Raw genomic sequence first — 72089 nt, 5'->3', positions numbered from 1 at the left:
AATGGGTGCATGCCGTATAACCATTATTGGATTGTCCAGAGAGGTTACTTAGTGTTGGCCAATCGTTGGAGGTTACGAAAAGCATTGCACGAAGGTTAAAATGATCCTCTGCGTGTGCATCCCACATACGAACACCCTCCTCTTTCCACAACAATAGAAGATCCTCAATCAGTGGCTTCAGATACACATCTATATCGTTACCGGGTTGCTTCGGGCCGGGGATAAGCACCGGCATCATAATGAATTTCCGCTTCATACACAACCAGGGAGGAAGGTTGTATATACAGAGTATCACAGGCCAGGTACTATGGCCACTGCTCTGCTCACCGAAAGGATTCATGCCATCCGTACTTAAGCCGAATCTTATATTCCTCGCATCATTTGCAAATGTTGGGAATGTTATGTCCACTTTTCTCCACTACAACCCATCAGCGGGGTGTCTCAACATATTGTCTTTCTTACGTTCTTCTTTGTGCCATCGCATCAATTTAGCATTCGTTTTGTTCATGAACAAATGTTTCAGACGTGGTATTAGAGGAAAATACCACATCACCTTGGCAGGCACCCACTTCTTGACACGCATCCCCTCAATGTCGCCTGGATCATCTCGAGGGATCTTATACCGGCATGCGTTGCATATAGGGCATGAATCCAAATTTTCATACTCACCTCGATATAGGATGCAGTCATTAGGACAAACATGTATCTTCTGTGCCTCTAATCCTAAAGGACAAACAACTTTTTTTGCCTCGTATGTTGTCTCCGGCAAGGTGTTACCCTCAGCAACTCCTCGAATCCCTTGTCAGACAAACCATTTGATGCCTTCCAATGCAATAATTCCAATGTGGTACCCAACTTATTTTGGTCTTGTTTGCAATCAGGGTACAACAATGTTCTATAGTCCTCCAACATACGCTTGAGATCTCTCGATTCCTTTTCTATTTCGCAACCTTCCTCAGCTTCGCGCATCATCTTACCAAGATCATCTTCTACAACGTATCCTTTAGTATCTTCTTCAGGCTCACCCATTGCAGTGTCATTGAAAAATGAATTATAATTGGCTGCAAAGTCAGGAATCCTATCCTCTTCTTCTACATTATTATCCAGCACAATTCCTCTTTCGCCATGCTTGGTCTAAACATAGTAGTTCGGCATGAAACCACTATTGAGCAAGTGACTATGGATTGTTCTTGATGATGAGTAATCCTTCTCATTCTTATAGAATTTGCATGGACAACGAATGAAACCGCCATACTTGTGTTTCTCGGCCGCTTCTATGAATTCATGCACGCCATCCATGAACTCCTTTGAACGCCGGTCGGCCATGTACATCCATTGCCGACTCATCTGGGTCCACAATACATTTATATACATCATTGTACTGTACAAATAGTTCATTCATACTACCAATTTATAATAATATATTTATATAATTGATAATGCATATAACTATAATAAATAGATACTATTCACTTATCAAATAAATTGATAAAACATATAAATACAATAATTTGATAGTATTCAAATATCAAATAAATTGATAACGCATATAACTACAATAAGATGCTAAAAATAAAAATAATTATCACATGTATAAACTAAATCAAGTAATAACTGTTTCTAAAAATTAATTGCTAAGTTATAAAGAAAAATAACTAACCTTTTTTTTCAAAAAAAAAGCAAAAATTCGCCTCCCCTCACCTCACTCAGCTGCCATGAACAGTGAGTTCACGGCAGCTTGAGGGGGGAGGGGCTAGGGTATTTATAGGCTCGGGCCAAAGGCACTGGTTGGTTTCAATGACCCGGTGCTAAATTTTGTTCAATAGCACCGGGTCAAGGCACCAACCGGTGCCTTAGGCCCGAGCTCCTAGTAGCTGCCACGTTTCATCACCATAGGAACCGGTTATTACCATCAACCGGTGCCTATAGCACCGCCTTCATTTGGTACCGGGTGGTGGTTCAAACCGGTGCCTATGCTAACTCATTGGAACTGGTTGGAACCACCACCCGGTGTCAATTGTCCTCCACTAGGTTGGTCCAAGGCCAAAGGTACCGGCTGCAACAGCAGCTGGTACCTTTGGCCTGGACCGATGGCCCGTTTTCTAGTAGTGGCATATTGGGCTCATTTTCAGGGGCGGCTGATGCCACCACCCGCCCTGGAAATTAATTCTTGAGGGGCGCCTGGCGGCACCACCCGCCCCTGTGTCGCCACCCGCCCTTGAAGATGTATTTCTAGGTGCGGGTGAAATGCAATAGTACCCAGCTCCTGTTGTAGGAGCGGGGTACATTTGCACCCGCCCCTGGAGAAAAAGCAGGGCGTCTCTAGAAATCATTTCTGTAGTAGTGCATATAGCGTATTAAAGCTCGGTTTGGTTAGGTTTTTGAAGTGCTTTGGCTTTAGAAAAAGCTGAAAGCCAACAAAAGCAGGTCTGGCCATGATTTTAGCAGCTGTGAGCACAAGATTCCCTCAAAATTACTTGTCAGCCATCCATCTATTTTTTCCTTCCCCCGGCGTCTCCTCAACTCGGCTCAGAAGAGTAGCGAACCTCCCCTGTGCAGCGGCACAATACCGGAAAACTGTAGTTTGCCGTGTGCAAAACCACGGGCACCCGGCGAAAGGAGGCTTCGCCATGCACCATAACCAAAACACACGGTGAAGAACAAGCACACAGCAACAGGCCACTTTGCCATGTGTCGCGACCAAGGCACACGGCAAAAAGGTCCGTTTGTCGTGTGCCACTAGCCGACACATGGCGAACAGCCGACGTGCGCCACCCTGACTCGGACACTAATGGTGTCTCGACGCCGTCCAAGTTTGCCGTGTGCTGGGGTTAGGCACACGACAAACGGACCTCTTTGTCGTGTGCCAAAAGGAGGCACACGGCAAATAGAGGGTTTTGCCATGTGCCCTCCTTTAGTACACGGCAAAATAATAAGAAAAATTTCCTTTTGTCCTTCAAGCTTTCCCATCTATGTAAATACTAATTTTCAACTCCATGTTCAAGTTTGATGCATTTCTCAGTCAGTTTGCTATATTTAACTATTTTATTTCTTTAAAAGTAATTTTTTGTATAACTAAAATTTGAACAGCAAGTGCATGAAATAATAGAACATTGTGTGTTAAAACCTGATATTCATATTTTTTAATCCTTTCTGGGGCCTTACGTACGAAATGAAAGAAAATCTTCAACATCATGTACACGAAATATGACCACAAGCGCATGTGGCGCAATCGTTTATGAATTATATAAAATCCAGACGGAGTCTGAAAATCATGAGATTTTTTGTTATCTTATGATATCATGCATGGTGGTTATGGTAAAAATTTGGTTGGATTTTTCACTTTTTTCACAAACGCTTCTTACAAACTGGAGCTTCTCCGAAGAAGATGCAGATGCACAGAGTTTTGAAGATTGCAGTTAGGTTTGTATGCGTGGTGATGTTCAAATTATAATTTGTGTTCAAAACTTTTTTTATAGGCAATCAACCACATAAACTAGTTCATGTTCAATTATGGTTTATTTTTTGATTTGTTTGCCATTTCTGGAATTTTTTTAGCAATAATAGAATTTCAAGTGGGAATATTGAAATTGAGCTATATATGCATAAAATAATGAAAATTTTTCAAAGAAGCATTACATATGTAATATTTAGTCAATTTGTAATATTTTACATTCCATTAAATTAAGTGAAACATGTTTTAAAACCAATTAGTTGAATTAATGACTATGAGATATAACTACATGAAATAATGGATATGCACTACCTGCCCAGTCATAGTTACAAGGTACTTGCCTTGTGCATTATATTTAATTATGCACTACAAAATATCTAGGGCACATAAAATAACTACATGAAATAATGGTATTGTATTTTGAATCTTTGCCGTGTGCCATAGATGGGGCACACGGCAAAGTTATTTTGCCCCATCTGCACACGGCAAAGAGGACATAGGAAATGTTGTCTAGAAAAAATCTTTGCCGTGTGCCACAGGTGGGGCACATAGCAAAGTACTAACGCCCTATCTGTGGCACACGGCAAAGAGGAGGCCGTGTACACTTAGCCGTTTAGAAATATGGCATTTAGAAAAAAATTAAATCTTTGCCGTGTGATGTAGATCGGGCACACAACAAAGTATCTACGGCACACGGCAAAGAGGGCCACTAAACTTAGCTGTTCAGGGGCCTGTCATCTCTCACTCTCTCTCTCTCACACAGCCCCGTCGTGCCGCACCAGCCCCACCGCGTCCGCCCCGCCGTGGCTGCCCCATCGTCGGCCCTCCGCCCCGGCGCGGCCTTGCCCCAGCGCGATCCTGCGCCGCCCCCCCCCCCCCCCCACCCCCCGCAGGGCCCCCGACGGTGCCCCCGCCGGCCCTGCCCCCGCAGCGCCCCCTCTCTGGCAAGTACCCCTTTCCCGGACGACGTCCTCCCGCCGGCGTGGTCCTGTGCCCCCCCCCCCGGCGCCGCCCCACCCCAGTCCCCGACGGTGCCCCAGCCGGCCCTGCTCCCGCAGCGCCCCCTCTCTGGCCAGTACCCCTTTCTCGGCCGATGCCCGCCACCCCTGCTCCGGCTGACAACCCCCCAGCTAACCGTCCACCCTGATGCTGTCAACAGTAAGGTGCTTCTTTTTTTTGAGTCATTGCATTGGAAATTCATATGTGAGAGGAGAATATATCATTTTATCTATAGACTTGTGTTGTAATTGATGGAATTAGGTTGGACATGGAGAGAGGAGGACGAGGAGGAGGCCACGCCAAGGAAATAATATGCAACGAACGTGTATGATGACATAATACAGAAATAATATGTTCTAGGATGACATGGCATAAAAACGGCAAACGCTACCGTCCTGAGAAGATGGTACATCCATCCGATGCTGAAGCATGGAAACATTTTGACGGGCGTCACACAATGAAAGTTGTGGAGGCTCGAAATGTATGTGTTGCGTTGGCAACAGATCGGTTCAATACTTACAGAATGATGGATGCCCCGTACAGTTGTTGGCCCGTGTTCGTTATCCCCCTCAATCTCCCCCTGGCATCATGTTTCAATGACAAAAAATATTCTTATCGTTGATTATTCTTGGATACCCGGGGGATAATATGACTGTGTACATGGAGCCTCTGATTGATGATTTGCTCCCTGCATGACTTGCCAGTGTATGCGATATTCTGTGGCAGGTGTGTCTACGGGAAGTTTCCCTGCCCAGTATGCAAGGCAGCTATGAGGTTCATCTGGTTGACGAAGGGTGGCAAGTATTCTTCGTTCGACGAACACCGACAATTCATTCCTATAGACCATCCATTTGGATGTGACATCAAAAACTTTACAAAAGGTGTCGTGGTTAATGATCGTCCACTGCAAATGATGACAGGTGCCGCGGTCCTTGAGTGGTTACAATCGTTGATGGTCAAAGAAGGTGGTGGTTTTGTGGATTATGGTGATGAACATGCCTAGATTCAGATGTCTGACCTGTGGAGGCTCCACTATGGATGACCTTCTTCTTCCACATAATATTGATATGATTCACTCCAAAAAGAATATCACTGAGGAACTTTTCAGAACACTCATGGATATTGCAGAAAAGACAAAGGATAATGTTAAGGCTAGAGTGGATCAAGCAACGTTATGCGACAGACCAAAGCTAGACATGAGGCCCCCCAGAGCAGGCAAGTCATGGAAAAAGCCTAGGGCCGATTTCATCCTGATGAGGCCCCAGAGGAGGGAAGTACTGGAATGGTTCCAAATATTAATGTTCCCTGATGGGTATGCAACGAATCTAACTTAACTACTTTGCAAATCAATGGGCTGAAGAGTCATGACTATCATATATGGATTGAGCAGCTTCTTCCGGTGATGGTTCGAGGCTATCTCCCTGACAATATCTGGCAAGTGCTGGTAGAGTTAAGCAACTTCTTCTGCCAGCTATGTGCTAAGGAGTTGTCTCGGACTGTGGTTGAGCAAATGGAAAAATTGGCCCATGTGTTGCTTTGTAAGTTGGAGAAGATCTTTCCACCCGACTTCTTCAATCTGATGCAGCATATGATTTTGCGCCTCGTGTATGAGGCACAAATGGGTGGTCCTGTGCAGGGCCGTTGGTGCTACTCAATTGAGAGACAAGAAAAGATCCCTCAAACCAAATGTAAATAAATGCAAAATTGAAGCCACCATTGCAGAGGCATATATTCTGGAGGAGGTTTCCAACTACACAACAAAATACTATGTTGACACCCTTCCTAGCTTGCATAATCCACCCACTCATTACAATGAAGGAGAAAATGAAACGAACCTCAGCCTCTTCAAAGGGCAACTCGGAAGTGCAAGTGGTGCAACTCCCAAGGCCTTGCTCAATGAAGAGTTGCGCAATATCATGATGTATATGTTGACCAACCTAACCGAAGTCAAGCCGTACATACAGTAAGTTCTCAACAAACTAGTTCCTCGAGTATTAACTATTCTACATCCAGCCCCCTTTACTTCTCATTCGTACAGGGAATTTACTCAACAATTCTGGCGTCCTTGAAGAGCCCCAACCCCGCAGGAAGATGACACCCTTCTGAAGTACGGTGCGGGATAGAGAGCCCTCGATTTCATTTCTTGGTTCAAACACAAGGTACATTTTTGTTATACATTTGAAGTTCCTCGTTCTTGCGAATAATATAACAAACCATCCTGCTTCTACTGGCAGGCCCAAAATGAGGCGTCTATGAGTCCCGAGTTGGGACAAGTTTTGCTAATGGTTGTGCCTATAGGGTCTTGTCATACTCCAGTTATGATGTGAATGGATATCACTTTCACACAAAAAGGCGCAAGCAGAGTCGGCCCAATCGAAGAACCACAAATTTCGGAGTTTGTACGACAGTCCTTGATGGGGTCGAGTATTATGGCATAATTGAAGAAATCAACGAACTCACATTTCATGGTTGCAAACCTCTTAAGCCTGTCATATTGAAATGCCATTGGTTTGATCCCAACAAAGTGCGATAGACCCCTCATCTTGGCCTAGTCAAAATTCGACATCCATCAGTGTATCCAGGAAACGATGTCTATATCGTGGCTCAACAAGCCACGCAAGTTTATTATCTCTCATACACACGCAAAACCGATGAACACCATACGGGTTGGGACGTTGTGTACAAGGTATCGCCACACGGTAAAGTACCTATCCCAAATAATGAGGATTACAACATAGACCCAAACACATATGACAGAGAGTTTTTTCAAGAAGATGGGCTAGAAGGGCATTTCAAGATATACTTTACCGAAGAGATCGAAATGGAAGTACACGATGATGAAATAGTTGATGACGAGGACGCTGGAGATGATGTTTGTAATGCGAAGGACCTAGAATTATTTGAGCGATTACAATTAGGCAATGACAATGAGGACGAAATTCTTCCTTTGGAGCACTGGCTTGAAGTTCTCGACCTGCGTGATAGTGATGATGAGACATATGATCCAGCTAATCCCGATGAAAATAATTATTTCTAATACATGTATGATTCATACTAATTGACTTATTATTTGTAATAACATGTTAGTTTCTAATTATGTCTAGTTTATTTTCCTTCTCTTTCTAAGAATGTTTTGTTTATATGTACTGATCGGTTTACTGTTTTTAACTGCAGGTGACTGAAGAAAGATGGTGGGCGGCGGACTTCAACGATCGGTCGCGGAACTTTATGCCAGAGGCAAGGGTCGAGGGAAGGGTGGACCAAAGAATCGAGGGAAGGGTGGAGGCAAGAGGCGTCGAGCTCCTTTGCCTGTAGCGCCGTCTAAGGAGGAGGAGGAGGAGGAGCACAAGGGGCAGCAGGAGGATGAGTGGCAGGCGGAGGCGTAGGAGGAGGAGGAGTCGTCTAGTGTTGAGGAGGAGGATGAGGACACGACTACGCCGGCTGTCTGGTTGCGAGGTCCCTCGCGACTCCCGGACTAGCCGATACCTGTTGCCTTACGCCCGCTGATTCGACCATGTGGGATATGGAAGTAACTTTACATGTTATCACTACCTTTTCATTTGATAACTTGAAAATCATAATAGAAACTAATATTTTGTCTTAATCACTACCGCAGGCTTAGGCACACGGCGAAGCCGCTCTGCCGCGCGGGGCCCCCTGCCGGGTTTGCCGTGTGCCTTGGCCTTGGCACATGGCGAAACAACATCTTCTCTGTGTGCCGGAGCCCATGGCACACAACGAAATTGTGTCGATGCGACAATCGAGGGTCACGCTGTCTGCTTGTTTTTTTCGCCGTGTGCCTAGGAAAACACATGGCAAAGTTGTTTGTTGTGTGCCCGAAATATGGCTCACAGCGAACTCGACCTTTGTTGTGTCCGTCGTTGCCGTCGGGGGTTCGCTGTCGGCCACCCTCGGCGAAGCAGTCGCCGTGTGCTTGAGGCACACAGCGAAGTCTTCAAATCCAGTAGTGAGTGCCAGGGCTGGGGGCCTGTACGCCAGCGGGTGGGTGCGAGCTACCCGCGACGTTGATTTGGGCGGATGATTTAAGCAGAGGAGAGGGGGCAGTGGGACGTGCCTGCTCCCCCGGAGGAGAGGGTGCAGGAGCGCGAGCTGTGCCACCACCAACGTTTGAGCGAGCTCCCGCGGGTGGCCTTGATTTGAGCGAAGGAGGAGCGAGGAGGCGGAGAGGGGCGCGCCGGCACCCTCGGCTGGAGCCGGAGAGAGGGGGGCCGCGGGAGGGTGAGGGAGCGTGTCCTCGTCATTAGCACGGTATGAGCTGTTTGAGGTTGCAGATAGCTCAAGTACAGGATCGAAGTGGTCGTCGGCAAAGGACAGCATGCTCCGGCAAGAAATTTTCGAAATTTGAATCCAATTTTTTAGCATTCCTAACAGGCTTGAAATGGTGCAAGTTAAACTACTTTCTCCAAATTCGTGTGCATCTGTTGCATTCCAAAAAATACTTCAAATGATGCTTCAAAAGAGGTTAAACTGCCAGCCATGTGCTATTTTGATATCTGCTTTTAATATGTTAGTAGTGTCCTCCATCAGATGGTCTTTTTGCTACATGTCAACTATTAGCAAGCTTTTGCGCAATCTATGATAATCATGTATAGATTGCTGCATCAACAGCTACGGCAATCCATATATTTTAGTTCATGTATTTTAGCTTCTTTGACTGGAAATTGTCATAGGCTACCACACTGCACATGAAACATTCCCTCAGCACTTCAGGGGCATTATAGATATTTCTCAGTCAACCTACAGTTTCACATAGTTGTTCCAGCCAAACAGTTTCAGCTTTCTCACAGCTCACAGTAGCTTTTTCCACATCTCATAGACCACAACTAGTTTTTTCACCGCCATAGTCCAACAAAACAGACCCTAAGTCATCATATGGATTTGATAACTACTTGATCTAGAGGATTGTAGTACGATCCCGCTACAAGCCCCTTGGGTTATACCAAAACATGAAGAAAGTGGAAACAATAGCTAGGCTTTATGGCCTCTCTCCATTTTGATGATACTCTTGCATAGGCATATTTGAACAAAGCACGGGCTTAGTCATACCATCCGACATCATTGGGGTAGAACTCCGAGTTGGATCCTACGTCTAGCCAAACTAAGAAACAGGATAGGTTCACATCACTATCCATATGCAAGCTTTAAGGCAGACTATATGCTACTATGTAATTCAATAATTCAAGGATAAGGCTCGGGTTTCCGATGCACAAGCAGTAACAATGATCATCCAATCTCCAGACTCTGGCTGTCCTAGCATTCCGAGTTCCCGGTCTACACACCTTGGTCTACACACCTTCCAAATTACCAAGCTGGTTGTGAGGAACCAGGATATCAAGAGAAGGAGATTTGGGGGAAATCGGCTAGAAATTTAGGAAGAATAGAGTGAGAAGAGGGGAGCTCGGGAGGAAATGTTCCTCTATCAGTTAATTGATGATCTATTCAAGGTAAACGTCCCAGTATTTAACGTGCCCAGTCACAAGTCAACCGCCTAACCGCTTCATGGCGATTAGACATTGGCCTAAAAAGAAAGACTACCCCAAGGCCCGCAAGTTCTAGGCGACACATCACACTAGAGCTGCTTGGCTATCACCAGGTATGCTGGCATTTCCCCCTCCTTTAAATCCGGCCTGATCCCGGTCGGTGTCGAAGGAAAGTGCCGAAGATCAGCTTCATCTTCCCACGTTGCTAGGGCCAGTGGCATGCCGGACCACTGTATCTTGACGTGAGGGTGTACTGCACCCGCTGCCTGAGCGACCAGTTTGATCTCCAAGACCATCACTGGTAGAACATCAACCGATGGATCAGTAATGACAGTGCTCAAATCAGTACCGACCTGTGTCATCGGCAGAATGTGCTTCTTCAACTGTGAGACGTGGATCACTGGGTGGGTCTTGCTGTGACCAGTAAGGTCCAACTTATATGCCGCAAAGCCAACACGGGCTAAGATTCTATAAGGGCCAAAGAAGGCACGGATGAAGGGCTTAGTGAAGCTGCTGGAAACTTGGAGCAAGAGCTTGCTGTCGAACAAGGTAATCATCAAGAGGAAGATGAGGATGGGATGTCCAGAGAAACTCCTAGACGACGGTCTACTGACTAAGCTTCATCAAGCTTCAAGAAGCAGAAGACAGACGAGAAGGGGAAGGATTGTGTATCTGCATCAAGTGACCCTATGTTGGACATGTTAAATGAAGTTCAAGGCAATCTAAAAGGTGTGGCTATGAATGTGGGAAAAATGGCAGCAGCAATGGAGCGCGAAACTGCCATTCAAGAGCAATTTTATCTAGTCGTCCGATTGGGGCTTATCGGTCCATTGACCTTGATAAGGGACATCTAGTAGGTTTGAGCGACTAATTTTCTAGTCGTCCGACTAGTCATCGCCCAGTCGCAATTAGTCGTACCGATCAGGTAAGAAAACGATCAGACTCAGAATTGTTTTCTGGGCTGTTTGAGTTATGGGCTTCAACCGGTGGTGAGCTGGTGAGGTGGTCCATCAGGTTTTTGGTATATAAAGCCATAGAGGAGATAAAGAGCAGCTACCGTCCACCCTCCAGAACACACACCGCCGGCTACACCCACCAAAATTGCACCGTCCCATTGTTCGTCGCTGCTTGCTGCACATCTGCCGGCGCAGCTGCTGGCCTGCTGCCTAGGAGTTCGCAATAGGACCCGGTGACCCTCTTCCTTCCGCTGCCGGACTCCGCCTCCACCAGGCCTTGTGTGTTGGTGTTCCCCAAGGCTGCCACCGTCAGCAGCACCTGAAGATGAGCTCCTCTATGTAGCATGTATATCATATCGGTCCTGGTATACATAGGACGGCTATATAGACAACTAGAACCAACTAGGCTCAACTAATCGGCCTGATCGATGACCAACTAGGTTCGACTAATGAGCCTGATCGACGACTAGTCGTCTGATCGGTCCCTTGGCGACTAGGTCCGACTAGATGATTTGAAAACATTGCTCAAGAGAAAATGTCAAATGAAGATCCTCAACAGAAGTTAAGAGAGAAGGCAACAGCAGAATTGTGCAGGCTTGGGTTTACAGGAAGAGAACAAGTCAAAGCTGCTAGTGTGTTTGTGAAAATGGCAGAGCAAATGAGCATGGTGTTAACACTGGATGAAACACTGAGGGAATTTATCCTAAACATGCTTAGTGGTACGTGAAAGTTTTGCATCCTTTCTTTGGTATTTGTTCTTTTATCTCAGTAGCCTGCTTCAACTTCGAATATTTGAACCAGAAGACATTGCTAGTGTTTTCTGGTTGATTTCTTAATTTCCCGTCACTTTTTAGGATTACTATTTTTGTTCAAAGATTTTTGGCCGCTCCAGCCTAGAGATACTACAAGGTAATGAAATTTAAGTTTTGTGCCATCATTCTTGCACTTATTCATTCACAGGCTGCAAACTGCTAGCTAAACTTGAATTGTTTCATTCCCTAAATTTGTGTTATTCCCTAAACTTGTGTTATTTTTTGGTAGATGAGAGAAGGAAGCGATTAGAAGGTGGGACGAGATAGATGCTTGTTTCTGAAGCTTCATGGCAGTCCTTTGGCTTTGACTCATGAAAATTTCATCTGAAGTTGTCCAAATATGACTTTACATATTGTTTGCAGTCATGGCAATATGGCATTTATCTCTTCTAATTGGCCTGTAATAGTCCTGAAATCATGGAAGTTTCTATTTCACTTTTATTACTTAGCAGATCAACCAGCTAACGGTTGGCATGGTACTCTTATTTAGCATCTTTTTTGCATTGTGATACTGCAAATTTCGTATTAGATAAACTCCTAGTATGAGATATGTTGGTTGATTGCCAAAGTCCCACAGGTAGTTGTAATTTGAAATGTATCTTCGGATACCTTTGGTTGGTTGCTAAGTATCACAAACAGTTGAAAATTTGAAAGGGGACTCCCGATACAGTTCAAAAAAAATCAAGGGGACTCCCGATACTTAAGATGCAAACCAAACAGCTGTAACGGTATTTAATACCTTTACCTTGTTTAACCAAACAAAATCTGTAAACAGGGATCCCACCTCGAATGATTCTTGTGTACGCAAACAAACACTACCTATGCCTCCATCATCACGATGCGCACAAGCTGTAACGAACTCTGCTACCTATGGAGATCCTAGGGCCGGGCAATAATTACGTATGTACTAGAAAATACAGAAAAAACTGCCCAAATGCTTGTGCTCAATGCCACAGATGGATAAATAAGGGAAACTAGGACATCAGCGCGCTCCGCTGCGCCCAGTCTCTCCCTCCACTCACCTCCCCGCGCGCAGATGGCGGCGCGGCTGCCCTCTCCTCCCACCCCTCCCGTCTCTCCCACCACTCCCCTCCCCGCGCACGGATGGCGGCGCAGCTGCCCTCCCCTCCCTCCCCTTCCCGTCTCTCCCTCCACTCCCCTGTGCGCGGATGGTGGCGCGGGACCGGTCGAGGCGGGGACGGCAGCGCGGGCGTGGCCGAGGCAGCAGCGCGCGGACGGCGGAGCCACGCGCGCACCGTGGTCGCTCAGCTCGCACCCCAACGCCGCGCACGTCACGTCCTCGGCCATCCAAGGCGTCGACGCCCGCACGACCTCCTCCACAGGAGCACCAGCACCCACACCGCCCCGCTCGCCCTCTCCCGGCGACCCTCCACCGTGCCCCGCCTCCTCGCCCGGGCGCTGCCGTCCCGCTCGCCCTGTCCTCGCGACCCTCCGCCGTGCCCCGCCTCGTCGCCCGGGCGCCGCCACCCTGCTCGCCCTCTCCCCCTCTCCTCGCGAACCTCCGCCATGCCCCGCCTCCTCGCCCGGGTGAGGCCGCCGCCGTCCCTCCGCCCCGCCCAGGACACCTACACAACCCGCACCGCCGCCTCCATCTCCCTGGTGTAATCCCTCGCCCCGCCACCGCGGCAGTCCCACAGCCATTCGTGCTCCGCCCCCGCCCGGAGGTGCCCTGCGGCGCCGACACCGAGAGAGGACGCCACCGCCGGAGTCGGCGTCGAGGCGCAGCGGGGGCGCGGCAGCGGCAACCCATGGCAGCAGCGGTGGGGGCAGCGGCGCAAGCCCCACTCGGCGAAGCGGTGCGGCCGGTGGACGCCCGGAGACGGCGGGGTCCACCGCGCAGGCGAGGCGGTGGCATGTCAGCGCGAGAAATCCACGCCTCGCGTTGGCCGTCTCTCTACGGGGCCGGTGCTGGGTCCCACAAAAACAGACACGCGTCGCCCAACGAACAACCGGTACTTCCAAGGCCTCCCACTCCACGCTGTATAGAAGTTATAGTATAGTATATAGAGGCAGGAAGTGGAGATGGCACAGGCTTGACATCAATAGCATAATACAAGTATTTTAAAGAAAGTAAAAGTCCAGTTTATATACAACTGTCAGAAAAGTCTGATTTTTCAACATTCAACTACAAAACCAGATAACAAAAGTCATCCAACTGTCGAAACCAAATAAGTTGGGCTCTTTTAGTGTTTTTCTATTTTTAAATAATATAAAATCATAGGTGTATAGAAAGAAAATGCCCGGTTGGTTTCCTGCCAAATTCATCCAACCTTCAACCAAGCCGTTACCTGATATGCCAGCTTGGAACTAGCATATCCAATAAAGTACCGCATAAGCAGTGATATGTCATTACATTAATCCCAAAACTACTAATATCTTGTTTTTCAAAAAAAGTAATTATCTCAAACTAATGGCTTGCCATCTAATAAAAAGTCACAAAATAATGACTTGTCCGTTGTCCCCTAAACAAACCAGCTAATAACACAAACTACAGTACTTCTTGTACTGATCATGCATGCACACGATCTCTTGTGCTCCCTCTTTTCCTCACTATTCATTTGTGTTGCCTCCATTCGTCTTCTTGTGTAGTTCTTTCACCCGTGCCCTCAGTGAGCTATGCAATGCTTGACATCTTCTGCTGGATCCTTTCAAGCTCTTCCAAGAATATTTGACTTTGACTTGGATCCTTGCTTACAGAAGCACAAGTTTCGGCCATCCTATTCATAAGCATAGCATAGCATATCTCAGGGAATTTTGTGAAGCCGTTGATCCTGTCTTTTCTATGCAAAGTTTTTGTAACTCCTGCTCCCTGAACTTCTTTGTCCACCTCTGCTTGATGTAGTGTTCAGGTATCTCGTTAATTCCAAACTGGGTGAAGAGCCTAAGAACATGGCAACAAAGTATTCCATCTCGCTCAAACTTTGAACATATGCAGTTAAATGTCTTATTTTTCATGTCTACTTCAATAGTGAAGGAATCATTGGGAAATTCAGCATCCTCATAGTCCACGACTCTCTGCACTGTATAGATTCTGTCCTTCTCCTTTTCGAAAACATTGAAAGCTGATGCATCAAGTAGCTCTTTCGGAAATTTGGAGAACAGCCCCATTGTGTAAATTTCTGCCGCACGCCTTTCTATTAGTTGCCTAGTACAGTATATTGGCTTTTGCAGAGTTGACTCAAATCTATCAATGCTAACAGCCTCCTCTTGGAAAATGTTATACTGACTGATGAAGGTTTCTATGGTATCCTCTTGCAGAACATAGTCCTTGAAAATTGAATGTGTGCTCTCACAATGTCCAAAGGAACGTATAAATGGGAAAAATACATGTTTGAAGTAAACTGGCACCCACATAGACCTTGTCAAATACATGTGCTTCAAGTGTTCATTCAATTCTGCAGTATATTTCTCAAGCATTCCTTTCCAACCATTCTCAAATTCTTCAGTAGTTAAAGAATTTGTAATAAGACGTGTCAGCTCAGCTTCCATTCCAGGTCTGTTAACCATAAAACCTCCAACTTCAGCTGCAGTTTCCTTCACCACATGCCACATGCTGAAACGATGAAAAACTGTAGGGAATACCTCTGCAATTGATTTCTGTATAGCTGAATCCTGATGTGTAATTATAATACTTGGTTTCTTGCCATCCATCACATCCAAAAACGTCCTGAATAACCAAGAGAATGTCTCTACCTCACCATTTTCAAGCAAAGCCCAACCAAATACAGTTGGCTTACCATGCCCATTAATTCCAATTAGTGACGCAAATGGCATGTGGTATGCAATGGTTCTATAAGTTGTATTAAAATGAATGAAATCTCCATATAAAGCATAACCAAGTCTAGCTCGCGCATCTGTCCAAAAGATACTTCTTATAGTGCAATCTTCATCAGTCTTCATAGTGTAGTAGAACCCAGGTTGCTCCTTTTGCAATCTTCTCACATGCTCTAGTGTGCATCCAATATCTGTATTCCTAGTCTTCATCAGTCTGTCAGACTGTTTCAAGTTGTTGACATCCACTTTCCTGACACGTACATTCTTGAATCTCCCCTGTAATTTCCTGAAAATTTCCATTATCTTTGCCGGCTTAATTCTGCTTTCCTGCAATATTCTTGAGAAGTGTCTCTCTTCATCTGACATGTCCTTGTGGCTCATGAAAAATCTGGTCAACAAGGGCGAACACCAAAGTGGGTGGTTATGCTCATTCATAGCTGCTGTAACCTCCCATCTGTCAGCAACAAGTTTCACAGTCATCTTCATGCGACATTGAGTGTGTTCAACGGCATCTCTTCTCCGCTTCCTCTGTCTTGTATCATTCTCTCTTGCTTTCCTACTTTTGTTGCACACAAATGTTATCTTCTTGTGCTTGTAGTTCGTTCCTTTAATCACAGCGAATCCAGTAACTTGCCCATAGACACTGATAAAACGATGAGCATCTTGTAGTGTGGAAAATATCATGCCAACCTCTGGAGGCCTAGCCTTCTCCATTTCTTCGGGACTTGGAAACATATAGTCTTCATCACCATCAGCTTCTGCTTCAGCTTGATCTTTTTGGCATTCATTGAGGTCTTCATCTCCTTCATTTAGGACGACATTCCCATTCTCTTGGCCCAGCTTCTGGAGTTTAAAAAATGTTTATACCTTCCTAAGAAAAGTAATGTTCAACAGTTTTAACCACGCAACAGAATTTTAGCATATACATATCTGAACAAGTGTCTCTCCAGCTCCCGGGACCTGTATTTCTGATTGCCTGTTTATTTCGGTATCATTCAATAGGAAAATAGGTGACTGTTGAAATGCAACACCACTGAAATTTAGTCTTTAATATTTATTTCATACAATTATTTTGGTCTTGTAAACTATGTGGCAATAAATATTTAGATCATACCTGCAAGCTTTCTTGAGTTGTAAGATTTCCATGTTCTCTAACCTCATGTTCAGGAGCAAGCATGATTCCATATCTTTCTTCCAAATCTGTGTCACCTCTGCTTGTATTCTGTATATATCAAAATATCAAGTTTTTGGTAATTTAAAACTTCTGTAGTGTTTTATTCAAACGAAATGATTTAACATCTGAATAGGTTCCTATGCTGCAATGTCTTTGTTATTAAATGGAAGGGAACAATTTGGTGAAATAAATTGAACGATTCAATGCATTATCTGGAAAAATACAAAAATATACATGGAAGATGTGCACATTCCTTCACATACCTCCATTTCTACTATTGACATGTCTGCTTCTTTCCATGCTTCACGGACCTGCAATGTCAGGTTAAATAAGATAGTTGCAAATCCATTTTTATTTTCCTTATGTTCAGCAGTACAAAGTATCATCAGAACATGTCTGTTTCTTTCCATGCTTCACGGACCTGCAATGTCAGGTTAAATAAGATAGTTGCAAATCCATTTTTATTTTCCTTATGTTCATTACAAAGTATCATCAGAATATGGATTCCCTCATTATTATCTTGATAAATCACAAAACGTCAATTTTCTAGGTTCACAATAACAACATCTAAAGACTGGTGAGTTTTGTTATTTTCAATTTGGAGATCAGCTGACCTTATTCATAGGAGATGCCACAAGGCCATAAGATTCTCCATTTGCTGATTCATTCCCGTGACCCATTCCCGATTCTCTATTAGCACCACTCATTTCCTGAAAATATTAGCAAGAATGTTTAATTTTATTACTTCTGATGAGACAAATATAAATTTTAAGATTGCTTCAAGGATCACAGAGTGGGCAGTAGAAATTTCAGTTTACTTACCTGGTAAGATTTCAAATTCCTCTCGATCATAGTTTGAGCAGGCAGCATGGGGCTTGATTCTGCACCTCTTTCCATCTTTTTCTTGCCAACCTCAACAGCATGCAGATCAATCTTTTCTTCTGTCTTACCCACTATACATAGGTTTAGGCCATTGTTTTTAGCTTTCTATCAGGAAGATAGGCATTGTGAATTGACATGCATCAAGCAAAAGGGTCTACACATAAAGCTATTGATACCAATAGAAAATGCCAGACATGTATACAACAGCGAGAGTAGTCATGTTGGTAAATGCAGCACGAGGGAATTCACCACAAGTTATTTAGCATGCTAGAGGCCTAGAGCCGCACTTCAGAGACCAGGCAACAAAACAAAAGCAGACCCTTCACACTCAGAAGCTTGGAAAGCAAGACGTATAGGAGCACTGAATTGTCTGAAAACCACGTTTAGTCTGAAATGGCAACTAACCAGTGATATATTTCACCCTCTATGACCACGATAATTGGCTTCTATACCAAACCAGCGAAATGTAATTCAAAGGCAACCAACCAACACTCGATCTAGAACTGCATCTGCTGAACAATCCTCACCACACTACCACAGGAAGTCAGGAACCCATAAAAGTCATGCACCTTTGCTGCACCATTATGTCCAACTACAGCAGAAAAAAGAGACTCCCACACCGCGAACAATTTAACTCTTTGCTAATTATTTTCTACCTCACATTTCCTTCCTGGCCAATTAATCAACCGTTTTATGTGAGGGCATAGAGTTGAGTTAGAGAAGAGGCATGGGCAATTGGCCCTCTGTCACACTCGTGACCACCGGCGATCGCCACCGATGTGAGAGATACAAGATGGATCGATCGAACTCCAGGAGGGCGAGGACCCTGACCCTGAGAGCGAGTGTTTTACGTTTTCAGAAACGGAATAATGTTCGCGGTTCCGCCCGCTCGTTCTTATCCCCAGTGCAGGTTACAATCAGCTGGACCCACCGGTCAGCGACTTGATTACAAAAATACGTAAACTCAACTAGAACGCGTAATCGTAGCCGGCATTGCCTTCTCTTGTCTTGACAGTGAAGCAGTCATGACACCCTCACATTGGCAACACTCTGGACAGCACCGATTAAAGACACCGAAGGAAAGATTGGTGACGCAGATTAATTGACAAGCGATGTACAGAAAAGGAATCATTGAATAACAAATCCCAGATTTGTGTCTTAGTGGTAGCAGGGACAACATTGGATATCAACAAGTTTCGCATGTTGTGACAAGATTGAAAGAGCGTGGATTGATCTAATGCTGTGCAAATGAAGAAAATTCGCAGGGGGATATGTGGTTTTTGATTCTAAGTTTCCCGGTCAAAACAAATTAACAATGGGGATTTGGAGATGAGGAATTTATTAACCTCTGCCGGCTACGAGTTAGCTGCGGCGTTGAGCCTGTCACCGCCTCAGACTGCCCCGAGCACCGAGCACCGAGCCGCCACCCGAAGCCCAGACGCCGCCACCCGCGCACTGGATTGCTGCACCGCGCTCGCTCGGGAGTTGTGGATGGGAGATTTAGGGTTCTATGGTTCACTAGTAAGGTGCCTGTGCTAACGCCACGGATAAATTGCAGACTTACAAAATAAATACGGATTCCAAAGTTCATTTTCCGGTAGTTATATAATCCCAAATTGCACCACAGTATTAAACAAACATGAGCACTAATAATGAAGTCACCATATTGATTAAGTGGTTCAGTTCATATGGCCGAACATGTCTACCAGAATTCTACCCTGAACAAATAGGATCCATGACATAGTGCTTCATCAGTACATAGTGCCATCGCAGTCATTACATTACATACATTACAAAAGAAGTTCATCGGCCGGTTCACTATTAATCAGAAATAGGTCCTTCATGCTTCTGACAACATTTGGTCGAGGAGCAGCTGCATCCTTAAGCCTTTTCACAACCATATCTCCAGTTCGAGGAAGTCAAAGATTGAAGCCAACATCTCCTTCTCAACTATTGAGCATACCTGCAGAACAAGACTCCCTGAATAACCAGCATTGCCACCCATGACATTTAAACGTCCAGGTGCCCTTGCTATATATATATTTCCTTGTGCAAAGGTACCAAGTGGAAAACCATTATAACATATCATTCATTTATTCATCATTTCGAGTGATTTACTTCAGTTATCCATGTATAGGAATAAGAAATAGAAAGAGAGAAAAGGAAGGGGATCTGAGAGAAATGGAAGTAAAACCTTTGCCTGTACACAAGAGGGAAATAATAATACATTTGTTATTGGTGCCAGACTGCATCTGCGGGCACACTCCGGCTGCAACTGAAACAGTGTGCAAAGGTGCCTGCAAGCACTGAGCCCACAGCAATATGTACATTCTTGAACAAACCAAAATGTTCTGCAAACGGAGGAAAGGGTTAACATATTCTGATAAAAGGAGTTGTTAACAGTATCAGCTGGACGACTCTCAATTCTCAAATTTGCCTTCAAAAGTTTTACTGTTGCCCAAATTATTGATGCTAATCCAGAGATGCCAATGAATGAAATGTTTTCAGATTACACAACTAACCACATTTTTCCTGAACTCTAGCTTGGAAACTGCGTTTGCTACACTGAACTCCGGCACTCCGCTGCCCAGTTCTGCCCAGAACACACAAGAAAAATTCTTCCAAAAAATCGGGAAAGGATCTCGCTTGGTAAGGTAGACATATTGGTGTCAGTGTCAAAAGGGGATAACCATCTACGCTGCTGTTTGATAAGCAAGATAGAAATGCCAGAGTCTACGCTGAAAATAGCTTGTATGAAAAAAATAATCACACCTCTGCTGTTGTTCCGACAGAAGCAATAGTATGATGTCCATCACTTGCACTTTGATAAGCATGAACATGGCATTGGATCATTGTCAATTATAAATACAAATGTAAAAAGGCATCACAACAAGGAGAGGTGGCACCCACCACACCTATCATATATGGCGCATCAACATGATTAACAGCCTTGTCAATAGCTTCTACTAATCTAGGCTGAATTACTCGAAGAGGTAGGAAAGCTTCAGGAAACAAAACAACACCTGCAAAGGTTTCATAGCATTACCTTTAATATTTGGAGCAATCGAACACCCAATGAGTGTCGAGTGAGCACTAATTATCTCCGGTTGAAATTCTTCAAGGAATACTATTCCACGCTTGAGGCTATATTTACAGTTTACTATGTTCTTAAGGTTGCCAAATTTCCCAATCCTAATCTCCATCTCCTCTGGATGATCAGAGTGCCATGTATTTTCAGAAATACTAAAACCATCAATTATACAACTATATCACCGCGAAACCCCGATGTCGCAATGAATGGTAAGAAAGGGGCGAGGGCCAGGGGTGGGTTCAGACCTGAGGAAAGTGTCGACGCAGGAGGATGAGCCGTCGTCGTTGACCTCCTCGACCAGGAGCTCCAAAAATCAAAATACCATAGTCACTAAAATGAATAGCTACTAAAATGATATGCACACAGTTCAATATTAACGCATATATGACTTCTTATGGGATATGTGAATGGGATCAGCAATCAGGTTTTAATTTAAGTTGTAAGCAAGCATGCTTCAACAGGAATATGTAGGTAAACTCATTGAAAGGCTAGTGATACGGATTAAACTTTCTTGGTCTACTGTACCATAGTCTGCATATTCATTTTGACTCACTGAAACTTTTGAAACTATATTCAACTATTTTCAAAAAGGTTCGCATCATTAGTTTCTGACTTCCCATCCTTAGCAAAGCCTAAACTGCTGTCTAAGCCTAACTTTCCATCCGACGGTAACTGCTGCGAGGCCAATCAACCCACCCTACTAACATCAAAGCACCACAGAACTCAACAAATCAGACCCTGTCAACACCAGAAGCATGAACCACAGCTGTCTAAGCAAACCTTCCGATGGTTCGCTTGTGGCGAGTAGGTGAAATAGTTGATGAGTAGCGAGATGATCGCTGAAATCTTCTCATGCTCCCCAGCGGTTGCAAGCTGCTTCACGATCCCCTCAATCTGTACAAGATCACACAGCAACAAAAATTACACCTTAAATCCCTCTTGATTGTTCGAAAACCATGGCCCCGCGATGATGCAGAGCGCGTCTGCGGCCATCGGTGGAGAATCCTCCACAAAGATCCCCCCCCCCCCCCGCCGCTGGTAACAGCCTCCCAATCGCCGGCGATCGCCGCATCGGCTGCACCCCAACCCCACGGACCACGAAGGCCGAGCCAACCCTAACCCGACGTACGGGCCAAGCTCCAAGGCGATGAAAACAGGGACCACGACCAACCGGAAGAACACTGCGTCGATGCAGATCCATCCAAGGGAGGCATAGATCCGGTGAGGGACAGGGCGGATCAGGAGCTCGGCGGCCTCCGGCGACCTAAAACGGAGGTGGAGAAGACGACCTAGGTTTCGGGGCTGAGGGAGAGAGCAATGCATGCCAGAGCGTGCGGTGTCAGGCGGCGCGGGCGAGTGCGCGGCGGCGGCGGCCGGCGCGGGTGAGCGGCGGCCGGCACGGGTGAGCGGCGGCCGGCACGGGTGAGCGGCGGCAGCATGCGTGGGCGAGCGCGGGCGGAGGCCGGATCCATCAGGCGGCGGAGCACAACTGGAGCCCGGAGGCGGGGCCCGTCGGGCGGCCGCAGGGTGCGCACGTCCCGGCGGCGGCCTGAGTCCGCAGGCGGCTCGCGGGCGGAGGCCGGAGACGGCGCACGTCTAGGCGGCCGCGGCGGCCGGATCCAGTAGGCGGCGGAGCGCGGCCGGAGCCCGCGGGAGGCACGCGGGCGGAGGCCCGAGAGGGCGCGTGTCCAGGCGGCGGCGGGGAGAGCAGGCTTGGAGGGAATAGGAGCACCACCCAAAAATGAAAATTGAGTAGCGCCTGGGGTTTGAACCTGGGCTGCCGTGCGCAGGAGAGGGGGCACGCGCGGGACGGAGGAGCAATTGGCGGATGATGAGCGTTGAAGCGGCGGGTCCATATAACATGGACCGTTGGATCGCGTTGAAGCTTTGTTAGAGGCAATTTGAGCCTCATCACTCTCTCAGCGGGGGACGCATAACTGGGTGGCCATAGCAAAGAAAACTTTGTGCTTTAGAGGATGGATGCGTGCACATACGGCCCGGGTTGGGCTGGACCCCGACTGGGGCTGTGCCCTGGTCTCTCTGTCCGGTTTGTGTTTATGCCATTTCATTTAAAACAGCAGGTTCTGCTTCATCAAAATTTTACTAAAAGATTTATCTTAACCTATATTACTATATAAAAGTTAAAAAGTTAAAATAATTTATTATCGATATTAGATCACCATATCTTTCACAGGTGGTCAACATGTCTCTGGTTTCGAGGTTTGAACAATGTGATGGAGATCCATATTTTGATGAATCTACATGTCAGATATAGAGACTATAAAAAAGGATGAAATTTATATTTTTAGTAAATCTAAAATATTTTGATGGAAAAGCAATTTTTTTTCACCCAGCTCATCTAATGTACCCAGCTTCACCTTTCCTTAAGCGTCCACCAATCAAGTTTTCACCTATCTTAGAAGTTTAGCGGTTAGATTTTGAAAACAGTTAATAGCTAAACTACACGCAAGTTCAATAGATGTAAGAGCATCTCCAGCAGGGTGACTAAATGGGCTACAATCTTCATATTTGCTTGGTGGGTGCCAAAATTTGATCTCCAGCAGTCCTTTCAAATGGGCTGTCATTTTGGTAGGCCTTCTAAATTTCTCCCCCCACCCTCACCCCCAATTTGGTGGCACCCTATTTGGGCTGCCAACTGTGGGTCCCACTGTTTTTTTAGTTTCGACCGAGCGACCCGCACGCGGCCCTCCTAGCGGCGAGCGGCTCCCGCCCCACCGCCGCCCCCGCCCCGCCCCCGCCGACGACACGCCACCGGCCTCCCTAGCCGCCGACGCCGGCCTGCCCGCCTCCAATCCGCCTTCTCCCCGGATCCGCCGCAGGCGCCTGCTTCTTGCCGGCCGCGGTGCGCGTCCTCCCATCCGCCTTCGCTCCGCCAGAGGCCCACCACCACCCGGCCTCCCCGCTGCCCGAGGACCATAGAGCTCCGCGCCGCTGCTGTAGACGAGCGCGTCGAAGGCGACCGGGTCCGCGCCGCAGGCCCCGACAGCACACGCGGCCTTGGCGATGGTCATGCTGGTTGACAGCACGCACTCGAGCCGCCCGCCGGTGGCGGCGTCCGTGACCAGCGCCGTGTCGACGGCTCTCCTCAGGCGCTTGGCGTCCGGCTGGCCGTCGGTGCCGTAGCAGTCGGCGGCGAGGACGAGAAGGCCCTGCCGCTGGTCCGGTGCGAAGTCGGCGGCCGCCCCGGCGGCGCCGGCCTGGCGGTCCTCCGCGCGGCACTGGCAGAGCGCGTCCATGATGGCCGCGGCAGAGCGCGTCCATGATGTCCGCGGCTGAGCACTCCCCGGCCCCGGCCTTGAGGTCGTTGGAGGCGTCGATGGAGATGGACAGGCCGCAGAGCGAGTCCGAGAGCGACGAGTCATCGCCGGACGAGGTGGAGCAGCTTGTACTTCTCGGTCTTGGAGACGCGGCCGAACGCGTACACGACGACGTGTTAGCTCTCGCGGCGGCCCCACCCTCCCCTGCCTTGTTCTCCTCCGAGAGACCATGTGGAAGCACAGTTATGGCGCCGGTGGCCGGGTAGAGCACGCGGCCTCTTTCACTTGGAACTGAATTTCTTTTATTTCCTCTAGGTTGGTGCGGTATGGTGCTTGGTTACGAAGTGGAGCACCAGGAACAATGGCGATTTAGTGTTCAATCCCTCTCCTTGGTGGTAGCTCTGGTGGTATTTCCTCGGGAAACACATCTTCTTATTCTTGTAACACATCAAAAACAACACTAGACAAAAGTAGAGGGCAAGTCATTAGTGACAAGAAAATTGTCCTTGTACAGGAGTACATAGAACATGTCATTAGGTTCACTCAACTCTTTTAAATTGTCTTTCCTAGCCATCATCACTAAACCCTCTTTTCCCTTTGGCTCAGTTCTCTGCAACTATGGAGTTTTATTTGGATTTGGAAACACTCCCTCACTATTTATGCGGGTCACTCGCAAATGGTTCTCACTTTCTCACTGTTTTCTTTTCATATCATCCTTCAAAATTTCCTCGGGGGATAAAGAAAGCAAAGTAATTCACTCTCTTTTGTACACGAGAACAACCTTGTTATCACGAATACAAATCTGAACATCTCGTTCATACAACCATGGCCTTCCCAAAAGCAATTGGCATGCTTGCATGGGCACCTACGTCACACTCAACATGATCATTGTATCTTCCAATAGAGAAAGGAACGGTTACAATGTTGCTCACACACAGCATACTACACTCATTTAACCATTGGATCTTGTATGGAGACAGATGATGCCATTGTTTTAGTCCCATTCTCGCAACCAATTCTTGACTTGCAATATTATTGTAGCTACCATTATCAATAATGATGATGCACAACTTATCCTTGATCATGCCTTAGGTTTGAAATAGATTGTGCCACTAATTATTCTCTTCTTTCACAGCAGTAATACTAAGCACTCATCGAGAAATGAAACAATTATTGTCTCCTTTATTGTGTTGAATTTGCTCACCTTCATCATGCTCAATTTCTTCATCATATCTTGGAGCTTCTTCCTCCGGTTCACTTTTAGATTCCCATTCACCTTGCTCATTTACAATCATGGTCCTTCGACTAGGACACTGAGCAGCAACATGTCCTCGTCCTTGGTACTTGTGACAAATAATGCCTCAGCTATATGAAGAAGCAGCAGTAGCTGTTGCAACAGAGGGGGTTGTTGTACTTGCAGCAGATCATTATTTTTCTTCCTGAATTTCAAGGGAAGAGGCAGTAGAAACCATTTCTTTGCAGCACCAAAAGATGGAGAAGTCCTAGAAACAACTCCTTGTGATCTTCCCCCAACAATAGAGGTACCGAGCTGTTGCCGATGCCATGGAGCTAAAAGGGATCAACTCTCTATTGACAGCCTATTCTGGACCATTTTGACCATCAAATATCGTGCAAAATATGAGCATCGAAGGGAATAAATGTTAGCATAGGATGATTTATTGATGAATTCCACAGATGCTAGTCTGAAAATGTGCGTAGGTGAATTTGGGCCAAAAATACAATAAACTAGTTGTTGGTGTCTCTTATGCTCAATCTGAATAGGTATTATGCAAGCACACAGAATCACTGGTGTAGTACTTCACCACGGAGTATTCCGGGGTATCGTGAAATCCTTAGGGAAGCACTATGGTAAAGTGTATCGTAAATTGTAGTGGCAACCTTTACTGAATCTATCAACCGACGAATTCAGTAGGGATAAGCCAGATAACGGGTAAGGATAAATGGCCAATCTATGACCGTTTGACACACATGAGATTCTATACCTTAGAGAGGTAGCAGCTGGGAGGACAATGAGCGGAAAAGGACTCCTGAAATACTTCTAAACTACTGAGCTAGCCTCACTAGAACTAATCTAAGCTTCTGTCTTGATGCCAACACCTGGAGCTTACGTCGGCGGCCTAAGAGAAGGACTCAGAGAGGGATGAGAAGGGAGTCCTACAGCCTTCGGCAACTACTGCTATGAAAACACCCAAACGTGGTGGACTACAAGGGACGAACAAGGCTGTCACCACTTCCACCTACCACTGCGGTGCCGTGGGGTGGAACACACTTCCTAGCTAGTACTGAGTCAGACACCACGTCTGCTCTCGATACCAGGATTTCTCTTGAGGCCTTCAAGAGAAATCCCCCTCAACCAAGTGAACTAACTTGAGTTGCACTAGTACGGGCGAGAAAACCTGTAAGACAAGCTCCGACAGGCAAGAAAGGTAACTTAAATTGGACTAGAGGTAAACTACTTCCGCAGACAAGCACTAGTACTTAAGAAGATAAATAACTTGCGGAAAGTAAAGCTGACTCAAGTAAATAAAGAAGATTACTTATATTAAAATAGTCAAAGGAAAAGATACAAGAGCTTATACCGAGCTCCGATGACGACTCCAGATTCCCAAGACAAGCTAGACTCGACTCTAACTCCCAACTACTAACCTACTCTAGACTTGAGAAGAGAGAAGTGCTCCTTTGAGTGTGTGTTTACAAGTGATGGAGAGGGTCCTTTTTATAGCCTTCCAAGGGCAGTTGATGGACGGTAATTCAGGTAGCGCCGAGTGTACGCAACTGTAGAGGCGGTGCTTAACTTCCATGCGAAGCCTAGAGCCGAGAGGCTGCAAAGTGGGGCCAGGCAGCCCATCCTAGGCCGGCCGGCCTAGGAGTGTGGCCATCTGTCCACCGCCTTCTTCTGGACATCCCTGATTGCTCCTGGATGTCGGTTTGACGGTTGCTTAACTCTGACGCGTGGACACCTAGGCCGGGCGGCCTGGGGGAGGTCGAGTAGTCTGCCTCAGGAGCCCTTTGGCCCTCCATTTCGCCGACGTTGTAGATCAATGCTCCACAATGCCTCTGAGGTGGGTGGTTTCCCCATTTGACGATCTAGGCACTGGCTTGTGTGTCTTCTGCTTGATCCTTGTGCCTTCTGGGTCCACCGACTGAATCTGAGATGTTCGCCTCGCTCTGGAGCATTATGAACGTGTCACGTTGCTCCTATAAAAATATTGCACCCATGTATGTGGAGGTGTCAGGCCATCCTGTCAGACCCGGGGCAGCGGGATTGCTTATAGACTTAGAATATTCTAGAGTATGGGATAGCTCATGGATGTACCTTACCTCCCTTGTAACTACCCGAACAGGCGTAGAACTAGCTACAGTACAAAGGAAACTACCCGATTGTGTTGTAGTAGGACTCCAACTATACTCGGCTAGGACTTTCCATGTAACCTTGTCCCCTCAGATATATAAGGGTGAGCAGGGACCCTCTCAAAACATCAACACCTAAGGCAATACAAATTACCACTCAGGACGTAGGGTATTACTCAACTCGCGGCCCGAATCTGTCTAAATCTTTGTGTTCCATGCACCAACGAGTTCCAGGGCAGTCGTTCCCTACCTACAAACCTTACTTCTAAGGGTATCCCAGAGTAGGCTTGGCGGTAAACACCGATAGCTGGCGGGTCAGGTAGGGGCTTCGGCGAGTTCATCGGCGAATTTGATGGCCGAATCAAGCGATGCCAACAACGTGCCTGAGGGTACAACTCTCGTTTTCGGTTCCTGGGCTTACATGGCTGACGGATCGGGAGGCTTCTCTAGTCACCTCGTCACGGCCAATTCGCCTTAGCTGAAAACCATGAACCAACCTGCCGAAATCTGCGAGATTACAGAACTCGACAGAAAATGAGCTCCACTCGAGCTCAGTTCGGATACCACAGAAAATGTGTCAACTCCAACTCGAACCCATGAGTCAGCCGAGTTCGATACAAACTCTGATTTTGAAAATCTTCACTTTTCCGAAACCCTCGGAAAATACGTGACTTATCTCAAGTCAATCAAACACCCTAAGATCGTCAACTCAGAACTACTCGATGGAGTAGATCGGGTCTCACGATCAATAGTGGGATGCATCAAACTTGCAGAATCCGCTCTTGGCTCGTCTAAAACACAGCAGAGCCCAGAAGTATTGAACTCATCACAGGAACGGTTGGGCGACACACTCTCAGGGATCAATGGAGTAGAGTCTAAACTCATCGACTGCGTCAAGATGGCCGAAAGCACTCTGCAAAACACGAAGCAGAATTCGGAAGGAGGAATCTGCGGGAAATTTGGAAAGACAAACCCCCGGCTTGCTCGGATGGGACCGTCTCCTTCCCGAAAACCTCAGAACCCTTCACCGAAACCTGCTCGCGATTGGACTCCTAAACCAACTGACATCTCTGATTCCCTATTCGATCAGGATTTCGATTAGTTCATGAATAGTCTCGACAACTTCGAACCATTCGATGACCTCGAAGACTGGTCAGACAACGTCGACTTGTTCATGGATGCTATGGCTCATCCACCCCAGGATGCAGATGCGCTCTGGGAATTGGTCAAGCTCAAAAAGGAAAAACCCAAAGCTCCTGAACAATCTAGCAGGTCGATATTTGACAAACCCTGGATTAAGGAGCCAGAAGAATTAACTCCTACACAATCGTGGCTACACTGGATGAACGAGAACGCCCTCTGCGTAGAGATGGGCATCCCGCTCCTCACTCACCCAAAGCACACATACTCCAAAATTGGTGGCCTAACCGATTCCGACTTCGAGTACTCTTATGACCCGGAGGATGAACTGGATGACCTAATACAATACAGCAAGGAAGTCGAATCCAACTCGGCTAAGAATTCCAAGTCCGATCAGGACTCCCTCCCAAACTTGGTCATATATGCAGCACCACAATTATGGAAAGTGAGCTGGAAGGAGACACAAGATCCTAAGGCTCTCAGCTCTCAGCCAATAGATCTTCCCTTCTTGCAGAGCACCCCGCTAGACCCGTCAGCAAGCAATCAAAACCAAGAAATTCAGGATCTCTGTCACGAAATCCTCATGGTTCGCATCTCTGAAGTCCATGAACCAAAGGATGATTCGACAGAGCGTCTTAACCTCGATGACTACAATTCTGATGACTATGATGAGTACCTTTTCAACAACATGGAAACTACTCCTCCTGCAGTCACAGAAGCCCAAGCTGCTATCAAGCAAGACCCGCCTGCACCTCCTCCAGCAGTCACTGTGACCGTTCAATCGGAAGAGCAGCCCGCAGCGGAGGATCTCTATGAACGTCGTCGCCTGCTTAACCAGAAAAGGGCGTTCAGGCGCCAGAGCGTCGCCAACCGCCAGCAAGATCAACAAGGCGACAACTACGACTACTCCAACAACGATCTCCATAATGTGATCAACATTGGTCCTGATGCATGCAACGTCATCATCTCAAGGAGAAATGAGCGCAAGAAAATAGAGGCTTACAACCTCTCTTCGAACTACCGCATCCCAGCACACACCTCCGCATCCTTCATGAAGCGCAAGCCAGCAAGTACCCTCCCTCAGAATAAGCCTCGCACCCAAACACTATGGAGAAACATCTCTCGGTGGAGACAAAATCAACAAAACGCTCCTACATAAGTGCTTCATGCACCCAAAGAGCTCTCATTTGATCTTCGAGTGCAACTTACTCCGCAAGGCACTTGGGGCACCATTGGTAAAGGAGACTTTACCCAAAATCTAGTCGATTACTATCTCGATTAGTATTCCCCCTGAATATTTTTACTCAATTATGTAAACCATTGCTCAAGACTATGGGCAAGGGGTAGGTCTTACGAGTCAAAGTTTGTCATTTTACAATCGATGTAATCACGACAAGTCTTTCATAAAAGTTGATTTCCTTATAAATCGACTACCTCACACTCGTTCATCTGACCTATACCCCACGAATAATACTACTCCAAAAAATCTTTGCTCAACATAGAGCAATAATCGAGCAGATCTTTGATCAAATGGTTTACTTCAAGTACTCTTAAGATGGTTTCATCTTGGATAACCCGACGGGGTTCATCCTAATAGATCTATCTTAGAAATTACTCCAGTCCTTGGTTAGGACAACCTACTTGCTGGGTCGAGTTAGTTTTGGATATTCTTACGATGGTTTCGTCTTGGGTAACCCGACGGGGTTCATCCTAACAGATCTATCCTAGGAATCACTCCAGTCCTTGGTTAGGACACCGTACTCGTTGGCTCGAGTAGATTTTGGATATTCTTACGATGGTTTCGTCTTGGGTAACCCGACGGGGTTCATCCAAACAGATCTATCCTAGGAATTACTCCAGTCCTTGGTTAGGACACCCTACTCGCTGGCTCGAGTAGGTTTTGGATATTCTTAAGATGGTTTCATCTTGGGTAACCCAACTGGGTTCATCCTAACAGATCTATCTTAGGAGTTACTCCAGTCCTTAGTTAGGACACCTTACTCACTAGCTCGAGTAGGTTTTGGATATTCTTAAGATGGTTTCATCTTGGGTAACCCGATGGGGTTCATCCTAATAGATTTGTCTTAGGAATTACTCCAGTCCTTAGTTAGGACACCCTACTCGCTGGCTCGAGTATGTTTTGGATATTTTTAAGATGGTTTCATCTTGGGTAACCTGACGGGGTTCATCCTAACAGATCTATCTTAGAAATTACTTCAGTCCTTGGGTAGGACACCTTACTTGTCTTGCTCGAGTAAGTTTAGGATATTTCTAATATATTTTCATCTTGGTTAACTCGACGGAGTTCATCCTAACAGGTCTATTTTAGAAATCAATCCAGTCCTTGTTTAGGACACCCAACTCGCTGGCTCGATTAGTTTGAGGATATTTTCTTAAAAGTTTTTCCCACTTGGGTGACCAGTCAAGGTCTATCCTAACCGGTCAACTTAAAAAATTACTCAAAAATTCAAGGAGCATAACGAAAAATAAGCTCCATGTTCTCCAAATACTCGATGTAAGTCTCCCGCTTGCTTGAACCACCGAGGGTGTTACACTAAGGACTTGCTTCCCTGAGTACATGTTCGGAGTTCTTCTGTATGCTCGGGCCACAAAGTTCATAAGGTGTTCTATTTGTCTCGGTACTTCGAGTAATTGTCGAGAGTCTGTCGTTTGCTTGGACAAACAAACTCATATGAGCACCGCTCTAACCCAAATATTTCCCTCAAAAGGAAAATTGCATCAGGCTATGGCCTAACTATCTTTCTAAAAAAGTGCTTTTCCCACTTGGATAATCTTACGAGATTCAATCCTAATCGGTCAGCACTAGAGTTCTGAATAAGAACCATGCTACTCGACTTTACTCGAGAATACTCCGTCTCTTAAGGCGCCTATGGATACAACACTTTGTGTCTACCTCCAAAATCGAGTAGGCGCGATGCCGCCTGAACCCATGAGGTTCTGTAGATGATACTTTCTAAGTATTACTACTCAATAGATCACAAGATTGTACAAGTCAAAGGATCGCACAATCCTTGCACATATAAACAAGTACTCGACAAATACACAAATTTAAACATTTGTACATAGAGTACTTGAGGCTCACACGCCAAAGAATTTTACAAGCAACTCAAGGAGATACAGACTTGTTCAAAGTCTCCACTATCTTATCTGCCATGGAGGAGGTCTCTCTTAGATATTGACCAAATTGGTCATCAGGGCAATCAGCATTTGCACCCTCCCCGAGTGGATCCAGCGGAGTACGTGGCCAGTAGGACTTCACCAACCCGAGTACATGTCCTACGTACTGTCGGGTGGTTGTGGAGACATACCTCTCAAAGTTTTCAGGTACTTTATGAAGTCTCCCCGCTAGCATAAACGGTTCATCTTCGCTCCACTCTGGGATCTCCACAAGGTCCTCCACACCTTGAGCAGCATCCTTCACAACTCTTAGCTCTTCAAGCTCCTGCTGCATCAAGTCCCAGGATTCTGATAGGTCCTTGAGTTGTTTGAGGGCCGTCGCCATCTCCCGGTCAGAATCCTCCTTGATCTTCTTGAGCTTTTTAATCTCATTTGCGTTTCGGTACATAAGAATCTTTAAATCTAGTACCAAACTTTCCTCAATCTTTAATGATTTTGATAAAGCTGTGTACTCGATTGAAAAGAAAAATTTATAAACGCCAGGCAAAACAACCTAGTCGATTGCATCTTATATGCTAAAAGACTAACCTTTCTTGGCCTTGGAGAGTTTCTTGTTCTTGTCCTGAAGGGTAGCCTTCTCGGACGAGAGCCTCTTCACCTGCGCTCTCAGAGCATCTAGCTTTGAGTTGTCCTGGGGCTGGCTGCCCCCCTGCTCTAACACCTCCTGTCAAGAATATAAAACAAAAGGATCAGTACATACTACTCGATCTAAATACAAGTACTCGAGTTATTCGACTACTTACACCCAACAGCTTGTAGGCAAGCTTCAGCTTCTCTTGAGGCAGGGCACTTCCCGATGAAACCTGGGAAGTAGTCGCCTGCACCATGGTGACCATTTGTTGCGGCACATCCTTGACTCTTCCCACAGTATTCCCCGGATTTTGGGAATCTAGAGGAAAAAATGAGTTACAAAATCAAACAAGAGGAAAAACAAAGGGAAGTACTCCCTCAGTATAAGGCATTATAAGTTTACCTGTAGGGGTCTCCTTAGGAAGTTTCTCGCCGCCTCCCTCCTCTGGAAGCTTCATGATTCCCTCTTCCTTCGGGAGCTTTTAATCGCTCTTTTCGAGACTTGGGAGTGGCGAATTCAGAAGCATAGAATTTGCCATATCCTTCACCTCATGAGCATCCATCTCTGGAGTGCTTGATGGCTTCTCCGCTGCTGACTTGGGGACTGAATCACCTTCAGTTTCTCCCCTTGCCTCCAGGAGTGCGTTACTGCAAAGACGAACTAGTTAAAATGCATTGATACATAGTCAAAATCTACAAACAAGTTCAAGAAACTTACGTAGATGCCCTTGTTAAGGCAAGCTTCCTCATGCCGAACTTAGGGGGCGGCCTAGTGATCACGGCCCTGCCACCCATATTTCCGGCATCATTTGTATTGGAACTACTCGCCACCCGAGTAGTCCCAGTCCCCTTTGATGGGTTCGCTGTAGTGGAAGGGACGGTTTGTCCCACCACAACATCATCCCGAGATGCTGTAGTCCGCGGCATTTTTGCCACAGGACTTGAAAAGTGGAAATACAAATCAAAGAAAGCAAATCCAAAACAGAAGTACTCGGTTGCAATCAGCTAGCTACCTACCTGTTGCTAGTAGCCTGCGAGGAGCTGCTACGCTTCCTCACCGTCGATCGTGTACCCTTCTGGTGTCCTGCTTGGGTATCCGTGCTCGAAGTGGGGCTATGCTCCCCATCAATTTTCTCTCCAGCCGCCTTGTCATCTGCACAACCAAGATTAGATATTAGTACTATCCATGTAAATTTCCATGAAAAGATTCTTGGATTTGGTTGGCAATGAAAGAGCGCTAGGGAAAAAGATAAAAAGGATGATTAAGTGCCTGACAACAGAGGACTGCTCTTAAAAAGTTCAACGTCCTCCTACAGAGAAGCAAATGCTATTAGACTATTGCTAATACAAAGTACTCGATGAATATATTTCGACTACTTTTGTTCATACCTATTTTGGAGGATTTGCAGCCGAGAAAGTATCAGGGACAATAGGTACATCTTTCGCATTCTTAAGCAGTCGCTGAATTCGACAAAATAATTCTTCATTTGAGATCTCTTCCTCTGGGAACCTTGATGAATCAGTTGTTCCCTGATACTGAAGGCCGAACGTTTCTCGAGCTTGCAATGGCTGGATTCTTCTTTTCATCCAGTCGAACACAATAGCCTCTGCAGTCAAATTCTTTTGTCTAAGTTCAGCAATTCTTGCAAGAAGCTCAGGGGTTTGGCTATTTTCAACTAGTTTCTTATTCCATTCAAGCCATTGAATTGGAGGGCCTGGAGTAATTGCTGGCACGCTCTCCCACTGGTTCTCTATGTAAAACCATTTGGGTTTCTAGTCGATTACTTTGCTACTAAGCTTATAGGGGATATGTACTTTGTCCTTCCCCTGTCTAAGCTCAAGACCCGCACCTCCTACTACATCTAGATCATATGAATCTGGCAGCGGCTTAAAATGGAAAAGAAATCGGAAGAGCTTAAAATGGGGCTCGAGTGGAATTCGGGGACAAGTGGTGAAGCTGGATCCTGTAATAATGCATGAGCCCAGAGAAGAAAGCCGAACAAGGGAGCCCCAATCCTTGTTCAAAATAAGGGGCAAAAGCTATGATTTCGCCCATATTTTCATACGAACGATTTTCATCAAAGGCAGGACGCCATTGGATGATGGATTTCTCCGGCAAAAGACCATTTGAAACTAGGATTTCCATGTCAGAGTCGGAACACTTACCTTGCACCCATCCCTATTCGCTGGTTGGCTCTGCAGTAACACCCTTGCCCTTGCTCGACTTCTTGGGAGCCATCCGGAAATTCAAAGGGCGCTTCACGCGCATACAATGGCTAAACCCTAATGGATTTAGGAGCAAGGGACAGCAAGGAGTTTTAGATCTAGAAGCTTGAGGCAAGGAGCAAGAACAGATCTAAATAGTAAGAAAGGGAGAATGGCAGACGGTGGGGTCAAAACCTAGTTTACCATACTATTTTATAATAATAGCAGTGGCAAAATGGTAAAATACCCAGAAGGGTAACAGTCAGTTACCAATTGCGGAAAAAATGGGATTTTCTGAGACATTTCTTTTTTCTGAGATTATATTCCGGAAAAAGAAAACACTCACATCCCTTGACAACTACTCGACTTATCTTCCTTCTCCCGGGATTGCATTCCAGAACAAAGGAAAAGTACTCGACACAGTACAACTAATCGATATTACAACTCGAGTACTTTTTCCTAACTAGCTTTGCAACGACTCGGACCTGCATGCACACCTCCTGGATCTCCCGGAGCTTCTGGTGGAGACCTGCTACAGCTAGATCGGCCCGAGGCCGTGACAAAGTACAATCTTCTTATTCCCATTAAGCGAATAATGATATTCGTATTCTGGGAGAAAAGATTCAAGAGTAAGGAGGCAGATTATAGTAATCACCTCGCAAGATCTCTTGTAGCATCATGCATAGAAATTTCTCCTTCTCCCTGAATACGTTGTGACAAGATTAAGTCTCCCCACCAGAGATGCAAGTTTTTGGGCACCCAGAAACAGGCAATCCCAAGAGTATGACACAACTAGATGTCACTCATCTCCTGAAACCCTGCCTCATTGGAATATGCAAGGACATGATGTCCAAAATGGATCCGCAGAGAAGCGGGTTTGCAGGGTTTGGTAGCAGGGACTTCTCTTATCACTCGCAAGTTCTCTTTTAGCATCTTTTGCTAGAAAACACTATGCAAATCTTAGGAGGGCGAGGGCAGGAACACCAAGCATGAGTCATGGCTTCAGTCTAGTGGTGCTTCTGGTAACACGCCTCTCATCCACCTTTTATAGCCACATGGGGCCTTGCTAGAGGACAACCCGTGATGCTACAGTAGCAGCACTCACGGATATAATAATGATGATTCTCCATACAATAAAGTTTCATATGAGCGTCCAGTAAAGAGATAAACATCCCGGGTTTTATTTTTGAGGATATTATGGGTGCAATCAGTGTGGCATATCCAATCGTATCATTTTTCTGGGATTCTTCCCGAAAAAGGGGTCTTTTCGGATATCAGATCTGATAAAACCTGCAGATATTCTTTGGAATAAAATCTGATGCCACGTCTTAGATCCTTAATTCTAAATCTTTGCTCGGGGGCTACCCACAAGATACGGGATTTTGATTTAAGGCTCGGGGGCTACGGGATATGTGCATCAGAGATTTATTTTTTAAATTTTTGGAAAATAAAGAAGGAAAAAGACTGAAGTGACCCTCAGCCTGATTCTGCGATTCAACCTAAGGATCGGGGGCTACTCCATATGGAGCGCGAGTACTTCGTGCATCATATATATAATCAAAATTTGGGGCTTGAGCACCTTATAGCCTCGAAGCAACCACAAGTACCTGGAGAACTAAGTGACGTACCCGAAGGAAGGCCCAGAAGCAAGCAGAAGGATGTTCGGGCTACCTGAAGTACTTGAAGATGCCCTACCAAGTAATCGACGCCTGCAGGACTCGGCTACGAAGAGCTCGGGGGCTTGTCAGACCCGGGGCAGTGGGACTGCTTATAGGCTTAGAATGTTCTAGAGTAAGGGGTAGCTCATGGATGTACCTTACCTCCCTTCTAACTACCCGAACAGGCGTAGAACTAGCTGCAGTACAAAGGAAACTAGCCGATTGTGTTGTAGTAGGACTCCAACTGTACTCGGCTAGGACTTTCCATGTAACTCTGTAAACCCCGGATATATAAGGGCGGGCAGGGACCCCCTCGAAACACCAACATCTAAGACAATACAAACCACCACACAGGACGTTGGATATTACGGAACTCGCAGCCCGAACCTGTCTAAATCTTTGTGTTTCTTGCACCATCAAGTTCCAGAGCAGTCGATCCCTACCTACAAACCTTACTGCTAAGGGTATCCCTGAGCAGGCTTGGCGGTAAACACCGACACGACCGGCACAGACTATGCCGGGCGGCCTGAATCTTCTCTGATTTCGACCATCTTTGGACAGTGAATTCCTGCAGGCACAACTCATTCAAAACTTGTAGAACTTATTAGAATTAAACAAAATATGTATGGAACATGGTGCAAGAACTCAATTTATTCCCGAGAAGTTGACGGTCAGAACGTGAAATAATGGCCATCAACACCCCCCCAAGCTTAAACTTTTGCACGTCCTCAAGCAAAGCTTAACACTGAGGTTTGGTGGATCAGGAGTTGTATCAATATTTGCCCTCTGCAGGTACCCTGCGCACAGTATATTACTCTATTAGGATGTACATCGAGTAAGTTGGCTCATGCCTATTTGCTCTGGTTGATGGGGCTTCTTTCACATTTCATCCCTTGTCTTGAGCGGTTGGAGGACTGAAGAACCTTCACCGGAATATTTTCCTTTGTTCCTATTTAGGTTCATTCTCAGAATGTTTTGCCACTATGCATAGATATGGTTAAGGTTACCTGAAGGTGCTCTCAATAGCTCAAGGTGTATGATCCTCCCCATGGTCGAAACTTGACCAACTTCTTCCTATTCTAAGGCTGATATCTGGAGTTTTGGGTAGGAAGAGTGTGGCATACCTTGATTACCTGTATTGCTGAGCCGAATAGTGGTTCGCAAGAGGTAGGTACATGATCAAATTCCGATCTTATGGAATCAAAATGTCCAGGGGAGAGGGAGAAATGGACTCACAATTTTGGAAATGTTTTTGGGTCATTTTATTTGAACTCCTCTTTTGAACTCTTTTTTGCTAAGGATCATGGGTACTTCTTTTTATCATTCATTTTTTTAAAGAAGATTACTCCATGTCCTTCCCGATACGAATATTTTTTAGAGGGAATTTATGAAGAAATTTTGATCCTTTTTGGAATGAATAGCACATAGTGGAGATTTTGGGATAGAGTTGTGGTGGAATTGTTTGGCGAAAGTGGATGGCAATAACCGGAGTAGGTGATTGTCGTACCAGACATTTTGAGGCTAGCAAGGAAATGGGTACGCGAAGGAGAAAGACCGACAAATGGCAAGTACCTTTCCTCAAGAGAACTCACCATTCGACAAGGCTCAAAGAAAATCAAGATAGCCTATGGTAGCTTATGTAAGATATAACATTATAGCTCTGGATGGGACATGTAATCCAACAGGAAAACCTCTTACCATGTTTTAGTTTATTCTGAGAATTTCCCTTACTAAGGCATACAGTTTTAATTCCAATGTAGGCCATCTAGAATCCCACAACAACTTAGACTTAGAAATCATGTTAATGCTCCCACGCAAACAGATTTAGAATGTGTCTATTTTGTGCCAACTAGCTCTAGTACTAGATGAGTAAAAAGTTGTAAATGGGGCACATGTAAAGCTCAAATAGAGAAACTATTCAACATTTCCAGGATAAGAGCTTGCACGGATTTCCACACATATGAGACTAATTTATTCTAAACATGGCAACTCTCTCTCTCTCTCTCTTTCTTTTTTCTACTAAAATAACTACTATTACTACTCATGGCTAAGCTGAACGAGTGTGTATAATGACTTACCTAGGCACTGAAAATCTCTCCCCCAAGCTTCAACGAAGCTCAGGACTACTGGTTTGGATGTGGTGGGGCGTAGTAGGTACCATGGTGCCAGTCGTAGGACATAGAGGATAGCATCCGCCAATTCTGTTGTGTGAGGCTGGTGTTGCGATCGAGGTTGTGTCCTATCTCTATGTTGGCGGTCGATTTCGATGATTTTTACCGCCAACATTCCTACAGATTTCATACTTTTGGGACTATATTGTTATGATTTTCACTAACATTAACAAGTTTCACAAGTTTTGGTGACTACTTGAACCCAGGAGTAACATCTGCAAAATTGAGCCAAAATGGGGTGAACCCAAGATCAAGTCACACCAATGTGGGTTTGGCAAATTTCACAAGATAAGGCCGAAAGGCTTGAACCAAGTGAAGTTGAGCCCAAATCCCATGACAACCGGACAACTCAGGACCCAATTCAACTTGAGGAACAACATGGTCCTAGAGATCAATGTGTCAGTGCAACAGGAGCCTGAACCGAGCCAGAGCCGGCCGGCCGGCCTAGGAGAGGCCGGCCGGCCTCTAACTATCACTGTTGGAGCTACGCAACCTCCACCTACTCCGAGAGAAGATCCAGAGCATCCACACAAAGGCGGTGGCCACGTGGCCACATCCCCAGGCCGGCCGGCCTAGGGGAGGCCAGCCGGCCCCACCTGGCAGCCTCTGCTACTCTCCCTTGGCGTGGAAGACAATCTCAACGAATTTACCTGCGTGCAACTGACGCTCAGTCTAGTACCGATCTTAGAGTAGTATAAATAGAGCACCATACCCCTCTTGTAACACACACCAATCCAATGAGAAGAGAGTCTCTTGATACACTCTTGTGTTGAGTAGGAAGAGAGTTAGGTGAGTGCTCTGGTGAAAGCCGAGCTAAAAGGAGCGGACTCGAGTTCTCTCGGTCTTACTCCACTTTTGTATCCACCTCGGAGGAATATACTTGAGTAAGTTCCTTGTCTCAACTTCAGTTTCTCACTAGCTTTACTTTCTGTCTTAGTTACTTGTTAAGTACTTACTTTGATCTGCGGGATCCTGAGTTTGTGTAAGTAGCAAGTTCTGCTTATTTGAGGTTGCTTTCTATCTAAGTACACGGTAGGAGAAAGTAGCTCGAGAGCTATGGGCATGGTACCCAGGCTTGGTAGTTACCTTAGGTTGTGTTCTACCCCACGGAACCGTTGTGGTAGTCGGTAGGTGGTGACAGCCCTATCCGTCATTTGTAGTCCACCACGTTCGGGTGTTTTCATAGTAGTAGTGCAGGTTGCCGTTGGACTCCCCTCTCATCCCTTTTTGAAGTCCTTCCTCTTCCAGCCGCCGAAGCAGATCGAGTCAATAGTTAGCTCATTAACTAGTCAGAGTAGTAGGTTATCTGGAGTTAGGCCCTCTTCTCGTTATCTTCTTCTCGCTGGTTGTGTCCGGTTGAAGATCTCTAAGTTTTGTCGAAGCTTTACCGTTCCTTGGATTCGATATCTCATGTATACTCCCTGGTGAAATCTACAATCGGTCTCTGTGCACTTGCGGAGTAATTTGTTAGGCTAAGGAGTGACAACAAGCTTTCTGGCGCCGTTGCCGGGAAATGGTAGCAACACTAGGCTTAGGGCTAATCAGCCGTATGACTTTCCATCCATCCACATGGAGTTCTCTCATATTTATCCAGTAGTTCCATCTCGCGTGTATTTGGAACCGCCACCATCTTGCCACCCATTCTATACTATGGTTACGAGATCCATCCTTGTCTCGTAGCCATGGTTCGCGCACAGTCCTTCTCTGGTAAGAAGGATGAGTGTCCTTATGCTCACTTGCAAATCTTCGAAGAGAATTGCTCTCTTTTGATTATACCTGGTATGTCCCAAAACACCTTATGATGGAAGCTATTCCCATTCTCTCTGACGGGGGAAGCCAAGTTTTGGTACAACCGGACGGCAAGGAGAGTTGGAGGAGATTGGATACAGCTGAAGGATGAATTTTGCATGTTCTTCTATCCTATCTCCATAGTGATTGCCCATCGGAAACAACTGATATCATTCGAGCAAGGCGATGAATCACTTGGAGTTGCCTGGGCTAGATTCATGCATTTAGTAGACTCCGGGCCACCACGTCAGATGCCGGAGGAAATGCTTATGCAACACTTCTTCTATGGCCTTAAACCGGAAGTTCACATTTCATGAATGTGGCTTCCGAGGGATCTGTCATGTACAGGACAGTAGCCGAAGTCAGAACTCTCCTAGAGAAGGTTCTGAATAGCACTGATTACACTGGTATCTATGACGATCTACTAGAGCCAATAGAGCAGTCCAGCGAGACACAACAGCTTCAATTCCTCTCAGCCACATCCTCTCCACCTCCACCATACATAGAGGAAATAACTGAACCACCAGAGTCCCCAGATCATGAGCCATTTATTGAAGACATGCCTATGTTCGTACCCGATCTCTTCACAGAGAAAGAGTACTTGGAACTCGGCAATGCTGCAAGCATGCCAAAGGAACATAAGTGTATTTGCTCAAGATCTGAGGCATTCATTCCCGAAGTTTCGTTGCAGATAGAGGGTCTTTCTGTGATTATAAGTAAGGAATGGACAGAGGAAGCCGAGGCCAGCAGTAGCATCATACAGATCTACTGTAATCCTAGAGTGCTCCTCTGCACTATTGGGGAGACTGGACCACAAGAAACTTCTTACGACCCAAAGGTCGGGGTGAATGTGATGTACAAAACTTTGGCAAATCACATTTCATCTGAGCCCCTGACCTTCTGTTGGCGCTCCTTAAGTACCCCTTTTATCCCTTGTTTATCCTTGATAATGGCATGAATTTAATATCAAAATCACTAACCGTCCTAACCCCGGCCTAATTATTGGTCATTTTCACACTTGCACATATATTTTGGAGGAACTTCGTTTTTGCAGGTTTTTGGTCTATTTTGGAGCATGAAATGATGAGCCCCATGATCGAGCGCTAACACGGAGAAAGACGAAGGCCAAAGCCCAAAGGGAGGACCAAAGCCCATGTTGATTCGAAGCCCATTCACACACATCCATCCTCCAAGAGAGCCCAAAGGACCGAGCCCACGAAGATGAGATCAAGATACTTCGGGATTAAGCAAAGCAAATGAAGATTTAAGGAAGGATTCCCTATCCTATCCTTTCCTCAAAGATATCTCCAAGATAACAACGTCCAAAGGGGTGCAATCGTGAAGGACAGAAACTCTAGAAGATGCGAGGAGTCTACACGCCAAAGATGAGACCGAGGCGAGCCCGAAAAGGGGTAGGCCGGCCGGCCTAGGCCCATGGGGCCGGCCGGCCCAGACCTTTTTTTGAGATGGTTCGGCCGCCCCTTCGACCGGTGGCTTCCTCGGCTTATAAATAGCTCCCACCTTATTCAACTCGGGGCATCCATCCACCCAGAACTCGACGAAAACCTTGGGCAAAGACCGGAGGGAGACGACCGCCGCCGCAAGTCCTCGGCGTTGCCTAGGAGATCGCTTGGGCTGCCCCTAGCCGCCATGGCCTCCCTGCGTGGTTGTGCCAAGGCGGAGTTCCGGAGCCATGCCATCAAGGCATATGTACATTGAATGGTGATGTTAATCTAATCTTGTCTCTACTCTGATCCACTTTGATGCATGCTTTCTCGTTCATATGATAGCTAGCATATGTTCTTAGTAGGAATAGATCTAATCGTGGTGATTAGTCTTTGTCTTGCGGATTCATCATTGTGGTGCATGAGAATCCGATCGTATTATCCTCGTGTGGTGACAGCATGCGGGAGGGAAAAGGCCGGATGAATGTGTAATGTTGAGTAGGATGACTCTTTATCATGCTACGAGTTAGATTAGGTTATCGCTTTGGCCGGAGTTGCAACTAGAAGATAATAGGCTTAGTCACCCCTTTGGTTTTGCTCTGGTTGTGTCTTTGTTCATGGATGAGATCAACCTATACACATCACTCACATCTTATATAGGTTTACTCTTTATATGCAATTCATGCTTCATGTTAGGATAGATCCGTTAGATTAGATGAGAAACCCTAGGTCGTTCATTGCCGATCCGTGGATTGATAAACCTTGGATGGAATACTCCAAGGGAAAAGCTACACACGATCCGTGCGCTTGCGGTACGTAATTGAGGGCTCTAAGGAGCGTCAACAAGCTTTTCTGGCGCCGTTGCCGGGGATCGGCAACTCGAACCCTAGGGCGATCTATCTAATTTTTTGGGCTAACCCTAAATTTTATTATTGCATATTCCCTTGTTTTCTTGTTTGTGTCCTTGAAAGCAGGTGGAAAAAGCTAGACACCAAACTTGGGCTTCGAGAAGTCCACAACCCGCTCCAACAAACTTCGACAATCGACGACAAGACGATCGAGGAGTTCTCGAGATCAACATCGAAAACCCTAGATCCACTTCGACAAGATGTGAATAACATCAAGTTTCGCTCTTTAGTGGTAGGTGCTAACTTTTGTTAGTGGCCCAGCATCCGCTATCGAGTCCCCACTCCCAAGAAAAAAAAAGTTGATAAACAAGGTACGCCGCCGTGTCAATTATTTTTAAAGACTAATGTTTTTGGGAAGATGTGTTTGCTCAAGCAATAGTGTAGCGAAAATGGCCTCTCATGTCATATTTCAATATAATGTTTTGGCGATTGATGACACACACAACACTTGGACTAATATGATTGTCAAGATAAACATTCCCAGGCTTTTAGGTTCAAGTGATGACAAAGAGAAGATAGGCGCAGCTAGGCCCGAAGGGCCACCCCTACGTTGGAAACTGAAGATACACTCACCGGATTAACCGACGTTGAAGAAAATGCATACGTCGGTGCATTGCCAAACGAAGACCGATGAAAATACATACACCGGTTGAACCGACGATGCATCGGTCAATTGCATCGGTTCAGTTGTCCAGAGAGGTGGTTTTTGGAGGAACGTGAAGAAGTTACAATCACCGGTTAAACCGACGTTAATTTTACATACACCGGTTGATTGCATCGGTTAAACCGGCGATACACCGGTTAATTGCTAACGGCTAGTTTTTCAAGCGGCAGTTTACATACACCGGTTGAACCGATGATGGCTTTTGGGGTACGTCGGATTAACCGCCGTTAAGCACATTTCTGGCAGCTTTTCTCCAACGGCTATATTTGCTTGTGCTGCCTATATATACCCCCAAGGCCGGGTCATTTGAAAGTGCTAGAGTTAAAGGAAGTATACAAGAGCTAAAGATCATCTCCAACCACCATAGAGCTTCATTGTACATCATATAGGCTTAAGCACACTTGTGAGAGTGCTTAGTGCTTGTTTAGGCTTAGTTCTTGAGAGAACTAGCTTGAGAGAAAGCCTTGCTGCGGCAAGCACCTTGTGTACTCGTCGTGTGACCCTCCGACTTGGTGTGGAGTGGCAACGACACTTTGTGCGGGGAAGGAGGCCCCTACTTGGTGTTAAAGCTCCAAGATAGTGAAGACGGTGCCGTGGTGACGCTTCGAGATAGATGGTGGCGGTGACCTCGTCTTTGTGACTTGGCATCACTTAGCCTTTGCTTGTCGGGAGCCTTGGAGGCGTGGCAAGACAGTGATCAAGCGAAGAGACTCGGCATCACACTTGTTCTTTGTGAGCAAGTGGCCGTGGACGTAGGGAGGGACTTTGGTGTCCTAACCGAACCACGTTAAATCGTGTGTCTTGGTGTCTTCACAGGAGTTTGCATATTCTCTCCCATACCGCTTTACTTACCGCATTACGTTTTCTGCATTTACTCTTTCTTGCTTACCTTTACTTTCCTAGATAGTTTGATTAGGATTGGTCATAGGTTGCAAGTCTTTGTGGATAAGTAGAGGGTAGCATAGATAAACCTTAGTCATAACTAGCATGTGTAGGACGTGTTAGGTTTATCTTATGCAATTAGATTGAGCCCTAGGATAGAAAAGCGATTAGCGACCCTATTCACCCCCTCCCCCTCTAGGGTCGGACACCCCGGTGATCCTTACAAATAGGTATGAAGCATGTCCGAAAAGAAAATCGTGCAATTGGATCATCATCATCTATGAAGTGTCGCTGTTGTGATGAGTTTTTCGTCCAAGATCAGATATGTGCCATGAGGAAATAATAGATTATTATGAAGATCCGTCAAGTCTTCTTTCCAACCCATAAAAAATTGTTAATTTTGGAGATCGGTGTGAAGAGTTATGGAAAGATCTTTCAACGCTGCGCGTTCTGAAATCTCTCGGGACGAAGCGTAGCGCCGGAGTAAAACAAGCATAACTTTTTCATCCGAGGTCCAATTTGGGTAAATGACCACTTGTTGGAAACATGATTTGATACACCTCACAATGAGCTTGGAATTTGGTACATGTTCTGCACTGGACGAAGGAGCAATTCAACGAAGAAAGGTGCAGCAGCAAACAACGGAGAAAGTGATGACGATGTCAAAGGATGATTGGAAGGCCGAGTGCACAAAAGGTGATGATTTGAAGTTGACCAAAGCTAGAGGCAACAAGATTAGAAGAATCATGACACCACCTATCTTCTCCAGTAGGATGCTCGATATACTTCTAGTCGAGTGATGCTATCAAGGAAGAAAACCGCTCAGATCATCAACACAAAGCATGGGAGCCTCCACTAATCCCGATACCTTGGGTAAAGCAAGAATCATGGAGAAGACACATAATTGAAGCCATGCTATGTGCTGGTAAATCAATGGTGATGACCTTGGAGCCTAGGGACGCACAACAAGGCGCTCTAAAGACCACAAGATGATGATCATCGACATCTTCGGATCAATTCACAAGAAGGTACTGTTCTCATCAACATTCAGCTCCACCTCAGAGGAAACTAGCAGCATATTTTTGGATATTCGAAAGCTCCACGAAGTTCCGGTTCCAAAAAATCAAGAATCAAGTGAATCGGAGATTCCAACAAGCGGTTATGGCTGAAACATCGAAGGTCGTGCACTCTGAAATTTTCTGGACAGCACGCAGCGCCAAAATGAAACGGGCATAACTCCCACGTCTGAACTCGGTTTAAGATGAATGACCACTCGTTGGAAAGGTAATTTCATAAATTTTTCAATAGATCTATATTTCGGTATATGTTCTGTTGAGTACACAGGAGAGAGTCCACGAAGAAGAGGTAGGAGCAATGCGATGAGAACAAGATATAGGAAATAACGATGACAACAACAAGAAGGAGGAGCTTGGGCGATGCTTACATTAAGCATGCATGATCGAATTCAGAGGCTTATAGCAGAGAAAGGGCCCAAGAACATTGGTGAATAAAGACACAAGCGGTCGACCTTCGACAAACAAAAGATGTTGCAAGCAACCACGACGGATTTCAAGGGCGACATCAAGCTGCATGGCTACTTCGGATTCTTGCACGAAGAACCATGGCTTCACAACAATGAAAAGGTATGTGAGAAAGTCGAGCTTTATGACTTTAAATGAAGCGCTTTGCGGGAGGCAACCTGGTATTTTATTTTAAATATGACCGTCTACATTGCGTTTTTTTTACTGGAACATCAAATAACATTGTACCATTGCTCTAAGAAAAACCACAACATCATGTTGTTCATTCTAAATGTTATTGAGGGAGCACTTTGTTATTTGATCTTGGGAAACTTGTAGACCTTTTTTGTGTGCCTATTAGTGTTTTGAGTCTTTTTCTTTGTGTCTTTTTAGAGAGATTTATGAAGCATTGCACCACCCTTTGATTCTAAACTTGTGGCTAGTTAACTTAGGCTAACTTTTTGTTTTGTTTTAGACCACCTCATCAAGTCATATCATTTTGTTCATCCACCCCGTGTTGCATTGCATACCATGTTGTTCGTCTCACCCTTGCATTGCATTGCATGTTGCATTTAAAAAAAAACCTTTTCTAAAAACATTGACTAGCCTCGCTTTTGAGATCCTAAAACCCTTAGGAAAACCACTCATAGAGCAATCCCAAAACCATAGGGTATGTTTTTCATTCAAAAAAAAATCTAACTTTTGTTTCTCTCTAGTTTTTTTTTCAACCACCTTAGATAGAATTTCTATACCCAACACTCTCTCTTCAAATTTTTTGTTTTAAGCCAAAAATATAGGAAACCCATAAACCTACTTCTAAAACCTTGTTAGCTCGGTTGCTTCATCCTTTCTCGATAAATAACCTTTTCATTGACAAAAGCCTCACTTCTTATGAAGTGTCGTGAAGGCTTTTTGTCACTCTTAGCAATTGTTTTTGAATAAACTAGTTGCGGAACAACATCGAAAGGTCCTTTCAACCGTGCTAACACTTGTTTTTGCTAACTTTGCATTTGCACTCTGCATCCATTCCATTGTTCATGCCCTCATTTTGCTAGCTTGGTCTCAATCTTATTGATGTATGCTTTCCTATCCATGTAATGCTTGTCATGACAGCATTTACCTTTTGCAATCTTGTGTAAACGTGGTGTTTAAACTTGTTTGCGGACTTCCATCTTTAAGCTCTTTTGACCAAGATAACAATCCATTTTGTTCTCATGTTGCATTTGGTTGGTTTATAAGCTTTGCAATGCGCTTTATTTTTTTTCTTGTGCTATGAAGGCCTATTGATCTTGGGATAGACATGGCGTTTTGACCTTGGTTAAATAATTCTTTTTGGCTATGGAGAAGTTCGGCAACCTAGTTGTAAACATGGTGTTTAGAACTAGGTGTAAACATTGTCTTTGTTTATATACCTTCCTCTCATTTGCATTTACACTAGCACACACGTACACTCACTAGTTTCGCTAAGCTAGCTATGCCACAATTTGAGATCTTAGGAATGGTAGGTTTGTTGGCAATTTTCTCTACTCCCGACCGTCACCTTGGGGGTAGATTGTGCACTTGAATTGTTTTGCAGGCATGACAAAGCGTTCCCATGAATTCGTGATCAAAGAAAAAAATCAAATTCGTCAACATCTCCAAAGTTCTAAAGCAAGCAGCTGTTTTCATCAATTTGAGAACATGTTCAGAGCTCTACAAGAAGCAAAAAGATGATATTCAGAAGCTCCATCAAATTCCCATTCCAACACATCCAACATCAATGAATTTGAAGACCCGTACAAGGAGATATGACAAGAAAATTGAACGTTGCGCGTTCTGAAATTCGTCAGGGCAGATTGCAGCGCTGGGATAAAATGAACATAACTCTCTTGTTCGGAATCAATTTTGGGCGAATAAGGACTCATTGGAAAGGAAAATTTGTGCACTTCGCAATGGAGCAATATTTCAGTACAGGTTCTGTTCTGGAAATTGAAAGAAAAATTCGTGAAGATGAGGCAGAAATGGGACAATGAGGAATTGAAGGAGGCGACGATGATGAGAAGCAAAGATTGGGACCATGACTTAGTACAAGAAGAAGTTGAAGGAAATTGAGGAAACAAAGGTGAAGACACATTGAAGATGATGTTCATACACATGAGGGAAGGACTTCAAGAATTGCAAGATGGTCCACCTTCTCCTTTTACGCCTAGCATCATGCTAAGCATGGGGGAGGATTTCATGGACAAGGAAGAAAGATCTCATGGAGTAAGATAATCACGGTTGCCACAAGATGCTCATGATTCTTTTTCCATGCTTAGCACAATGCTTAAGTATGGGGGAGGCCGCGCTACACTTCATTACGAGCATCGAGAAGGACGGTAATTCTTCCTCAACTCTCTCTTTTTCTAAATGCTTGTACATATATGCCTTCAACCATAGATGCAATCTTTGTATATATCTCTCAACCTATCACATGGCTTCTAGGAGGACAACCTAGTTTTGTTTTTGTTTTCAATAAGTGTAGGATGACCATCACTTTGTGCTCACCACATTGATACATTTTGGCAATGCCTTATGCTTATGGAAAAATGATGAAAGTTGCTGCTTTGTTTTACCTAGGCTATGTTGTATATGACTTGACCATTTGCTCTCAATTAAATGAAATTAAAATGATTAAATACCGGCTCTTTTATTTGTGGAGGTTAAATGACTAAATTCTAAACCCACATATTCTATGTTGCTCTTTGATTTAAGTCTACCGATGACCTTACACTTTGTGTTGTTTAATTTGAAAATTTAATTCCTATGCTATCTACATTTGTGAATCTCTTGCAAAGTTCTACCTACCAAAGCCTATAGAAACATATTCTTTCATGATGAAAACTTTAGATTGCAAACTTATATTTTGATGAGTTGGATTAAGATTGATTTCTTTGGTACGAGACTAAGAAGCTGGTCATTCCGTTTTTTTGTGTAACCTCCTTTTTGCTACCCTATTTATCCATGCATTGTGAGTTTCTACTTCGGGAATCTTACAAACCTCGCTGGATATCCACCCTAAACCAAAAATATCTTTTTATGATTACCTCCTTGACCACAACCTAATTTGAGTATGGATTATAATTTCGACGGAATCAAAAGAATCAAGGGCATCATATAAAGAAAAGTTTTGGGAGACAAGGCTCCCCGAGATTCAAGTGGTTCTACGAAGAAGAAGGTGAATTTGAGATACTTACCCTAACTAGTTGGTTCTCCCACTATTCATACTCGAGGATGAGCATTCGTTCAAGCATGGGGGGGATGGCTGAGTAAGTATTCTATGTTATCAAAAGTTCTAAGCAGCAAAAAGAAAGAAAAAAAAAGAAAGAAATAGAAAAATAAAAAAAAGAGGAGAAAAGAAAAGAAAAATGAAAGAAAAAAAGAGAGAAGAATAAAATGCTCCTTAGCTCTTTTTGGCTTCATTAATTTTCCAAGTTACTTTGAAGAACTATTCCATACTCAAATCTTCCAACCATGTGCAATCCGATAACGAGAACTTCATTTATGTCTCGGGATCATCCATTTGCCAGTTGCACATGTCCACCTATCTAAATGTGTGTGTTTCATCTTTCCCCCTCTCCAACATTATTTTCCAATGGCCTTTTTGACTAGTCTCGGTAATTCCATTAGATCTCTCTCTTAGTTTGATAATATTTCAAGTATAATGTTTTGCTAGGATTATTTTTATCTACCAAGCTCCACATATGCCTTCCACTTTTATATATGAGTAGAATAGGTTGAAAACAATCTAATGTAGGCTTGAGCGACTTGATGAGATGAGTATTTCCATGATCTTTTGCAAGAGAACCTCACTTATGTTTGATATGCATTCTTTTGAAACTTTTCACGATGAAACAAGGTAAAGGTTTGAAGTTCGCTTAAGTTTGAGAGCATTACATTTATTTATTATTGTGGCTTGTTGTTTAATTGCTAGTCTATCTTCCATAATGAAAAAGTAGCCGGTCACAACATGAACTTAAATGCTAAATACTTGAGAGAGCAATATGTCTTGTTATGTATGACTAAGTGCAGAGAGGACATTGAGGGGCAACGCTGATTTCTTTATAAGCAAAGCTCCTGGACTTACTCGAGGACGAGCAAGGTTTAAGCATGGGGGGAATGTTGGCGCTCCTTAAGTACCCCTTTTATCCCTTGTTTATCCTTGATAATGGCATGAATTTAATATCAAAATCACTAACCATCCTAACCCCGGCCTAATTATTGGCCATTTTCACACTTGCACATATATTTTGGAGGAACTTCGTTTTTGCAGGTTTTTGGTCTATTTTGGAGCATGGAATGACGAGGCCTGTGATCGAGCGCTAACACAGAGAAAGACGAAGGCCAAAGCCCAAAGGGAGGACCAAAGCCCATGTTGATTCGAAGCCCATTCACGCACATCCATCCTCCAAGAGAGCCCAAAGGACCGAGCCCACGAAGATAAGATCAAGATACTTCGGGATTAAGCAAAGCAAATGAAGAATTAAGGAAGGATTCCCTATCCTATCCTTTCCTCGAAGATATCTCCAAGATAACAACGTCCAAAGGGGTGCAATCATGAAGGACAGAAACTCTAGAAGATGCGAGGAGTCTACACGCCAAAGATGAGACCGAGGCGAGCCTGAAAAGGGGTAGGCCGGCCGGCCTAGGCCCATGGGGCCGGCCGGCCCAGACTTTTTTTGAGGCGGTTCGGCCTCCCCTTCGACCGGTGGCTTCCTCGGCTTATAAATAGCTCCCACCTTATTCAACTCGGGGCATCCATCCACCCAAAACTCGACGAAAACCTAGGGCAAAGACCGGAGGGAGACGACGGCCGCCGCAAGTCCTCGACGTTGCCTAGGAGATGTCTTAGGCTGCCCTTAGCCGCCATGGCCTCCCTGCGTGGTTGTGCCAAGGTGGAGTTCCGGAGCCATGCCATCAAGGCATATGTACATTGAATGGTGATGTTAATCTAATCTTGTCTCTACTCTGATCCACTTCGATGCATGCTTTCTCGTTCATATGATAGCTAGCATATGTTCTTAGTAGGAATAGATCTAATCGTGGTGATTAGTCTTTTTCTTGTGGATTCATCATTGTGATTCATCATTCTTTTTCTCGTGTGGTGACAGCATGCGGGAGGGAAAATGCCGGATGAATGTGTAATGTTGAGTAGGATGACTCTTTATCATGGTACGAGTTAGATTAGGTTATCGCTTTGGCCGGAGTTGCAACTAGAAGATAATAGGCTTAGTCACCCCTTTGGTTATGCTCTGGTTGTGTCTTTGTTCATGGATGAGATCAACCTATACACATCACTCACATCTTATATAGGTTTACTCTTTATATGCAATTCATGCTTCATGTTAGGATAGATCCGTTAGATTAGATGAAAAACCCTAGGTCGTTCATTGCCGATCCGTGGATTGATAAACCTTGGATGGAATACTCTAAGGGAAAAGCTACACACGATCCGTGCGCTTGCGGTATGTAATTGAGGGCTCTAAGGAGCGTCAACATCTTCTCGTGTAAGCACCTGAAGTGGATCCACAGCCAGATCGTTGAAAGTAAGGGAATTTTCCATGCTATGTCCCTGAAGATGGGACGTAACAAGGTTTTCCTGGACTTCCACATCTTCGATGTCCCGGAAGGTGAAGAGTTTATCTTGATTTGTCAGCCAATAGAGCCCCTCGTCAACCCAAATGGAGACCGAGCAACGCTCGAGGTCAAGGTTGGCAAAGAGAAAGTCCCGGTCAGTCTAGTTTGCTCATGCAACACCAATGCTGAGGCTAGACCGGAGCAAGACCCATTGGAGGATGCAGTGAACATCAGCCAAGAAGAGCTAACTCAGCCCATTCTTGAGGAAGATGTCTCACACTTAACCCAGGAAACAGACCTGGCCGGCAAAAGTAAGCTCGATGGAGAGGAGATTCTGCAACCTCCTCTACTTGAGCTGAAGTCATTGCCCCCCTGGTTTGAAGTATGCATTCCTCCATGACAACAGAGCCACGCTAGTTGTGATCAGCGACAAGCTGATAGAGAGTGAAACTCGGTGGCTCGTTGCAGTCTTTGAGAAGTATCGGTCCGTCATCGGATATTCTCTCCAAGACTTGAATGGGATCAGCCCCAACTGATGCACCCATCGCATTCCAATGGAGCCAGAACATAAGCCGTCACGAGAACATCAACGGCGGCTTAACGATGCGATGAGGGAGGTAGTCAAGAAAGAGGTACTTAAGCTACTGCACGCGGGCATCATATACCCCGTGCGAGATAGTGAGTGGGTTAGCCCAGTTCAAGTGGTCCCAAAGAAGGGAGGCATGGCGGTAGTCCGTAATGAGAGGAACGAGCTCATACCTCAACGGATAGTGACTGGATGTAAAATGTGTATCGATTACCGGATGCTTAACAAGGCTACCCGGAAAGATCACTTCCCTTTTCCCTTTATCGATGAGATGCTTGAACGGTTGGCAAAGCACTCATACTTTTGCTACCTCGATGGATACTCTGGTGATCATCAGAATCCTATCCATCCCGATGATCAGAGCAAGACTACCTTCACCTGCCCCTATGGTACGTTCACCTATCGACGAATGTCCTTCGGTCTTTGCAACGCACCAGCATCATTCCAAAGGTGCATGATGGCAATCTTCTTGGACCTAATTGAGCACATCATGGAAGTGTTCATGGACGACTTTTCCGTCTATGGCAAAGACTTCGCTCAATGCCTTGAGAATTTGGAAAAGGTTCTCAAGAGGTGCCAAGAGACACACCTAGTTCTCAACTGGGAAAAGTGTCACTTTATGGTCAGAGAGGGAATTGTTCCCGGACATAGAGTGTCCGAGCGAGGGATAGAAGTGGATCGGGCGAAAATTGATGTTATCAAACAATTGCCAACCCTGACTAATGTCAATGGAGTCAGAAGTTTCTTGGGTCATGCTGGTTTCTACAGGAGGTTCTGTAAGGACTTCTCCCGTATAGCCAGACCCTTGACCAACCTGTTGGCAAAGGATGCCCCATTCAACTTTGATGAGGAATGTCTCATGGCCTTCTATACTCTCAAGAAGGCACTCGTACCCGCACCCATCATTCAGCCTCCCGATTGGAAACTTCCTTTCGAGATCATGTGCGATGCAAGTGACTACGCAGTAGGCGCAGTGCTTGGTCAATGTAGAGATAAGCAACATTATGCTATATCCTACGCAAGTAAGACATTGACCGGACCCCAACTCAACTACGCCACAACGGAAAAGGAACTCCTGGAAGTAGTATTCGCCATGGACAAGTTCAGATCCTACTTGGTTGGTGCAAAGGTGATTGTGTATACGGACCACGCAGCACTGAAGTACCTTCCAACCAAGAAGGATGCCAAGCCATGACTTATCCGTTGGATTCTTCTCCTTCAAGAATTTGATATGGAAATAAGAGAAAAGAAAGGAGCAGATAATTGTGTGGTAGACCATCTCTCAAGGATGCAAATACAAGGATCGGATCTCCCGATCAATGATTACCTGAGAGATGATACTCTCCTGAAGGTCACCTCATCCAGTCCATGCTACGCAAACCTAGTGAATTTCATGGTGACTGGATATATACCTCCAGGAGAAGACAAGAAGAAACTGATACACCTCGGTAGATTCAATCTATGGGATGACCAATACCTGTTCAAAGTCTGCGCTGATGGTTTACTCTGCCGTTGTATCCCGCTATGTGAGACCCGCAAGATTTTAGAGCGTTGTCGCTCCTCACCCTATGGAGTACATTACAGAGCCTTCTGAACCCATGCAAAAGTTTGGCAAAGTGGATTCTTTTGGCCGAACATGTATGGAGACGCGAAAAAATTCATGCGGCGTTGCCCAAGATGCCAAAAACATGGGAATATCAATTCCCGCGACGCAATGCCACTGAAGATCAATCTTCAATTGGATATCTTCGACGTTTGGGGAGTCGACTTCATGGGTCCTTTCCCGATGTTGGAACAATGCGAATACATCTTGGTGGTAGTGGACTACGTGTCTAAATGGGTTGAAGCACTTCCTTGTGTTGTGCCAGACTCAAGGAGCTCCAAGAAGATGTTCCAGGAAATCATATTTCCTCGCTTTGGAGTTCCAAGAGTCGTGATCAGTGATGGAGGCTCACACTTCATCGACAGAACCTTCAGGAAGTGCGTCAGCGAGCTAGGATTAGACCACCGGGTTGCAACACCATACCATCCCCAAATAAGTGGTCAGGCAGAGACGTCCAATAAGCAAATCAAGAACATCTTGCAAAAGACGGTCAATGCCATGGGGAAGGGTTGGAAGAGCAAACTACCGTATCAACTAGTCTATGGCAATACTTGCCATTTTCCGGTTGAACTCGAGTATAAGTCCCATTGGACTATAAAGAGGTGGAATACGGACCTCCAATCAGCCGGAATCAAGCAACAAATTTAACTGGCTGAATTGGATGAATGGAGGGAGAAGGCCTACCACAGCTCTAAACTTTACAAAGAGCGAACAAAAAGATGGCATGATAAGCGTATCAAGATCAAACAGTTCAAAGTGGGAGATAAGGTACTCCTTCTCAACTCCTGTGTTCGTCTGTCTGGTCAGGGTCAACATAGAAGTAAGTGGGAAGGACCCTTCTTAGTACTGAATGCCGCTGACCACGGCGGTTGACGCTTCTTAAAGCGCCAATTTACGTACCGCAAGCGCACGGATCGTGTAGCTTTTCCCTTAGAGTATTCCCCCAAGGTTTATCAATCCACGGAACAAGTGTATTACTATGCTTAACTAAGCACTAATGATGTTGGTAAAAGATCTATATTGAGTGTTTGAGTGTGAAATAGATCTAATCTAACCAATCTAATCTAATCTAGACTAGTGATCAATGATAGATGTGTGCACAAGATATGAAGAGCATTTGTCCATAGGGTCTAGGATCACTAGAGATGTAATCGCCAAGCAATGAAGAACGGATCTAATCTACCAAAGGTGTGTTCCAAGATCAAAAGCTTTCCCTCCCGCATACTGTCACTACACGAGGATAATCGGTAACGAATCAACAAGAACACGATAGTTGATGTAATCTAAGTAAACCATGCAAGAGCAAAGCAAACCCAAAGCCAAGTCGCGAACCATTAAGCATCAAAGCATCATCAACAAAGAATCGTGATAGATCAATCTCATAAAGGATTCGGCAATTACAACTCAAGATCTCCTTACAACCCCATGAACAAACAAGGACTTTACCCCATGAAGCTAAGCGAAGCGTAGTCGATCATGGTGACAAAATCTCCGTCAAGGGATGGATCCCTTGCTGTCCTCCAACTTGCAGCGGCACCGAGAGACTATGAGGCCTCCGGTGTCGCCTTTCTCTTGTGTCTAACTCGAATGTATCTCTGGATGCTCTTCTCTCTGCGATCTCTTTGCGATCTCCACGATGCTGCGATCCCTCCGCGATGCCCTCTTTGACGGCGGCTTCGGGGTATTTATAGGCAGATATGGTCGGTGGTTTTGGTAAAACATAGATTAGGTTTGACGCATACTTCGTGCTGAAGAAAACCGAGACCGATTGGGCTCCGAAATGGGCTAGGCCGGCCGGCCTGGGCCCTTTCTGGCCCCTTTCGGTCCCATCTTTCGCGTGTTGAATCTTCCTTTTATTTCTCATCTTAGCCCAGTTGTAACCATGCGTCAAAACATCTCCGAAAATGTCCAATTTCCTGTCAAAATGCAACATGCTCCAAAATCCAGGACAAAATCGAAAACGGTCAAGTTCGGGTGCCAAGTGGCGGGTTAGTACATGAATCATCCCAAAGAATTTACCAAAACAACTCCTAATCATATAGTAAAATGGGTACTTAAGGAGCGCCAACATTCCCCCCATGCTTAGCTTTTGCTCGTCCTCGAGCAAATCAAATCATCAAATCCTTCCATGGGTTGCTCAAGAGTTCTCGAACTGCAAAATTTACTTATGCAAACAAGTCTAACAATATTTCTTCAAACAAAGGTCAGAGGAGCAGCGAGGATAATCATATCATGGGCGTTTAAAAACTCATCCAATATTACTCCACAACTCTTACCTTTAGCCGGCAACTCAAATATCGACAACACTTGCTTTTCTTGCCATCCTTGGAGGTTTTTCTCTTTTTTTTAGTTTTTAGAAGCAAAATACCCTGCAACAAAGGTTAGACAAAAAATTATTGCACAAGTCCTTTCATGTCTCTCGATATAAGTGGCTATCCTATTATTATTTGCAAACTCTCATCTCCCAAAAGTCTCTCAAGTATAAAGTGGGGCTATAGGTGAGGCTTAGCAAAGTATATACATATATTGTCAAATTAAGAAAACCTTCTAATGATTGCTTACCTTCCGAGCCAATGATCATGAGAGTTTCTCCATAATGTAAAGGGTTCAAGGGTAAGAAGATTTAGAATGGTGGACATGTGCAAAGGCATACAAAAAGATTGACTTCAAGGCACAAGCATAGTCCTCGTTGTTGGATTGCACATGGTTGGAATTGAGGATATTGTTCTCAAACAACGAGGTGATATCTCTTTGCTCTTCTCTAACCATAGAATCCCTTCATTTATTATTTTTCTTCTCTTCTCATACATTTTTTCTTTTCTCTTTCTTTTTTTTTCTCTCCCGAATTTTCTCTCTCTGTTCCGAATCTTTTCATAGGACACTTTCTATAAAACATAGATAGGCAAATCTCCAAAGTGTCTCCCTAAATTTTTAGAGCCCGAACCGAGACCAGAGAGGCCTAGGCCGGCCGGCCTGGGGCTTTCCCAGGTCGGATTCGGTCCGTCTTTCCAGTACTCCTTCCTTTCTTCGTCCCAAAATTATGTTTTATATAAATCATGCGCAAAAACAGAACGTATCCTCACAATTGGGTTGTGGTCAAGGAAGAGGATAATAAACAAGATAATCTCATGTTCGGGTTTTGGAATCTGGTAGATTTCATGAGTTATTCCAATGAGGAATTCTCATTACCGAATATTGACATGGCTAGCAATTCAGAGATGAAAAATACGGACATGATCATTGCTCGAAATTTAAACTCCCAAGAGAAAGAAATCCTAACTCAACTCAATGTACATCCAATACTTATGGTGGAACGAATATAGCTTGTGGATGATAGGATTTTTACTCTCAACTTGCCAAGAACTTGATCAACCTTATGCTTGTAGGGGTTTTATTATTTTTATGAAATTAAAGTCCTCCAAATCATGCCTTACTCGCAAGCGTAATCAAAACCAAGTACTAGATCAAAGCTCAAGTGTAGGTATTAACATGGACGAATAATTTACTAAGCTCCACAAATACGAAATAATTTTCATGACAACGCTCGTGAACAATTGTTTTAAAGAAAATAAAGTAAAACTGAATGCATAAATAAAATGCACAATCCAACAAAAAAACAAAGACTCTTTTTATTTTGTTTTCATAACTCAACACTAATTTAAGACTGACTCTCACACATGTGAAAAATAAAGCACACAACGCTAGACTATGACTCTCACACATGCGAAAAATAAAGCACACACACATGACGAACTTTCGAGTAAACAAAGACTAACAAAATCGATCTACGAGCCGTCACACCTTTTCCCCCCATGCTTAGATTATGCGGCATCCTCGTCGCAATGATATAAAAGACGGGTGTGACGCTCGTCGGTGTTCTCAACGGCACCTCGGGCAATTGCATCTTGGGTGCCCTCCTCCTTGCTTTTGTAGATCTCCGATCATCCCGAATAACTTCCTTATGTTGCGGACAAGGAAGTTGTAGTCTCTCTCAACCAAGCTCTCGATGTCGTCCATCCTTTGATCCATTGCCACGATTTGATCGTGGCACCTATCAATGGTGGCATGGAGGTCTGCGATTTCATTGCAGCACTTGATACAGCACCCGAAGTGATGGCCGCCGCAGTTGGGCTATCATCTTCGGGTTCGTCGTCGTCCTTCTTTTTCTTCTTGCTGCTGTCACCGTCGGAGGGGTCGTCTTCCTCCCTTCTCTCCTCTTCGGGCCACCCCGGCCAATCATCATTGTATTCACGACCGGTGGCGCCCCATGAACCAGGGCTCATGATGCTCTCCCAATCGCTGTCCCCCGCATAATCCTTCGGCTCCGGGGTGTGCTCGATGTAGTTCTTTATTTTAACTCCGAGGAGGCGCAAGGAACGCCTAGGCGCGGGTGTCTTTTTGTCTTGTCACTTCTCGCTTTCGTCTTCGTCGCTTTTGATGACGACGACCACCCTTTGGGCTTGAGGTAGCTTCTCGTTGCACCATTGAAGGCCCTTCCCTCCGACGCTCATCCTTGCCTGAGTATTGAATTTCTTCGGAGGGGCTTTCGCTTCACATCGCATTGCTTCGACAAGGAGGGGCTGCGCACCGGTTGCCGAGATGGGTCTAGGCGTCTTTGGCGTGGGGGTGTCGGGCATCCAACCCCTCTCCTCGATCTCCAATGCTGCAATCATAGCTCTTGCGCTCGCTGGACCGGCCATTGTCGAAGTCTCACACGAGGTGGTGGTGTAGATTGAAAAGTATGAGAGAATAGATCTAACCCGCGCCTCTATTTAAGTCCCGAAAAGACTTGGACGAGAAGTCCAATATCTCTTCGGTTTTGGTATGCGAAATCTATAAGGCACAGGTTTGAAATTTCCTTATCTCGTACCTACCAAAAATTGAGACCGATTCGCACACGAGGAGGCTTAGGCCGGCCGGGTTAGGTGTGTTGGGCCGGCCGGCCCAGGGGGTTTTTCAGCCCCCTGGACTCCAACTTTTTCCGAGGTGCACACCAATAAATTAGAAGCCTATGTTTTACTCAAAGTTCGTCCAGAATAGAAATAAAACTATGAAAATAAAATCTAAAAGAGAATATTTACAAACTTACCTTGCTTAACGTCGTTAGGCTTGATGTTCCGGTTCCTCCTCCATGGTGTATATGTCGATGTAATGAAGGGGCACGACGTCGGGCTCCAAGAATATCTTTAGTCGATGTCCGTTCACCACATATTGGTCGCCTTTCGCATCCATGATTGTCACCGCTCCCGTGGGTGAAACCGAGTGTACGACGTATGGGCCATCCCATTTGCTTTGTAATTTTCCTTTGCCAAAGAGTTTGAATCTTGAATTGTAGAGTAGGACCTTGTCTCCTTCTTTGAATTCCTTGTTTTGTAATCGTTTGTCGTACCACCTCTTCATCCTTTCTTTGTAAATTGATGCACTATTGTACGCTTTCAATCTTAACTCCTCCAATTCGCTTATTTGGATTCTCCTTTTAATTCCAGTGGCTTCCGCATCAAAGTTCATCTCCTTCATCGCCCAATACGCCTTATGTTCTAGCTCAACCGGCAAGTGGCATGTTTTTCCATAAACAAATTGATAAGGAGTCATACCAATCGGGGTTTTGTGTGTCGTACAATATGCCCATAGTGCATCATCTAGTCTCTTCGACCAATCTTTTCCTCCTTTTACCACGGTCTTCTTTAAAATGTCCTTCAATTGCTTGTTCGAAGTTTCTGCTTGTCCATTTATTTGGGGGTGATAAGCCGTGGACACTCTATGTTCAATTCCCAATTTCTTCAAGCATTTACCAAAGTCTTTGCCCATGAAGTATGTTCCTCCATCGCTTATCAAGATTCTCGGGATGCCATATCGAGGGAAGATTACCGATTTAATCATGTGTGTGGACTCCTCTGTTGATGCCTTCCGACACGGCATAGCTTCAACCCACTTAGAAACATAATCCACCATCACCAATATATGCTCAAACCCATGTGAGTTCACAAATGGTCCCATGAAATCGATTCCCCAGACATCAAATAGATCTATTTGCAAATTGTAGTTCAATGGCATGGCATTCCTTTGCGAGATATTCCACGTCCTTTGGCATTCCGAACAAGTCGAAACAAACCTTTTCGCATCTTCATGCATCTCGGGCCAATAGAATCCACTAGCCCATACCTTAGCTTGAGTTCTAAAGTGCCCATAATGTCTTCCATATCCCGACGAGTGACACTTTCTTAGAACTTCTTCACGTTCCTCTCTCGGTATGCATCTTCTTAGGACTCCATCTTCTCCATATCTATATAAGTATGGTGGATCCCAATAGTATTTTCTTCTTTCGGCGATCACTCTTTTCCTTGCATTCTTGTCCAAGTGATCCAAGGACATCCCTTTTATTGCCCTTATTATTTCATTCATCCAACTATCTTTGTCGAGAATTCTATATAGGTGATCATCTCTCATTTGATCCCCGATCGGTTCTTTTCCATCATCTCCATGGTTCATCCTTGATAGGTGGTCGGCCACAACATTTTCTGCTCCTTTCTTGTCCCTTATCTCCACATCAAATTCTTGTAGCAATAGGATCCATTGAATCAAGCGTGGTTTAGCATCTTTCTTGGACAAGAGATACTTGACTGCTGCATGGTCGGTATAAACTATCACCTTTGAATTTACTATGTATGATCTGAATTTTTCGAAGGCGAATACCACGGCAAGCAATTCTTTCTCCGTTGTTGCATAATTAAATTGGGCTTCATTGAGACTCTTGCTTGCGTAGTAGATAGCATTTACCTTTCCCTCTTTCCTTTGTCCAAGAACAGCTCCTACGGCGTAGTCGCTTGCATCACACATGATTTCAAAAGGTAGATTCCAATCCGGAGGTTGCATGATAGGAGCACTTATGAGGGATTGCTTGAGTGTTTGAAATGCATGAAGACAATCACTATCGAAAATGTACTCCACATCTTTTTGGAGAAGTTGTGTCAATGGCTTGGTGATTTTTGAAAAATCCTTTATAAACCTCCTATAGAATCCGGCATGACTGAGGAAGCTCCTCAAAGATTTGATGTCCGTAGGTGGTGGCAACTTCTCCACGGTTTCTATTTTTGCTCTGTCCACCTCTATCCCTCTCTCGGAGATAACATGACCGAGGACAATTCCTTCTTTCACCATGAAATGACACTTCTCTCAATTAAGCACAAGATCAACCTCTCCACATCTTTTAAGAATTTTCTCCAAATTTGCCAAGCAATTATCAAAGCTAGTACCATGCACCGAGAAATCATCCATGAATACCTCCATAATCTCTTCTATGAAATCTGAAAATATTGCCATCATGCACCTTTGAAAAGAAGCGGGCGCATTGCACAATCCAAAAGGCATCCTCCGATATGCAAAAGTTCCATACGGGCAAGTAAACGTGGTCTTATGTTGATCATCCGGATGAATAGGTATTTGGAAGAATCCTGAGTATCCATCAAGGTAACAAAAGTGTGAATGCTTTGCCAACCTTTCTAGCATCTCGTCAATGAATGGTAGTGGAAAATGATCCTTCCTCGTTGCCTTATTCAATTTTCTATAATCGATGCACATCCTCCATCCCGTGATGGTTCTTTGCGGTATCAATTGCTCCTTCTCATTTTTCACAACCGTGAGTCCTCCTTTCTTCGGAACGCAATGCACGGGGCTTACCCATTCACTATGTGGCACGGGGTATATTATTCCGGCATTCAACAATTTGATAACCTCCTTCTTCACCACATCACGCATAGCATGGCTCAACCTTCTTTGATGTTCTACGACCGGCTTGTATTGCTCCTCGAGTTGTATACGATGTGTGCAAAAAGCGGGGCTAATACCTTTCAAGTCGTTAATCGAGTAGCCGATCACCTTTTTGTGCTTCTTCAATAAATTCAGCAACTTCTCCGTCTCTTCCGGGCTCAATTCGTCGCTAATAATCACCGGAAAAGTCTTGCCATCTCCCAAAAATTCATATTTCAATCCCTTGGGGAGTGGCTTCATCGAAACATCGGGCGCACCATCCTCTTCTTGATCTAACTCTCCAATGTCTTCAAATTTTTCTTCCTCCAAATTCCCATGTTGCGGCTTCAACTCTTCCATTGTTTCCACTAGTTCTCCGTCTTGATCATCTTGAGCGTCTCCATTCTCCAAAGCACATTGGAGGGGATCCCTGAAAGAATCAATGGAACGAATGCTCTCTACCTCTTCGTTATCAAGAGGTAGAGGTGAAGCAAAAGACGGTTTTGAATGAAATTCAAATGTGCGCTTCTCTCCATCTAGATCAAAAGTGACAATCCCTTTTCCAACATCTAGAACAGCATTTACTAATTTGAGAAAGGGTTTTCCAAGGATTATGCCTTCATGCTCATCATCACTAGCATTAATCACAAAAAAGTCGGTAGGATTTTTTTTACCCGCTATGGCAACATTTAGATTTCTAAGCACTCCTAGCGGTTTGATTAATCTACCATCTCCCATGATCAATTTAATGATTATGGCATCTAGGTTTGATGTTTCGTTAAAAAGCTCAACATAAACCTTGGAACTCATCACACTAACATGGGCGCCAACGTCACATAAAACATTGCAACATTTTGTTCCGTCTATCATGCAATCAACACGAGGTGTGGGTGATGGATTACCTTCGCCTTGATCGCTTCCAATCGCATATACTTGTGCTATGTGCACGTAGGGTGATAATTTCAATTTCACTCCCATGATCTTTTTGACCTCCAGCACTTCGTCCAAGTCAATATCACCAGCCGATTCCTTGCCAAATGTATATCCCGTGTGATTATCCGGCGGGAAGTCTTCCGCTATCACCTTCGCCATTCCTCGCTGATTTGGATGCGGTCTTGCTTTGTCGAACAATCTTCCGAAGTCAATTGGTATCCAATCCATTTTCTCGAATTCCCTTAGCGATTTGGCGGTGCCCATGTTCTTCCTTTCTTTTCCGGGTCGTCTTTCGTTGCACTCCGGATTGATGCTTCTTCATCGTGGTTTGTCTCTATGACTTTCCCATGCTTTGGTTGTTCTTCCTTCACTTCCGAAGCCTCTTTTCTAAAAATTCCAGCAAGCACCCGCACTTGAGATTCTTCCTCGGAGCTTGCCGAACATCGTTTTTCCCAATCTTTTCGCATGGCCGCACCCTTGCTGATTTTTTGTAGGAGTTGGGCGGCTTCCGTGAGTGTTTTCTCCATGATATCTCCTCCCGCACACATTTGAACAAATTGCATGCACTCGGGGGTTAGGGAAACGTAAAAGGTATGCAAGAGTACTTCACCGGAAAATCCGAGCCTCGGTCCTTGTTCAATCAATCCATTGAATCTATCCCATGCTTGATCTATCCCTTCTTCTTCTCCTTGCACGAAGTTGATCACTTGCTTCCGAATATGTTGAACCTTGATTAACGGAAAGAACCGCTCACAAAATTTCCTCATCAAGTCATCCCAATTTCCTTTTACCTCGAAGGATGCAAGTGCAAACCATCTTCGCAAGTGAGTATGGGAAAAGATTCCATCTAAACCAAGCTAGCGGAACTCCGTCTTGTTGTACCGTGTTGCATAGCATTGTGAACCACTTGATATGTCTATATGGGTTATCCGTCTCATCTCCTCTAAAGGGGTTTGCCGCCGCCATCTTGATGATTTGGGGCTTGATCTCGTACTCGGTGGCTCGCAACACCGAATCTGATTTTTGCATGTTGAAGTCCTCCGATCGCGGGCTTGCATAATCCCTTAGTGATTTTTCTCCTTCCTCCACATGTTGAATGAGATGGTCCATCTAGACAATCGAAACAAAAACAAAAACAAAAATTTTCTAGAGAAAAAGGTTAGGTGTTAGTAACCAACAAAATTAATACAAAGCAAACGTAGCAAAATCGCTTGTTCCCCGGCAACGGCGCTAGAAAAGCTTGTTCACGCTTCTTAAAGCGCCAATTTACGTACCGCAAGCACACTGATCGTGTAGCTTTTCCCTTAGAGTATTCCCCCAAGGTTTATCAATCCACGGAACAAGTGTATTACTATGCTTAACTAAGCACTAATGATGTTGGTAAAAGATCTATATTGAGTGTTTGAGTGTGAAATAGATCTAATCTAACCAATCTAATCTAATCTAGACTAGTGAGCAATGATAGATGTGTGCACAAGATATGAAGAGCATTTGTCCATAGGGTCTAGGATCACTAGAGATGTAATCGCCAAGCAACAAAGAACGGATCTAATCTACCAAAGGTGTGTTCCAAGATCAAAACCTTTCCCTCCCGCATATTGTCACTACACGAGGATAATCGGTAACGAATCAACAAGAACATGATAGTTGATGTAATCTAAGTAAACCATGCAAGAGCAAAGCAAACCCAAAGCCAAGTAGCGAACCATTAAGCATCAAAGCATCATCAACAAGAATCGTGATAGATCAATCTCATAAAGGATTTGGCAATTACAACTCAAGATCTCCTTACAACCCCATGAACAAACGAGGACTTTACCCCATGAAGCTAAGCGAAGCGTAGTCGATCATGGTGACGAAATCTCCGGCAAGGGATGGATCCCTTGCTGTCCTCCAACTTGCAGCGGCGCCGAGGGACGATGAGGCCTCCGGTGTCGCCTTTCTCTTGTATCTAACTCGAATGTATCTCTGGATGCTCTTCTCTGCGATCTCTTTGCGATCTCCACGATGCTGCGATCCCTCCGCGATGCCCTCTTTGACGGCGGCTTCGGGGTATTTATAGGTAGATATGGTCGGTGGTTTTGGTAAAACATAGATTAGGGTTGACGCATACTTCGTGCTGAAGAAAACCGAGACCGATTGGGCTCCGAAATGGGCTAGGCCGGCCGGCCCAAGGACTCCAGGCCGGCCGGCCTGGGCCCTTTCTGGCCCCTTTCGGTCCCATCTTTCGCGTGTTGAATCTTCCTCTTATTCCTCATCTTAGCCCAGTTGTTACCATGCATCAAAACATCTCCGAAAATGTCCAATTTCCTGTCAAAATGCAACATGCTCCAAAATCCAGGACAAAATCGAAAATGGTCAAGTTCGGGTGCAAAGTGGCGGGTTAGTACATGAATCATCCCAAAGAATTTACCAAAACAACTCCTAATCATATAGTAAAATGGGTACTTAAGGAGCGCCAACAACAGCGCTATAACCCTCCAGGACGATGACAGGAATGTTTTCAAGGCCAATGGCCAGAGTTTGAAAATATTCCTCGAGCCTGAAATTCCCGAGCTCGAAGAAGTAGATGTCTACGAGCTTACCGAGATAGAATAATCATCTATGATCGTCGCCATACCTAAAACGTGCCCTGTCGTATGCTAGATCTTTCATTCGATTTCCTTCTTTCCATTTTTGGACCAAACCACCAAAATACCTGAGAAAGGAAGGGATCAAGAGGAGCCTCCAGAAGCCCGAGGCCCACCCTAGGCCGGCCGGCCTGGCTCCGGGGCCGTTTGGCCTCATCTTTTCGTGCAACGATCACCGCAGTTCAAACTTTCTGATCCTGGGTGTTCAGAGCCTGATGAGGTGATTTAAAATGAAAGGCTCCCCTCTCTTCCTCAGTTCACAGCTTTCCATCAGATCTCATTCCGAGACTCATGCCTTTCTCCGATATCACCACCATGGCCTCACAATCCTCCCCTAAGACTCCCAAATCCAAAGCCATGGACACACCCACTCATAAGGCACCCTCCAAGTCCAACCAAACCATTGCGTCGTCGAGCAGCGTCAGGATTCTGGAACCAGTGGAAATCGCCGCTTTCTCGCCATTGCCGCCGGCTGGCCGGCCTCACCCCGGTTCCGCCTGTCGCCCGGCTTGGTGGAGAGTTCGGTCTAGGGCTCGGCGTCAAGGGCCCTTGTGCGCTCCCGCACGTGCAGCCCGACGCGACCTACCACATGGGTTCTTTCCCCTAGGAAGGTTGTGACGAAGCGCACGGGCACGTCGTCGGGAGGGGCACATGTCGCGCAGGTCGCTGCACTACAGATAGTGCAGCAAGATCTATCCACGTATTCCCCAGAGTACTCTCCCGCAAGCCCTAGTCCTCCACGCCATGGCATGTCTGGGGCAAAGGTCGGCAGGGGGAAGGTGCTTACCCCTCCGTTGGATTGTACCGGCACGGATCTTCCACCGAGTTCGGTGCGTCGCCATATCCGGCCACCACCGATCCGTAGACCGATAGAGGTCCACGCCTGCACTGACTCCGACGACGACGATGAGGAGGAGGAGGAGGAGCCCAACGATGTCACTTCACTCCGTGAGCAGCTTGCTGCTCTCCGACTACGCCTCAACAACATGGATGAGCGCATAGCCGAGATGGAGATCGACAGGATGGACTTGGGGGATAGGGTGGACACCCTTTGCAAGGCAGTTTGTTCCAAGATCAAACATCTTGAGAAGGCGACCGGGAACGAGGATCTCTACAGATCCCCGGATCCCAAGTAGGAGTTAGCTCTAGAATAATTTTAGTTTAGTTTGGGTGCTTTTATTTCCTTCATTTCTTTTATTTCTTTAAATTGTAATCAACAGCACCCCATTTCTATTTGAATAAAATAAAATTTCAAGTTCATTCCTCTTTAGAGTTTATGTGGTTGATTTACATGTGTGTGCCAACCACACCCCTGCTCTCACGTTTGACTACTGCGTAGCAAAACCGAATGAGAAGGATGAACAGAAGAACACAGAGAAATTCGAGCGAATTCCGGAAGAAAAGCAAGCCGGGCGGCTCAAATCAGGCCGGCCGGCCTGAGATCTTCAGAAAAATCACCAAAACACCCTCACTGGGGTAGAACAAACCGAGCCTGAACCTGTGGAAAAAGGTCCACTGAGAATGGCCACAGGCCCAGGCCGGCCGGCCCCACCCGTCGGCCAGTCCCCGGCCTCCTTCACGTGCTCACGGTTTGCTACTACTACTCCATGTTCCTTCCTGGTTTCATGCAATTTCATTCAAAATCATGCCAACTAAAATCAAATAAAATATTTGAATGAAATGCCTAGGAAGAGTGGAAATCTTTTCATAACCATGGTTTGCTGAGTTTTATTTCTTATGCAAGTACCGAATTGCCTACAGAACTCAAATCTAGGATCACTTGATTGCTTGCTTATTGCTTTCCATGATATAATGACATGAAGTTGTGCTAGTTCTTGACTCAAGGTCTTGGAAGTTTTCATTTTGAAAATACAGAACTGGGCAAAACTTGTATGCTCAACTCTACCAATACCCATTTCAGAGCCATACTTATGAAATCCGAACACATAGGTATCCTATGCATTGTGAGCTTGTTCAAGTTTAGTGCCTCTAAAAGGAATTTAGACTGATTCATCTTCTTGGGATCATTCATGTACACATCCATCAACCTGGGTCCATGAAATGTGGTTGCAAAATAGTGCTACACCCCCTGAAAAGAAAGAAAAGGATGAATAACATTCATGCCTTGTCAAAAAAAGAAGAAGAAGAAGAAGGGGAGGTGTATAGTGCTAAACACAAAACCACCATGGGATTCTATCTTCATTTCTCACTTGCACTTGACCCATAAGATGAGCATCTAGATTGCTAGGAGACACTAGGTTTGATCTTGCAATATAAATGTTAAGGATATGGAACATCCTTCACTGAGCTCCACATACTCATTTTCAAAGCAAATTTTGGGAGGATTAGTGAAGTTGTGAACAAAACTGAGTGAATGAGTGACTTGAGCAAAAAGAGGATGCCTTGGATTTATTTAAAAAAAAATCTTCCAAGTACTATGAAATAGGAGCTAGTCATAATCTTCATCGATTTATTCTGGGGATCAATAGGTGAACATTAAGGTGTTAGCCACCCGGAATCCGAGGTATGAAAGGAAAGCTTTGAAATAATTCTTATGCATACTTAAGTTTGTGAACCCTGGACTTTGCTTGATCCTCTGGTTCTTTGTCGACTTCTTTTGCTCGGGACGAGCAAAGTCTAGGTGTGGGGGTGCGTTGACGGTCGATTTTGATGATTTTTACCGCCAACATTCCTTTGCATTTCATACTTTTGGGACTACATTGTTATGATTTTCACTAACATTAACAAGTTCCACAAGTTTTGGTGACTACTTGAACCCAAGAGCAACATCTGCAAAATTGAGCCAAAATGGGGTGAACCCGAGGCCGGCCGGCCTACCCCTGTAGCACCTCATCATGCAACCAAGATAAGGCTGAAAGGCTTGAACCAAGTGGAGTTGAGCCCAAATCCCATGACAACCGGACAACTCAGGACCCAATTCAACTTGAGGAGCAACATGGGCCTAGAGATCAACGTGTCAGTGCAACAGGAGCCTGAGCCGAGCCTGAGCCAAGCCGGCCGGCCTAGGAGAGGCCGGCCGTCCTCTAACTGTCACCGTTGGAGCTACGCAACCTCCACCAACTCCGAGAGAAGATCCAAAGCATCCACGCAAAGGCGGTGGCCACATGGCCACATCCCCAGGCCGGCCGGCCCCACTAGGCAGCCTCTGCTGCTCTCCCTTGGCATGGAAGACAAGCTTAACGAACTTACTTGCGTGCAACTGATGCTCAGTCCTGTACCGACCTTAGAGTAGTATAAATAGAGCACCATACCCTTCTTGTAACACACACCAATCCAAAGAGAAGAGAGTCTCTTGATACACTCTTGTGTTGAGTAGGAAGAGAGTGAGGTGAGTGCTCTGGTGAAAGCCGAGCTGAAAGGAGCGGACTCGAGTTCTCTCAGTCTTACTCCACTTTTGTATCCACCTTGGAGGAATATACTTGAGTAAGTTCCTTGTCTCAACTTCAGTTTCTTGCTAGCTTTACTTTCTGTCTTAGTTACTTGTTAAGTACTTACTTTGATCTGTGGGATCCTGAGTCTACGTAAGTAGCAAGTTCTGCTTATTTGAGGTTGCTTTCTGTCTAAATACACGGTAGGAGCAAGTAGCTCGAGAGCTGTGGGCGTGGTTCCTAGGCTTGGTAGTTACCTTAGGTTGTGTTCCACCCCACAGAATCGTTGTGGTAGTCGGTAGGTGGTGACAACCCTATCCGTCCTTTGTAGTCCACCACGTTCGGGTGTTTTCATAGCAGTAGTGCAGGTTGCCATTGGACTCCCCTCTCATCCCTTTCTGAAGTCCTTCCTCTTCCAGCCACTGAAGCAGATCGAGTCAGTAGTTAGCTCATTAACTAGTCGGAGTAGTAGGTTATCTGGAGTTAGGCCCTCTTTCCGTTATCTTCTTCTCGCTGGTTGTGTCCTGTTGAAGATCTCTAAGTTTGGTCGAAGCTTTACCATTCCTTGGATTCGATATCCCAGGTATACTCCCTGGTGAAAGATACAATCAGTCTCTGTGCGCTTACGGAGTAATTCGTTAGGCTAAGGAGTGCCAACACTCTTCCTGACGTAACTCCAAGGCACCCACCCGAGCAGTGAGATTCGACAGCCCCCCGCGTGAGCGGGTAGTCGTACTCAAAGCGGGCTGACGCTGATGGGCTGACCTGTGGACCATAGGAGGTTCCCATGCCAGAGGGGTAGTAAAATCTCTAGTCGTGTCAGTACCCCATGCTACCCTCAGCCTGGTACGAGGTCTGGCCACCCTGGGTGTAATACCCATAGGCCTCCTCGAAGCTCATCTGTGCTGTGTCTGAGTGAGGCTGAGCTGAGGCATCTGGTGAGGGTACACTGTGTGATGGCCCGGCTTCCTAGGAAGTATGGGCTTGCCGTGAAGCTCTTGGCTAGCGGGAAGTTCCTGCTTGGTGGGATGTGCCTACCTGACGGGAAACTCCTGCCTGCCGTGACATGCCACCCTCGGCCAACTGTGCGTCATGCCGAGTTCTACCACGTGTTATGGGGCCAGCTGTGCTGTGGCATGCGGGTTCCTTCTTCTCCATCTGGAGGGTCAAGCATTTCACGGAGTAGAGCGAGAGTTTTGGGCATGGAAGCTCGAACTCCCTCTCATACCCTGAATAGCACATAGACACCGAGTTCCCGGGAGCTTTACACATCATGTGCGCGTGAACAAAGTGGTCCAGACCAATGAAAGTTCGGTATTCATCCGTTGTGGACAGATATGTTACTTGTGCATTCTCCATGACACCGACATACCGCGCAATGCGGGTGACCAGTGAGGTTATGTCGATGGGAGATTTGCACGTGATCAGTTTCTACCAGTGTGCGACCATGCCCATGACGGGTGAGTAGCGAATCTTCTTTGCCATAGCGAATAGGTACATGAGCTCCGAAGAGCTACACAGCCTGAGGTCTGCTCGGGAAAATACTACCAGAGCAAGGTACTTCGCTAGGACTCTCAGAGTTGGATTATGGATAGAAACAATGATGTTCTTACTACTTACAAGTTCAACTGAGATTTCATTCCACCAAGCACTACGGTCATAATCATGTTCTTCTGTTAATGCAGTAGCCTCTAAGGTGCATTTCTTACTAAAGCCCAGTGCATTACTAAAGTATTTGATTGGCATTTCAAAGAACTTGTTGAAAAAGCGAAAGTGGATTTTAGTTTCCTTTCCAACGGTTTCAACATGCAGCGTTATTAGAAATTCCATGGTAAGAAGGTGCGAACCTGGTTCGGTGATGTTGGCGAAGCGCGACCATCCCGCAGCCGTGAATGCACAGTTCATGTCCTGGCGGAGTCCCATCATCATGAGGAATTCTGTATCGAACCGCTTGGCGTGGCTGTATGATTGCCTCTTCAGCAGCTTGAGGGCATCCCGCTTGTAATCGGTCCGGACTACGATCTGGTCGACCGTAGTCAGAACTCTTATTTTGAGGTGGGGCCTTAAGACTGCTGGAGAGGTAGGGGCTTCCTCCTCTTCTTCCTGGGATCGTGACGGTCGGCAGACTGAGTCCACCGACATGTCATCCCAAGAGGCTGATGACGCTCGCGAACTCCGGGATCGGGACGATGAGCCAAGCTTCTTCACCTTGTTTCGGATTGTCCCCCAGACCGACATGACTCCTGTAAAAGATTAGTGTAGAGAATATGCAGGGAAAATACCAGGAGAGGTCAGCGGTTAATCATTTTTGTGGGGAGCAATCCACCACAAAACGTTCTTCGTTCAGAGCCTTGATTTATTCAATGCAAAATTTTTGTGGTTTTTGTTTTAGTGGAGAGAGTTACTACTAATTTTATTTGATTAGTGCTGAGCTAATTCCAGCACAACTACTATATTTTAGAGGCGCTACCACTTGAGTACTTCACTTAATTAACTCAAAAGAGCTTCGTTAAGCAAGAACACTCAGAAGAGAGAAGAGAGAACTCGAGTACTGGGGAGTTTTCTGCGTACTCGAGCTGAAGGTGCAAGGAATGAACTCACCTTCGTTGGCTTTTATAGCTGGGTGCAGGGGGTAGGCCGGCCTGCCTGAGCACGGCGGCGAGCACGCCACGGCATCGGTCTACTCCCTCTAGACTTGCTGGTGATCGTGCATTAGTGGGCGAAGACGGGACGTGAGTGGAAGGGGCAGGCCGGTCGGCCGTGATGAGAGCCACTCGATCCTGCGCCATTCATTCTGCTTTCCCTCCTTTTCCTTTGCTTCGCATGCACTCCAAGTTCCTCATTCCATACTACCCCCTGACCAAAGAAGAGAAGGTGGGGCCAGCCGGCCTAGGTGGGCCAGCCGGCCTACACTTTAGCCGAATTTTTTTTATGCAAACTTGAATGATGCAAAATTAAATTTGAATGTAAGTTTGGTTCAAAATTAAAACATGCCATGCTGTGAAAGGTAAACAATGCAAGAATTTGAAACTATCCTGTATGCAAATGCAAGAATGGGTACGTACCATGGTTCTCATGGTGAGAGCTCGGGTTTTATGTCCAGAGCGGGACTCTCCATACCTTGGGTTTTGTTGTCGTCGCCTGATGGAACTCCTGACAAAGACACTTTTCTCCACCATCCTTCTTGGTGGTGGTTTTTTTTATCGCTTTCGCCTCCAATTCCTCAAACTCTCTACGAAGGATTGTTCGTCTTGCGTTCCTGTAGTTGTGCACCCTGATCTCCTTGTCGATTCTTAGTCATTCTAAGAGCTCGGCAAGGATATCGAATGTGGGGGTTGATGTCTTCTCCTGCTCTTTCTCGGGTTTCTTCCGGTTGAAAGTTCTGACCTGGGAACATTGTTCGACCTTCGGTCGTAAGGCAAACTTCTCCGTTTGCCCATTGATGTTGAGTTTGATTTCTCCAGCTCCCACATCAATGTGTGCATTTGTTGTACTCAAGCACGGCCTTCCCAAAATGAGAGGGGTCTTGGCGTCAACTTGTATGTCGAGGACGACAAAATCAACGAGAATGAAGAAGTTCCAAATTTTTACCGGAATATTCTCCGCAATTCCCGTGGGGTAACGGACCGATTGGTCCGCTAGCTGCAAGCACATAGCAGTAGGGGCAAGCGCATGATAATTTAGTTTATCGTAAACTACCTTAGGCATGACACTGAAGCTTGCTCCTAGATTTCAAAGAGCGTGCGAAAAGTGTTGACTCCCGATTGAACATGTGATTGTGGGGCATCCTCGATCCTTCTTCTTCTCCAAGAGAGAATTGAGTATAGCTGCACTACACTCCTCTGTGAGTTGCACGACCTCGGTGGTGGGCGGATTTCTCTTGTTCCCAAGAATATCCTTGATATACTTGGCATAGGTCGGGACCTGCATAGCGTTAAGAAGTGGTATATTGACATACAACTTCTTTATTACCTCGACAAACTTACCGAATTGTTCGTCGGCCACCGGCTTCCTTATCCGTTCCGAAAATGGTAAGGCAGTAGTATCATGAAACTCCCATGAAGTTCTAGGGGGTTCCACAGTATCCTCCTGGGCAGCAGCTGTGTTGGATTCTTCGGCCTCCTCCTGATCTTTGTCTCCAGTA

The 72089-nt window shown here is 45.5% G+C and overlaps 2 protein-coding genes across 6 annotated transcripts; both read right to left on the bottom strand.

Annotated features, from left to right (window-relative positions):
* Window positions 1-13991: 13991 nt before the first annotated feature.
* On the bottom strand, window positions 13992-16716 carry LOC120683241 (protein FAR1-RELATED SEQUENCE 5-like). The gene is made up of 3 exons (XM_039965295.1): window positions 16632-16716; window positions 16448-16493; window positions 13992-16360 (listed from the first exon to the last, which is right to left on the bottom strand). The coding sequence occupies exons 1-3, from the start codon at window positions 16700-16702 to the stop codon at window positions 14465-14467; spliced, it is 2013 nt and encodes a 670-aa protein (XP_039821229.1). The 5' UTR covers window positions 16703-16716; the 3' UTR covers window positions 13992-14464.
* Window positions 16717-19213: 2497 nt separating this feature from the next.
* Window positions 19214-22071, bottom strand: LOC120683663. Of its 5 annotated transcripts, none has more exons than XR_005678872.1 (4): window positions 20910-22071; window positions 20620-20781; window positions 19768-19924; window positions 19214-19536 (listed from the first exon to the last, which is right to left on the bottom strand). XR_005678872.1 is itself a non-coding variant. In XM_039965755.1 (4 exons), exons 1-4 carry the CDS (start codon window positions 21516-21518, stop codon window positions 19806-19808), a joined length of 417 nt encoding a protein of 138 aa, XP_039821689.1. In that variant the 5' UTR covers window positions 21519-22071; the 3' UTR covers window positions 19605-19805. The 5 variants fall into 5 exon arrangements, 1 of the variants encoding a protein (XP_039821689.1); XR_005678874.1 differs by having other exon boundaries at window positions 19801-19924; XM_039965755.1 differs by lacking the exon at window positions 19214-19536 and having other exon boundaries at window positions 19605-19924; window positions 20910-20971; window positions 21445-22071.
* Between the last annotated feature and the right edge of the window lie 50018 nt (window positions 22072-72089).

Source organism: Panicum virgatum, chromosome 7N, assembly GCF_016808335.1.
Source record: "Panicum virgatum strain AP13 chromosome 7N, P.virgatum_v5, whole genome shotgun sequence".
Lineage (NCBI taxonomy): Eukaryota > Viridiplantae > Streptophyta > Magnoliopsida > Poales > Poaceae > Panicum > Panicum virgatum.
Note: the sequence above shows the minus strand (reverse complement) of the source record. Positions and strands in the feature narration are given on the sequence as shown.

Bases quoted from the DNA above. Each gene is read 5' to 3' on its own strand.
- LOC120683241 (XM_039965295.1), bottom strand. From the start codon at position 16,702: ATGGAATCATGCTTGCTCCTGAACATGAGGTTAGAGAACATGGAAATC. The intron at 16,494-16,631 runs GTATGATCTAAA...CGAAATAAACAG, and splicing joins CAACTCAAGAAAGCTTGCAG to GCAATCAGAAATACAGGTCC. The intron at 16,361-16,447 runs ATATGTATATGC...TTTAAACTCCAG, and splicing joins CTGGAGAGACACTTGTTCAG to AAGCTGGGCCAAGAGAATGG.
- LOC120683663 (XM_039965755.1), bottom strand. From the start codon at position 21,518: ATGAGAAGATTTCAGCGATCATCTCGCTACTCATCAACTATTTCACCT. The intron at 20,972-21,444 runs GTTTGCTTAGAC...TTTTGATTTTTG, and splicing joins CACAAGCGAACCATCGGAAG to GAGCTCCTGGTCGAGGAGGT. The intron at 19,925-20,619 runs GTAATGCTATGA...CTCCGTTTGCAG, and splicing joins GATTGCTCCAAATATTAAAG to AACATTTTGGTTTGTTCAAG.